Genomic DNA, 71,598 nt, shown 5'->3' on the forward strand with positions numbered 1-71,598 from the left:
AGAAGGCTCTCTGCGTGGACAGACCTCCCCGGGGCTTTGGAGCCAGAACTGAAAGCGTCACTGTCCCAGCAGCCCTTATCGGCCATCTGCAGCAACGATGACACACTGCCCAGACCCATCCAGGTTGGTGCACGGTCCCTCCTCCCGAACCTCCCTTGGGTCCTCGGGCGGATAGGACAAAGTCCTGAGGGGAGCCCAACAAGCTCTCTGCTCAGCTCCCTGGGCTGCCCCTTCCTGTTGCCTGCCCTTGGCAGCAGAGCTCCCACGTCACCATGCCTGGGGGAGAACAGCTGGCTGCTTGCAGCCTAGAAATGAGTGGCATTTGGCCAGGAGCTCCCCTGCCCGCCCCATTCCCCTGAGCTTGCAGAGCTAAGAAACGCAGGAAATGTGAAACCCTAACCAAGCCAAGCTTATGGGGGTGAATGAGACAGGAAGGGAGACCCAAAGCCGCTGTGAAATGTGCAAAATTGGAACTGACCTCCTCTTAGCAAAGTGGGAGGGGCTGACAGCTGCCGTCCCCATAGTGAAAGCTGGCCCACGTCCTCTGGCCATCACTAGCTCTGCGCCTAGGACAAGACAGAACAGCCTTTTATGGAGAGGACATTTTATGAGTCAAGCCAAGGAATCCTCAAGTGCATTACTGAAATTCTTCTGCAGCCTGAATGGAGGTTTGCATGTGTGCAGGGCAGGATGGCAGGGTCTTCACATCATCACCTAACTCCCTCCTGTTCCCGTCCCCGTCTCCCACAGGACATCCTGGCGGTTCTCTGCCTTAAAGGTCCCTCCACCGAAGGGGTGTTCAGGAAGGCAGCCAATGAGAAAGCCCGCAAGGAGCTGAAGGAGGAACTTAGCTCTGGGGGCACTGTGGACCTGGAAGGTCTCCCTGTGCACCTGCTGGCTGCGGTCTTAAAGGTGGGTCCTCGGTGTTTGTGCCAAACAGCCTGGCAGGGGCCAGGAAGCGGGTTCTCTCCCTGCGGGCCTCTCTTGGGATTCGTGTGGAGCCTTTGCATTGTTTATGCACGCACTTCTGCTTCTGTAATCCCCAATTGTGTCCCAAAAGCATGCATTAAGTTCTGAAATGTCAATGCCAATGGCCATGGCCACGTCCTTACCCAGGAACCTGGTGCCCCTCAGCATAGACCTGACCTGGGGCTGGCACCCCACACTAACCCGTTGAGGAATGAGGACCAGACTAATGTAAGTGCAGGAAGGCAGGGACAGGTGTCCTGGCATGCAGTGGAAGCCAGGTAAAAATGAAGGCCCTGCCCGCAGTGTGACCAGAACAGGCCGGAACAGAACACCCACCAGAACAGCCACCTCTCATTCCCTCCTCCGCAACAGGACTTCCTCAGAAGTATCCCCCGGAAGCTGCTCTCCTGTGACCTCTTTGAAGAGTGGATGGACGCCCTGGAGAAGCAGAATGAGGACGACCGAGTGGAGGCCCTGAAACAGTGAGTCCTTGAAGGGAGCCGGGCCCTGCACTTCCTGCCTCAGATTTCTTGGCCTCAATGTAGGCTCGACCTGCACCCAGTGTAGGAACTTGAGGTCTCCCTTCACCTGGAAGTGGGGCGGGGTGGGGGAGCTGTCAGGTGAGGCAGTAGTACTCTCACAAAGCATCCCTGACAGCCTGTGGAACTCTCTGGAAGGAACTCTTCTGTTGTAAAACACCATAGCCCACTTCCTATTCCCGGCAACTAACCAAAGTGAAAACCATGACTACATTCCCAGAGGGACTAAAAATAATGACAGATGTCAATGGAAAGTGTGACCTGTGAGTGACTAGAAAGCCCTAAAGGCTTGGCTTTAAACTCTCAGCACTTCTGCCACATCCTGTGCAAGGTCACTTTTATATTACAGTTATTTCCTCTGCCCCCAGCTAAATGTCTGCATTTATAGAATGGGCAGCATGAAAGTGTCTACTAAAATGAAAATTCCAAGATTATCACACAAAGTTCCCAGCCAGACATTAAACTCTTTTATTACAAAAGTCCCTTCTGAGAAATTAAAATGATTCATCTTCTATATCATTTCTATATTTAAAAAAGACTATACAGACCTGATTGTCTCGTCATGTTGCCACGTAAGTGAACTTGGCCCCTGGAAACTGATCCGTTCTCCACTGAGACTTAGACTAGAATAAAAATCAGCCATCTTTGGTGATCACAGTTCAAACACGGGCAAGGGGGCCAGTGCTGCAGCACAGTATGCTAAACCTCTGCCTGCTGCTCTGGCACCGGTTCATGCCTGGGTGCTCCACTTCCAATCTAGCTCCTTCTTATAGCCTGGGAAGGCAGCAGAAGATGGCCCAACTCCTTGAGCCCCTGCACCCACATGGAGACAAAGGGGACGCTCCCGGCTCTTGGCTTCAGATCAACTCTGTTGCGGCTTTGTAGCCATTTGGGGAGTGAGCCGGTGCATGCAATCTCTCTCTCTCTCTCTCTCTCTCTCTCTCTCTCTCTCTCTCTCTCTCTCTTTCTCTCTCTCTGTAACTTTGCCTAATAAATATGAAAAAAAATCTTTAAAATTAAAAAGAGGCAACAAACCTATTTCATGGAATTAGAAACAAACTCTAGGTAGCTAAGCGATAAGAGGATTATTTTCCATGTAACCAAGGTGTCTAGGGTAGGCTGTGCCTCATCATTTAAGACCCGTTTAAATCCTAAAGAAGGATGGTGTGGGGGTCGCAGTTACAGAGACTAGTTTCTTAGCTCCTCCAACCTGTGCCTGGCTACTCTCACCTCATGTTAACTCCACTGCAAGCAACCGCAGGAGCTTTCCATGAGCTGGCTTGTGAAACTGCAGCTTCCCCATTTTAAAGGAAGTCTAGTTTCAACAGAGTCTCAGTGTGCTGTACTGAAGCCAGAGAGGCCAGAGCCATCGCTGCAAGCTAAGGGCCCCGCCTGTCCGCAGGGTTGCCGACAAGCTGCCCCGGCCCAACTTCCTGCTGCTCAGGTACCTGCTGTACGTGCTGCGCCTCATCAGCAAGAACGCTGAGGTCAACAAGATGGACTCCAGCAACCTGGCCATCTGCATCGGACCCAACGTGCTGGCGCCGGACAACGACCAGCACTTGTCCTTCGAAGCCCAGAAAGACTTGAATAATAAGGTTTGTTCTGCCTCTAAGATGAGCAGTTTCCGATTCTGGGCCTCACTGGTCTGCGTTCCTCTGCACTACCGGGGGCTGGTGGAGACAGTCTGCCGTGTGGAGGCTTTGGTTAGCATTTTCGCACCTCTGCGTCCTTGGCCACTCTCCCAGACAGTAACTGCTGGCCTGTGCGTCACTGCCTCCCAGGACACAAAAGCCTTCCTAGGTTTGTCCTGGGCATCATTCTCTGCCCATCAGTCCAACTCTCAGTTTAGAAAACCATTTCCTAAAGTGAAACATCAGAGTAAAATATGAAAATAGAGTTGAAGAATGTATCTTCACTTAAAAAAATTAATGCTTAAATGGAAAAAGCACATCTTGCAACACTGAATAAGATCAAAGGCCAGTGTATGTCAGAGTGCACACGTGTGTCAGAGTGCAAGCGTGTGTGAGAGTGCACATGTGTGTCAGACACACCTCCCATTCTCAGCCCAGCACCCCCGAGGGCTGACCCCAGCATGGGCCCATCCTGTCCACTCCAGCTGACGGCCTCCTCTTTCCTCCGCCCAGGTCAAGGCGCTGGTCGAATTCCTCATCGATAACTGCTTCGAAATCTTTGGGGAGAACGTTCCAGCTCCTCCCAGCCTCCCTTCGGACGACTCCCTGGAAAACACTGACGGTTCAGGTACAGGATGCACAGGTGTGGGGAGAGGTGGCGGGCGGGCTGTAGCTCCCACCAGCAACGGGAAGGATATCTAGTATTTGGAGCTGAAGGGACGTTCCCAAGTCACCCCAGGACAGAGGAATAAAGAATCATGAGGCAGGAAGACCTGGCTGGGGCATTTCCAGTGAGGCCTGCAGGCAGCGCCAGTCTAGAACTTTCTCCCCTCCACATGCCAAGTCATGAACACAGCAAGTTCTATGGCACACTCTTCAGCTATAGGGCTGCGGTGAGAAAACTGAGTTTCCACAGATTGCAAGACAACCATCAGGATTGACAATTTCTAAATCTAAATTTAATAAAATTTTAGTGCAATACTATGCTCCCTCCCCCTCCCCTCTTCCATCCCTCTCTTTACTTTCTTACCTTTGTGTTCATCTAACACCAAAATTGGAAAGAATTTTTTTCTTTAAAATGGTGTATTTGTCTGCAAAGCAAAAAGACACAAAGATCCCCTATTTGCTAATTCACTTTCCTGCACCTGCCTGCATTGGCCAGAGCGGGGCGGGGCCGAAGAGGGAGCAGGGTGGGGGCTCACACCAGGTCTCCCAGTGGGTGGCCGGGACTCAGGGACACCCAGGTGTGCGACAGCAGGAAGCTGGGCTCTGTGGAAGAGCTGGGACTCAAGCCAGGCACTGTGATGTGAGCAGCCCAAGTCGTCTCAACCGCTGCCCGGAAACATGTTTCTAAGATTGACTTCTTTATTTGAAAGTCAAAGTTACAAAGAGAGCAAGGGAGTGACCAACAGGAAAGGAGTAACAGAGAACATGAACTTCCATCTGCTGGTTCACTGCCCAAGTGTTCACACTCGCCAGGACTGAGCCAGGTTGGAGCCAGGAGCCAGGAGCTTCCTGGGGTCTCCCACGTTGGCAGGGGTGGGGTGGGGTCCTAAGCTTTTCCCCAGGTACAATAGTGGGGAGTTGGATCAGAAGTAGGGCAGCCAGGGATTCGAACCAGTACCCATATGAGATGTTGGCATCTCAGGCAGCTGTTTAACCCACCATACCACAAAGCCAGCCCCCCCCCTCGCCCCCCCAATTCCAGTGTGATGAATCTTTTTCATGCCAAGCCTTTGTGCAGTTCTACCAAATCGCCTGGTGCTGTTGTAATTGGCATGAGTTGGGTGAACAGTGGTAACACGTATGCTGAAGAAATCTGTGTCCAAAGCTCACCTGCTCCTTAACCTTCCCCAGACTTGACTCTGCAGAACGATTCTGCATACGACAGCACCGATCCTGATACCGACTCCAGTGGTGTGGCCGACTCCCCTGGCAGGCAGCCCCAGGCACCCACCAACCTGGCTGCCGGCTTGGACAAGTTCAGGCTGGAGCCCATTGCCAGCACAGTGGCCAGGCTGAAGAGCTGCGCCAGCCAGCCGGACAGGAGGCACTCGGAACCCGGCATGTCATCCTCGCGGGAGAGCCTCGAGGACCGGGTGGCGCTCCAGAAACTAACGCGAAGTGAAGAGGGCTTCACCAGGCCGCCCCAGGGAGAGGGGGCGGCAGAGCCGTTTCCGGAAGAGGTCTTCTGCAACCCGGAGCACCGGAGCTGGAGGCCCAGGGACCTAAAGCTCAAGAACTTGACCCAGAGCTTAGCACTGCGGCGGGGCCTGGCGTCCAAGGCCTGCTCCAGCAACTCCCTGGATGGGCCACCCGACAGCCCGCTCCTGGCTTCCCCTCCCATCCCCCAAAGAGGCTTCTTTACTAGGCATCAGTCCTTCATCACCAAGGGCTCAGAGAAGGGCAAGCCCAGCCGAGAGCTCAAGAAGCACTCCCTGTCCTTCTCCTTGGCCTCGCACAAGCCGGCGTCAGCCAAGCTTGCCGCCGCGGGACCTGGAAGCGCTAAAGGCTGTGCTGGAGACCCAGGCAGGAAGGGCCAGAAAAGGGAAAGCCAGCTGGCTGGCCGCATCATCCAGGACAGCTTTGGAACTGAGATGCACCGCCAGCTGGCCGGGGGGCTCAGCCTGCAACCCTGTGCCCACTCCTTGGTGGATGAGGTGTTCCCGCCAGCAGAGGGTGGCTGTGCCGGGAGCCCACCGTCCTACGAGGAAGCCATGCGATGCCAGGTGGCCGGACTCGTGGCCTGCACGGGCCAAACTGTGGCAAGCATGAGAGCGAGACTGCTCGGTGGGGACAGCAGAGAGCAACCTCACTGTGCCAGGGACTCGTGGGATGTGTGTGGTGAACAGCCACGGACTGGGCACAGCCTCTCTTCGCTGAGCGATGGACCTGCAGGGCTCCGGGCCACCCCACAGCCACCCGAGCTGCTCGGGCTAAGGATGGCAGACGACTCTCTGCTGGACCGGCGGGACTGTGGGGGCCAACAATGTAGCCAGACAGTTTTTGAGGTCGACCAATTCCAGTATGTTAAAGAGTCCTATATTTAGCAGACAGGCCCTGCCCCTACAACATCATGTGCGTGTGGCTTCCAGGTGAACTTGGAACTACTGTAGGAACTGCCTGTAGATGTAATTTCAAAAAAAAAAAGTCACGAGTAAGCTCCTGTAGATGGTTGCTTAGGCTGCTGAGAGGACAGCTGCATGTCCATGCTGGGGTGTGCGTGCCCACGCGTGCACCCATGAGTTTGTGCAATATAGAACAAATATAGAAACGTGTGTGCTGCGGGCCAGGCGTTGAGTGCACAAAGACCTCCACCTACGTTTTGGGGGTGCTGAGCTGCTGCCGGATTGCTCTGCGTCCCCTGACAGCGTGCTATCCCCCATGCCTTGCCCCCAGTCATGCCCGCTTGCACCTGTTTCAATCGCTACTAGGTGTGCTCTACTATGCAGCCTGGTGGGACGAATGGGCACTCAACAGCCTACAAGGAATGGTTTGGTTTCGGCTTTGCCAAAGAGATTACCAGAGCCAGGGAAAGAAAAGGCCGCAATGAAAACTACGAAAAATACCTGAAGGGCGCCTTTCCATCAGCTCGTTCAGCGCGGGTAGGACAGTGAAAGCGCGCTGGCTTGGTGGGAGCTCTCCCGCAACGCCCGCAGCTGCAGCTCAGCGATGCCTTACCTGAGAGTGTGCGGGTAAATGCTTGTGCCAGTACCACAGTTCTTATGTAAAGTCTCAATGTAATCGCACTACTATAAGTTTCTTTCCTCATTTGAAAATGAAAATGTTTTTTCTTTACCATATAATATTTCCTTTTTCCTAAACCAGTAGAGTTCTACTAAGAAAAAAAAAATCAAATGTTGATTCACTCAACAATTCACCATTGAATCTGTTTACATCACTACAGCCCAGCAGCAAGCCTGTGAATCTTGGGGTCAGAAAGAGACATTTCTATTCTCTGGAAGTTTATAAAATCATTTTTAGTGCCTGTTTTCATGGCACTGTGGCAGTATGTAGTGTGTTAAGCCTCTCTCTGCAACACTGGTGTCCCCAAATGGACATCTGTTCAAATCCCAGATGTTCCACTTTCAACCCAGCTTGTTGCTAGTGCGCTTGGGAAAGCAGCAGCAGACGGCCCACTGCTTCGGTTCCTGCTGCCCACGTGAGAGCCCAGAAGCAGCTGCTGGTTCAGCCGGCCGAGCCCGTCACTGCAGCTGTCTGGGGACTGACCCTGAGGAGCGCCCTCTCACTCCTCTTCCCTCTTTCTTTGCCTCTCTCCCTCTTTCTCTTCTACCCCTTTTCTGTAACTGTGCCTTTAAAATAAACAAAATACATCTTTAAAAAAGGATAGTACCCACTTCATCCTATTTTTTTTCCAGCAATCATTGAGAGTCTGGAAAAACTTCATATGCAGGGCCCAGCACAAGTAGCTTAGCGGCTAATGTCCTCACCTTGCATGCACCAGGATCCCATATGGTCACCAGTTCTATTCCCGGTGGCCCTACTTTCCATCCAGCTCCCTGCTTGTGGCCTGGGAAAGCAGTTGAGGACAGCCCAAAGCCTAGGGACCCTGCACCCGCATGGGAGACCCTGAAGAAGCTCCTAGCTCCTGGCTTTGGATTGGCTCAGCTTCTGCCGTTGTAACCACTTGGAGAGTGAGTCAGCAGACAGAAGATTTGCCTCTCTGTTTCTCCTTCTCTCTGTAGATCTGACTTTCCAATAAATATAAATATTTTTTAAAAACTTTATATGTAAACACAAGTTGATATAACAAATCTAATTTTTCCCATTTCTAAATTTTTCATGACTTCACATGTCTCATTTTTACTACCTGCTTAGTAACAAACATGAAGACAAAAGGTGTATAATGTATCTTACTGCTTGACAACACATTTATACAGGATGCTAGAGATCGTGGGCTTCAGTCTCGCATGCTATCAGCTTCCTTCATTTGATTTGTATGGCAGTGTGCTTGCGGCTAGCTCCCACACAGTGAACACAGCTTCTTTTCCAAGGTGACTTAGCAGGAACAATATGCACACTTAGTAAAGTTTGACACCAGATTGCTCTAAGCAGCAGGCTCACACCTAACACGAAGGACACTTTCTTATGTACTAACACTACATCAACCCAGAGGGTGGGCCCTCTGCCATGCCCATGCCCTTGCCCACCCCACCGTTAGCGTAACAAGAGCAATGGCTTTCCACTGGACGCTCACAGTAATGGTCACATTTTCACGTCTATCATGTGCCTGGCACTGGGCTGAATATTTCAGTATTGAAAAAAAGAAATCCTCCACCATGTTCGTATTGACTCCTTAGGGACAATTCTCATGGATAGATCTATGGGACTACAAATTCAGAAGCTCCAAATGTGTTTCCACTTTAACCCTGACCTGATTCTACACATGACCCTACTCAACTCACAGGAACTCTACCCAAATCTCCTTGTTTTTAAAAAGTGATGATGGAACTGGTACTGTGGCACAGCCAGTTCAGCCACCACCTGCAATGCAGCCATTCACACGGGTGCCGGCTCACATCCCAGCTGCTCTGCCTCTGAGCCAGCTCCCTGCAGAAGGGGGGTGTCCCAGAGACCTCGAGGAAGCCCCTGCTCTGGCTTCAAAACAACAGCTGGGGTGAGAGTGGAAGTCTTACGGTGCATGTGAGCCGTGGTTCGCTGATGGCATTCCTGTGCCGTTGCAGCCAAGCCAATGCCATTGCTGGGAACAATACAGGTGGGGGAAGAGAGACCGCCTGCAATACCACATGGTATTGGAAACCATTTGCAGGGACTGCCACAGCCCAGACAGGGTGCTTAAATGACAGGAGTCTGTGATCCCACAGCTCTGGAGGTGACAAGCAGGGGCTGTGAGGGGAATGTCCAGGCACAGCCATCTCCCCGGGCGTCTTCACACCATCGCTCTGTGTGTGCCTGTCCCCCAGGGTCCCCGTCTTCCGTGACGACCTCAATCTGCCTCTCCATTCCAGAGTACGAGGAGGTTAGGGCTTTGACACATGAATTTGGGGAGGGGTTGCAGTTCACCCCTAAAACACCAAGTTTTGCAACCTACCACTTGGCTGCTTGGTCATGCCAGCAACTTCTAATACTGCATCATGACCAGAACGCTGACAGGGAGTTGAGGCTAGCATTAACATGAAGCTTTAATCAAGGACCCATGTGCCAGACTTCTGTCTGCCATGGGCCTCCCTCAGGGCCCCCGCACGCACAATGACAAAGAGGACAAATTCAGATTTGCCTGATCTTGCAGTCCCAAGGATGTAGTACAAATAGGCTGGACACTGAAGCTCAAGAAGCGACTTGAGGAGCTGGTGATGTGGCTCAACAGGCTAATCCTCTACCTTCAAGCACCAGCATCCCATATGGACACCAGTTCATGTCCAGGCTGCTTCACTTCCCATCCAGCTCCCTGTTTGTGGCCTGGGAAAGCAGTCAAGCATGGCCCAAAGCCTTGGGAGCCTGCACCCGTGTGGGAGACCTGGAAGAAGCTCCTGGATCCTGGCTTCAGATCAACTCAACTGCAGCCATTGTGGTCCTTTGGGAAGTGAGCTGGAAGAAGGAAGATCTTTCTCTATCTCTCCTTTAGTCTGGAATGTGCCTTTCCAATAGGAAATAAATCCTTATTTTTTAAAAGGGGGGACTTGGGCCCGGCGGCGTGGCCTAGCGGCTAAAGTCCTCGCCTTGAAAGCCCCGGGATCCCATATGGGCTCCGGTTCTAATACCGGCAGCTCCACTTCCCATCCAGCTCTCTGCTTGTGGCCTGGGAAAGCAGTCGAGGACGGCCCAAGGCTTTGGGACCCTGCACCCGTGTGGGAGACACAGAAGAGGTTCCTGGTTCCCGGCTTCAGATTGGCGCGTACCGGCCCATTGCGGCTCACTTGGGGAGTGAAACATCGGATGGAGGATCTTCCTCTCTGTCTCTCCTGCTCTCTGTATATCCGGCTTTCCAATAATAATAAATCTTAAAAAAAATTTAAAAAATAAAAGGGAAGACTTAAACCTGAATCTGGGTCTAAGTCCCTGGGAAGTTCCCCTCCTCCTGAGAGACCCAGCTTACCCTGCGACGACCTGAAATGACACACTGTGCTCCAACCCACGCCCAACTGAGCACAGCCCAGGATCAAAAGAAATGAAACCTTGAGCTCGAACTATGGACCTGAGGGAGTTCATCAAGGTTTGGTGTTTTTTGCAGGGCTGACATGGCCTGGAGTTCACAGCCAGCTAGCAACACCTGGATCACACTATGGCCCCTTGGCAGCTGAAGGAGCGGCTGCGGCTCACAGCCCTAATGAACAGTAAAAACGGCCCCACGCAGCCCTTGGATGGCCACAGCTGAGGACGTCCGAAGAGCTGTTGAAACGCTGTTACCCTAACACAAGGTCGGAACAATGAACTGACGGGTAGGTTGGCTGGTTGTGAGCATAGAGGAACAGGAGGCAGCGCACGCTCTCCTAGCAGGGCAGGGCCAGACAGCGGCAGCCTCTTTTCTAATTGAATTATGTGACCTTAACCCTTCGGCCGCCAGGGGAAAATTCCTGGGGAGTCGAAAGTGTAAACATTTTTCTGGTGATGGAAGTGAATCACTTTTGACCAGGACTTTAAATGTGACCTGAGATCTAAATGCTGTCCACGCCACAGTACACATGAAATGCCAGCAGGAAAATCAACTGGAAGAAATGCAATCTTCTTTTACAGACTGCTGAGCAGTGGCAGGGGTGATATTAGTTATTTAAAACAGTTCAAGTTCTAGTTCATACGATATTACGATATTATTACATGCAGCTAATTCCCCCAACCTGGCTCCTTACCGTGAGCGAAAACATCAAACGCAATGAGGTATCTTAGGAGGTTTATTCCAGCGGGGCAGGAACAGGATGGGGTGGTGGGAAGGCAGTGGGGAGGGGGAAAAGGAAGTAGGAGGAGGTGGGAAGGAGAAGAGACAAACAGAGCCCACCTGGGGGCCTTTTTGTCACTCAGGTGAGCCTGGAGGGCAGGGATTGGGAGGGACTGAGGGCAGGCCCCAAGGAATTGGTGCCTGAGACTGTCACAGGTGATTGCCTAAGAATGATTGGTAAGTGCGTGGAGTTGGGGAAGGGGCTGGGAGATTGGGGGTGGGATTCTCAGGTGGAATGCCGGCTTACATCTGATTGGTGGACGGCTGGACTGGCGCTAGTTTCGTGAGCTGCGAGGAAGAAGAAATGGTGCGGGGGTCCAGGGTGGCTTGTTCGAATGACTCCTTGCAGGTGAGGCCCTGGGAGACCAGGTAAATAGTCAGTGAGCACTGTGACATGCCTGCTCCCTCAAGCAAAGCACTTTGTCCATCTACAAAACGAAGATGGCATTCACCCCTTGTGGCATTCATACATCTGAAACTCCAGGCAGCAAGGAGAAGGAGCAGAGGTATGTGCTCAGTGTTAAAGATGAGACGTCCGATTTGCGGTGCAGGTTAAATTACCACCACCTGGACACCAAAGGCTAGATCTGTTTCCCCTCACTCACTCTTGCAAACAAGTAAATGAATCTCTTTTTAAAATCAGCGGTATCAGTGCAGATCTATTTTGGGTCTCACTGTTCTATTCCACTGATGTGTATGTGTTTATACCTATTTGCTTATACATACACACTATCCTGATTTTTTGGAACTTTATAGTATGTAGTGCAAGTCTACAACTTAGTTCTTTCTTTTAAAAAAAAAAGATTTATTCATTTTATTGCAAAGGCAGATATACAGAGAAGAGGAGAGACAGAGAGGAAGATTTTCCGTCCGATGATTCACTCCTCAAGTGGCCACAACAGCAGGAGCTAAGCCAACCCAAATCCAGGAGCCTCTTCCGGGTCTCCCACATGGGTGCAGGGTCCCAAGGCTTTGGGCCGTCCTCGACTGCTTTCCCAGGCCACAGGCAGGGAGCTGGATGGGAAGTGGAGCAGCCCAGACATGAACTGGCGTCCACATGAAATCCCGGTGTGCAAGGCAAGGATTTTAGCCACTAAGCTCTCGCACTAGGCCCAGTTCTTTCAAATATTCTACAATGACAATATTCTACTTACAGTGATTGCAAATTTTTAAGGAGAATTAATAAAATTAAAATTTCATAAGTAAATGATATTTTGAGAGGCAGGACAACAGAGACAGATAGAAAAAGATGTTCCATTGTTGGTTCACTCCCCAATGCCTGCCACTGCCCAGGTGGAAGCCCAACACTGAGAAACAAAATGCATTCTCCAAGATTTGCCTTTCCTCTGCCCAGTTGTCCCCACTCTCAGAACCCTTGGGTGGTCATCTCATAATTAGTCCAAAGTCCGTAGTTACTACTTAAAGATATCCATCCTCCTCCGTCTCTTCCTCTCTCTGTCACTCTGTCTTTCAAATGAATAAACAAACATTCAAACAAAGAGAAAAGTACTTTAAAGTCTCAAAGAACCAGCAATACGTCGATTAGAAGGTCTCCCACTAGCCGATAGGACAGCTACCCTGTCATTGCACAACCGAACCCAGTTGTTTGTATCTGTTGTTCTGCAGCAAAAAATTACAGAATTTTCATAATGATCGGAAATGAGAAAAACCATATGTCTGTTTTTAGGTCTGCTTTTTGGCAAATTTGTAGGTCGTCTGACACTGGGATCACATGCAAATTGTTTCTAAGAATATTTCTGTATAGCAATTTAGATTTAAATAACAGCAAATATCCTCAAAGCCCCACTGCCACACATGAAATCTAAATCCATCCTTTTCTTGATTCGTAATTATAAAGAACATTCAATAATCTCTTAAGAGATGGGGATTATCTGCCTATTCCACAGCGTTGCAGGAGAGCCAGGCAGCCACCCCATCTGTAATTGAGGCACCCAGCCCCTAACAAGAGCCTCTCTGAGTTGCTCCTCTCAGCTCTAGTCTAAGAATTTTCACAGGTGTTCGTTTGCATGTGTGAAATCCCTGCTGCTTCCTCAGTTTTCAGACAAGCTCTTTGAACTGGGTTGCAAGTCTAACTTGCCAACATAGATGTCCACCCACACATCCCACGGCAGACAGTCATTTTTTTCAGAATTTCCAGCGACCCCTTGAGATGGAAGGGTTAGAGAACAGCAGAGTAAAATTGAGACTGCAGTCTCCTGCTCCGAGACCGTGTCAGGGAATGCCCAGAGGAATAAGGCAGCTGCTCGCGATTGGCCACCTGCCTTCAGTCCTTTCCCACGCAGCTGACCAGCACGTGAGGACTAGAAACCTTACCTTCCACACTGCACTTTCACTGTGACCCCCCAAACGTTCACCCACCCCCCTTTCCCCTGGAGGACACTCACTTGGACTGAAGCCACCCAGCGCCCTCCCATCAGGCCTTCCTGCTCTGCTGTCACCTGATTGTATTGCCCACATGTAACTCACACCGGGCACACCTGTGCTTCCATTAGTCCTGAAAAGTCCACAGCCCGCACGTCCACCTCCCTGCCCCCGGATGACCTCCGACCCCCGCGACCCTCGCCACCACCCTCCCCCTCCTTTCGTACTCCATTTAATATCCTTTGGTTTTTCAAGTTTCTCTCCCCTTCACAGATTTTTAAAAAATAATTATTTATTTTACTTGCAAGTCAGAATTACTGAGAGAGAGAGGGAGAATCAGAGAGAGCTTTTCATCCACTGCTTCACTCTCCCAAAGGCAGCCACAGCAAGAACTGGGCAGGTCTGGTCCGAAACTGGGAGCCAGGAACTTTCTCCAGTTATCCCATGTGGGTGCAGGGGCCCCATAATTGGGGCCATTCTCTGCTGCTTTCCCAGGCCATCAGTAGGGAGCAGGATTGTAAATGGAGCAGCCAGGACATAAACTGATGCCCTTCTGGGCGTTGGCACCTCAGGCCGAGGATTGTTGTGCTGTGCCACCGCGCCAGCCCTGTCCATCCCCATAGATGTTCAACTTTTTTAAGAGCAAGAAAGGAGGCCTATTCCCCTTTGCATTCTCCAATACTGAATGAGCACATGCTAAGTGTCCATGATATCTTTATTGAATCAATGAAAACATAAAGGAATCTGTAGCCTTTAATCCCTACACGCAGCCATCGACTACCCCTGAGCTTTCTATAGAGCGTCCTCAGCTAGACTCGCCCCAAACCAGAACCACGCAGCTTCTCTCTGCCACTTCTTCAAGGCTCACTGGCTTAAAGACCCCATCATTCAAGCCTGTCTAGTCAGGTCCTTATTCTATCCTGTTTTCTATATTCCACCCTCTGCAGGAAGTGGTCTAGGGCCTTATCTTTTGAGCATTTACTTAATTTATTTTCATTCTACCAGGTGCTATAACTACACAGGATTTTTTTAAAGTTTCTGCTAATTCACTTAACCCTCACAACAACTTCCTGTACACATATTTTTAATGGAGGGGAAGATGGCTTCACTTGCCCCAGGCTGGCAGCCAACAAAAGGGAAAATCAGGGTTTGAACGCGGGGCTCCTCTACCCTGCCAACGAGCTTCCCATCACAGCCATGGTGGGGACCTGGGCTGTCTCTGAAACTGAAGACTCTTGGCATCAAAATGAGTGGAGCTTGTCTTTGAACTGAGATACAACCAAAGAAACTCCTGCCTTTCAAGTCAAATCCCACAGATGTCAAAGCAGTCTTACCACATAAGACCATTTTTCCTGTGTTTTCAATATACAAAGCACCAAAGCACAGTAATGAACCCAAGAACTCTGCAGCCCAAGATGAGATTAGAACAATAGGCCAAATTTAGGGGGCTGTCATTATGGCATGGAATGTTAAAATGCTGCCCACAGAGCTGGCATCCCACATGGACACTGGTTCTAGTCCTAGCTGCTCCACTTCCTATCAATTTCCTGCTAATGCATCTGGGCAAACAGCAGAAGATGGTCCAAATGCTTGTGACCCTGCGTCCGCACGGGATCCTGGCTCCTACTCTCAGCTGACCCAAGCCCAGCGACTGTGGCCATTACCCCTACCCCCAAGCAATAATTCTGACATTCAAATAAATAAAACTCTAAAAACAAAATCACTCTCTTAAAAAAAAAGTCTCAGAGCCTTTGACAAAAACAACTCATTTTCAAGAAGAAAAAGCATTGGGGATTTTTATAACTTCTTACAGAAAGTTTCCATGCATTGGCTCTAAATTTTACTTTTTGTTCAAGGGCCCAGCTTCCTAGGAAAACGGAGCCACTTTCACACACTGAGTCATGGTTTTGCTCTGACTGGGTCAGAGTCCGCATCCTCAGACCTGGCTAGACAGAGCCCCGCCGCCCTCCAGAGCTGGAGACAGGCGCTCAACAGCATCTCCACTCCTTTGGGAGGAAACGGGGAATACCGAGAACCTGCCTTTCCACGTATTAGCCTCAGACTCAAAGGGCAACGTGGCGCAAGAATAAGGCTTGCTCCGGAGGCCAGCCGGGTTCCTCCCAGTCCAGTGAGGGTTTGTGGGGCGCCCTGATATAAGAGGCTGGAGGCTCCCCCCAGCAAAAAACAAGCAAGTTTACAAAAGCAAAATCCAATCACAAACACACCTACTGATCTACAACAGGAAATAAAACCCCAAGTTATAAATTGTCACAAAATGCCAATTTCCTCCTCCCAAAGTCACTTTTTTATTACCTGCCTGACATCTTTCTGCAATGCCCCCTTTAGTTTTGGGGATTTTGTTTGTTTGGGGTTTGTTTGTTTGTTTGTTGGCTGCTTATCCTTTTAAATTACTTCTTTCCAAAAATACAGGTTCTAAAATATTTTCTCCGGAAAGAATGAAATTTTTATTTTAGCTTGGTTAAAACATGCAGGTCCCTTCAAAGTGAGTCAGAATGATTGGTTTCAACATCGGATGATTGGTTACCTCACGCCAATAGTTAGGGTTGCTGTGGAAGCTGGGGAGATAGCTGCCAAAGGCTTTCCCTGGATGAGCTGTCAGATCTGGGAAGAATGTCCAGAAACCACCTTCTGGTTGCCATTTTTCAAGCCTTATTCAGAGGACAAGTATGTTCACCCACATCCTGCTAAGGCTGGGCTCTGGAGGAAATGCTCTTACCAAAGTACTCGGTACAAGCTAGGTTATCAGGCACCATGGCCTTGCTCCTCCCCAGGGCAGCTGCTAGTTATCTGTCATGTGCAGATGACATAAACAAATCCCACAGCTGTGGTCTGCCCAGCCTAAAGTGCCTTTGATAAAATGCTAATCCCCAAGGTGATGGTACCCAGAGAAGGATGTAGGCTTCTTGGGAGAGCATTAAAAGGGTGCCCCACCCATCCTTCCATCGAGAGAGGATGCGATGAGAGGGAGCTGCCAGCACCTTGCTTCTTGGACTCCAAAGCTGGGAGATAACCACCTGTGTGCTTTGCACGCCGTCCAGGTTTTGAAGGGCAGCCAAGTGGACCAAGACACTGAAGCCAACTGATGCATCTCCTTAAGTCAATGTTCCCCTGGGGAAGGTAGCGATTCTTAAAGATATGCAGTCTTAACATTTCTCACAAACAGGGCAAAGCTACGTGACTACCTGGGCCCATGCCAGACATCTCCCCAAGCCCTAGTCGGGGCCCATGCCAGACTAGAGGCTCTGAGCTCCAGCTGCGTTTGTTTCTCAGGTGTTACTAGCTCTGAATTCCTTAGTGTTTGCACTCTTGGTCTACCACAGATCTCCAATGAGACACACATGCCCAACCTCTTAAACCCTGCACCTGTTCTGCAGGATCAGTCGAGGCTGTGGAGTACACTATAGAGAATAGAGGCACCAACTCCGTGAGTAATGTCCTCATACATTTGCTTATCTATTTCTCCCAGCAACACTAGGAATACACATACCCACACCACCCCCTATGGCACATATATGCTGAGAGAAACTTTGAGAGGAGCAGCAGCTCAGGGAATTTCCTCAGGTCAACCTCACCGCTCAGGATGGACATGTCCAACCATGAACCTGCTCTTGGGTCTGCAATGAGCAGCGTTGGCCCAACAAGGCCCTGTGGATCCTGATATCTCATTTTGGTTCATTTCCTTTGCATCTGTTACCTTAGCTCATATGGGTCAATGTCTTTAATCCTTCCTCCACATTCTGGGTACATTTCTCAGGTTGGTTCTTTCTTTAAATTTTTATTTTTAGCATTTTAATGCTACCCATGTGGGCCCTCGATTAGGGTGAGGGTGGTCAAGGCATGGAGGAAAGTGGGTGGGACAAACATTTCAGTTGCTTTCTCTCTCTCTCTCCTGTGTTCATAGATAGGAAGGGGAAAGGGCCTTCATCAGTACCCAGGGGTGAAAGTCATTGGTGATGCCTTAGGGACCCTGATGTGGGGAAGAATGCTCCTAGAGTGTTACTTGAGCGGTTTTGATAGCTCTCAGACATTGTTAGTCTCATTGCTCCAAGGTTGATAAAATATTTCCAAGGTCTATTGGCTGACCAAGTTCACCTCAGTGCATCCACAGACCCAGACACTTGCTACAAAACTTGGCCAGGAGAGTTGTCCACCTATTCAGCTTGCCATCCTCTGACAAGGCACTTGACGTCCTCTGTTGACCTAGATGAGCCAATATGTCTCCCATGTGCATCTGGGCATGCCATCCACTGCACAGGCATCAGCGACGGAGCCCAGTCCTGACGCATGCACTCCGAGCTTGATTCATATATGTTGTGATTTTCCCTGTGCCTTAAGTTTGAGTCCAGTGATCTACTTGGAGAGTCCCCCAAGAAACCTTGAGGTGACTTCACATTTAACTCCTGTGTGTGCCAGCCAGTGCAGGGTCAGGTTAGGTCCATCACCTGCACCAGCCAATGCACACACCAGTGGAGACAGCTGCCCGGTCAGTTCTTCCTCTAGCCCCATTCCTTACACAAACCAGCGAGTGCTGCAGCTTAGCCCAGCCCATTCCACAACTCATCCGTTCTCCTGCACACCGTGGGCACTGTGGCTTAGCTTAGCCCAGCCCATTACCAGACCCAGCCCACACATAGGCTGACAGATGCTGTTGTCTTGTCCAACCTGGTCCACTCCCAGCCCTAACTCTCATGCTCACCAACAGGAACTGCAGCCTAGCACAAGAGTGCCTAGTTCTCCTGCCAGCTCCACTTCCTTGCGAGGAAGTACTTTGATTCAGCATAAAGTGACTCACACTCAGTCCTGGCTCTTGCCAGAGAGAGTGAAGCATCCTAGCCCAGCTTGGCCCATCCCCAGACCTAACTCACATGCCAACTGATAGGTGCTACAGCCCTGGCCAGGCCAGCCCACCCCAAGTCTCAGCTCTCACGCACACCAGTCGCACACCAGTGGAAGCAGCAGCCCAGCAAGAAAGTTCCTAAAGTTACCCTACCAGGGGCCCAATGCAGTAGCCTAACAGCTAAAGTTCTCACCTTGTGTGCACCGGGATCACATATGGGTGCCAGTTCTAATCCCAGTGGTCCATGCAGCTCCTGCTTGTGCCCTGAGAAAGCAATCAAAGACAGCCCAGACTTTGAACCCTGCACCTACATGGGAGACGTGAAAAAGGCCCCAGGTTCCCGGCTTCAGATTGGCTCAGCTCTGGCCATTGCGGCTGCTTCAGGAGTGAATCAACAGACGAAACATCTTCCTCTCTGTCTCTCCTCCTCTATGTATATCTGAGTTTCCAATAAAAAGAAAAGAAAAATTTCCCTACCAGCCCTGGGTCTTACACATGCCAATGGGTGCTGCAACCCAGTCTGACATGACCTGGCCTTACTGTCGGCTTTCACTGGCAGATGCTGCAGCATAGCCCAGCCTGGCCCACTTGCAGCCAAGGCCCTCATGTCAGCTAGCACATGCTGCAGCCTAACCAGGCCTAGGCTGCATCCCAGCCTGGCTCTTGCTCATGCCAGTGTGTATTGCAGACTGGTCCAGCCCAGCCAGCGTCTAGCCCACATGTACACCGACAGGTACTGTAATCCAGCCTAGGGAATTTCCCGGCCTTTCCCCAGCCACAACTCTCATGTTTACAATGGGAGCTGCAGCCTGACAGGGCAGTCCCCAAAGTTCTCCTGCCAACTGCATTCTCAGCCCCAGATCGTGGCCTGCTGGTGGGTGCTTCAACTCAGAGCCTGGCTTGGCCTGCCCCCAGTCTTAGCTTTCACCAGCAGGTGTTTCAGCCTAGCTGAGCCTGGTGCTCACCATACCCTTCCTGTTTCTTGCACATGCCAGTGAATGCTGCAGCTTGGCCAGCCCAGCCTGCCCCCAGACCCAACCCACACACATGCCAGTGAGTATTGTAGCCCTGCTTGTCCTGGTCTTCCCCTAACCCCAGGTCTTGTGCGCCCCAGCTGGAGCTGTAGCCTCGCAGGGGAGTTCCCCAAGTTCCCTTACCAAGACCACTTCCAGCCATAGATCTCACATGTGCCAGCAGGTGCTGCAGTCCTGCTTGGCATGATCTATCCTCAGTCTCAACTTTTGCATGTGTGCTGGCAGATGCTGCAGCCTGGCCCTACCCTGTCTTCCCCAGCCCCAGCACCTGCAAGTATTAATGAGTTCTGAAGTCCAACCTGGCTAGGCCATCACCACCCCCAGCTCTTGAGCAAACCAGGAGATGCTACAGTTCCAAAGAGGTGAGCCCACAATCTCCTACAGAATCTGCACCCAGATCTGGTTCTGTTGTGTTCCGGTGGGTGCTGTGCCCAGCCTGACATGGCCCATCCCCTGACCCAATACTCACAGGCACAGGCACATACTGTGGCCAAGTCAGCCCAGCATGCTCCCCAGCCCCTGCTTTTCACGTGTACCAGCAGGTAGTAGGCAATGCTGCTTAGCCCAGTTCAGTCTCCCATATGGATGAGTGCCTTGCCCTGACCCAGTCATGTCCTCCAGTTTCCTCCTGCAAACCACTCCATCTCAGCTCCCTTGCTACATTCAAGTGCAGTGACTCAGTCTGTGGAAACACCCCAAGAATCACTCCTTCCCTAGCAAACATGCCCTCAGCCACCCCCACTCCAACATGTCCCCAGACTCCCTTCCCTGGCCATCCATAGCCCCACTACCACACAGCAGCGCTAGCACACCCAGGGGCCAGGACAGCATGTCTGGCCAGGTGTCCCTACATTCCTTGCATATATTTTAGAAACTGAATAGTTAACTTTGCTGGCACACTGGTATAGTTAACACAGATTTGGCATTAACCAAGCCCAGAGTGCCTGCCAGGTACTAGCTGCGTTTCTACCAGCAGTGTAACACTTGCCTAAGTACAAGGCAACCTAGGCAGTTGTCTACAGCTGGGGCAGGTTGGTTCCTTCAACCCCTGAACTGACATGCGACATTCTCTCTAACGGATTTAATGCTGTTGCTGCCTCTTTCTTTTTGGTTGCTTATTTCATGATACTCTGCATCATACTCTGGGTCCTCAAAAATCCTCAGATTTTTCTCCCATTTAGGGACTCACCCTCCAGGCATTCTCTTCCTCTGAAGGCCCACTGCCCCCACTTGACTCCATAGGGCCAACTCCTACCACTTCCCACAGGAAGTTCACAAGTGGTGCCTGCCTGGGGCCTCACTAGCCTCCACCAGCCCCAGGCCTCTGGTCATTTTATCCACCCGTCCATCCTCAGCACCATTCTTGTCCATGACAAGCACTGCCAACAAGATCTGTGCATGGACTGTCGTCCCTCGCAGTCACAGTGCTGCCTTTTTATCTGCAGGTGCGTTTTCCTGGCCACTCTCTGCTCTCATTCACAATGGGCCTCAGTAGCATCGCTGGGGAAGCCATGCAGTGTCTCCATTAGAGATCTGCCTTCTTCCCACTGCTCATAAACATGCTCCCTCCCTCCTGGCAAAGGCAGTCCTCACAGGCCTCCTGCATCTCCTCTTCCTCACTCACCCTCCTCCTCCACTTCTCCTCCTTCGGTGAGACGCACAGAGGCAGACCGGTGCCAGTCCATACACACACACACACACACACACACCACCTGCCCTGGGCCTCCCTGGCTCCTCAGCTGCTTGTATGTTCATCTCCCTTTCAAGCCAAGGCAATCTGCGATGCCCAGCTTTGTCCCTGGCCCCTGGTTCCCATCTGCTATGTTCTTCTAGGCCACGTCTACTCCCTGTCACCCAGGCATTGATCTAAAAACTAGGTGCTCCCAGGCCCGTCTTTGTAAATAAACCCCAGGGGTAAGGACATAGGAGCTCATTTCGACAAGAAACCTTCAGCACATGCTGAAGCCATGATTCAGTCCTGTATTACATCAGTTTCTGACTGGAGGCCTAAACACTGACGACTAGTCACTGACAATCACAGATGTCAGCACAAGCGTTACCCACATCTCAGACACCAGGGAGGCCATAGGAGGGCACTCAGCAAAACCAGCAAGGAGACACTGGCTGCCTCTGGTTTTAAAATAACAACAAAATAAGACAAAAAGCAAATAGTTTACATTTTGCCTGGGTCACATGGCTGGGAAATGCAACAACAGGAGTTGTTGGTGTTTGAGTTTCAACACCTCTAACCCCTGACCCCACCCACCCAGGGTTCAGTGCAGCTACACACATTTGTCAAATATTCTAGAAGCTGACTCTTGAACCTTTCTACAGTGCATTCACCTTCTATTTGGCCTACTTTGTTATTGTGATTTATTTTACAAACATTTTTTTAAGTGTTTCCTTAATGCAAGGAGTAGTATTTGCTTACTAAACGCTAATAAAGAATTAGTGACGCCTTGTGGCACCTATTAGTTCATGTGCTATCGCTACCCATTTCACTTGTTTGTTATTTGAAGGCCTTGCGTGTCTCAATATGAAGCTAAGATGAGCAAAACTTCTGAAAAGAATCATCCATGGTTACACACTCTTACTTCTGAAACTAGATTTCTCCCTGTGTGGCCTTCAGTTCCCACCTCTTCACAGAAAGCACTGAGTGTGTCAAGTTCACAAGTCACTCCCATGTTCACACACCCAGGGGATACTTCTCAATTATCATCTTACTTAACCTCTCACTCTAGTTGTTCCTAAACCCACTGGTTTCAATAAGGCCATCCCATTTCCCTTCTATCTTCTGTCTTTAGAGCCCACCAAACACTCCTGAATTTCAGATTTATTTCTCTAGCTCTGAGCTTTCCAATAAACTTGATTCATATGTCTACCCTGCCAACTTGAAATATGCTGGTGGCTACGCAATAGTAACTCAAAACTAATTTATTTTTATCGGAAAGTTGGAGTTAAAGAGAGAAGGAGAGACACAGGGAGAGCGAGCGAGAGAGAGAGATCTTCCATCCATTAGTTCACTCCCCAAAAGGCCGCAATGGCCAAAGGCAAAAACCAGGAGCCAGGAGGTTCCTCCAGGTCTCCCGTGTGATTGTAGGGGCCAAAAGACTTAAGCCATCCTCGGCTGCTTTCCCAGGCTGTTTTAGCAGGGAGCTAGATCAGAAACAGAGCAGTCAGGACATGAACTGGTGCCGCAAGCAGAGGCTAACCCACTACACCACAGTGCTGCACATCCCCCCTCAGTTAGTGTCTTAATCTTCACCTATAACAAGCAAACCTATAAAAAAAATAATTCAGATCACCACCTTTCCTAAAGACCCTTCAATGGTTCCTAACTCCTCCATCCTACAAGACCTTTCTGATTAGACTCCTTGCTACTTCCAAGGGCTTCTGAATCTCACTCCCAAACCCTTCCCCCTTTTAGCAGTTCGTTCCATCCACTCCAGCCCTCTTTCTGCTCCTCGCCGAGGAACAGTGCCTCAGCCACCACCTTTCACCAGCATGGCTGGCCCGCCAAGTCTCATATGGCTGGTTCCGTCCATGCCACACAGGTCTCCCTTAATAGAACCTTGTTGGGCCTCTCCTCCCATTTCCTAAAAAGCAGTCACTTAGGTATGGCTTGCCACCACACCTGGCTTTTGTTTGCATCATAACTCTAATCATACCAGGATTTTTCTTTTCTTTTTGGGTTTATTTGCCTACTATCTGCTTCTCTACACTAAGATGAACACTTCATCTAATCCTAGCTCTTAAACTAGAGGCTACTGGGCCCGGAGCAATAGCCTAGTGGCTAAATTCTCACTTTGTGCCTGCTGGATCCCATATAGGTGCTGGTATCCCAGTTGCTTCACTTCCCATCCAGCTCCCTGCTTGTGGCCTGGGAGAGCAGTAGAGGACAGCCCAAAGCCTTGGCACCTGGAAGAAGCTCCTGGCTCCTGGCCAAGATCAGCTCAGCTCTGCCATTGTGGCCATTTGGGGAGTGAACCAGCAGACAAAAGATCTTTCTCTCTGTAATCTGACTTTCCAATAAAAATAAAACTAAATCTTAAAAAAAAAAGCAGCAATGTCTGTTGAATAATGAATTACCATAATTTTATTATATATAAGCTCATCATATATGTGTGTGTGTGTGTGTGTGTATGTGTGTGTGTGTATTAGAGCCCAGGATCCAGGATCAGATGTGGACTTAAGTCTGCTGTGTTACCTACTTAATGTATGACTTCATAAAGTTACCTTAACTTCTCCAAATTTCAGTTCCTTTGTAAGTTAAATTGGGATAATACCAACTGACCTCATAGGGCCACCATAACATTGAACAGAAATCATCTTATGCAAAGCACTTAGCATAGTGACTGCTGCACCAGAAATTCCAGTAATTAAGAAATGTTTAAGTTATTGCCAATCTGCCTTTTCACCTCTGACAAATACGAAATCATCCTTGTTCCTAGACAAGGCCAACCCCTCCATTTGTGCACAAGAGCCTTCCTACCTACATCATTCCATCAACTCTGCTCTTTCCACGGAGCTATTCCTCTAAACATATACACATATAGTCAATGCTATGAAAAACCATCCAACTCTCTCTTGATCCAGCCCATTTCTTCCTTTGGCAGCCAAGCTCCTCGAATCACAAATCTCTCTGCTCCCACCTCAATCCAATGTAACTGAACTTGTTCCTCCATGACTCCGCAGAAGGTGCCCTTTGCAGATGACCAATGACTGCCGAGTTGGCACATCAATGTCCTTGTCTTGCTTGGCCTGTGCAGTGCGGGACACAGCTGACCACGCCCTTCTCCCATAAACACTTTTGTCACATGAGGCCCAGGTAACCAGATGCCCAACATCTTCTGCCATCTCTTTGGCCCACTGCTGGTTATCCCTCATATTTTCAACCAGGAAACATCAAAATGCTCATGGTGTCGTCTTCACCTTCCCTTAGTAATCTCATCAAGAGGCGTTGCTTTAAACACTGTGTGTATGCCATTATCTATCTCAAACATTAAATAGATAAATACAAGCCTATCTAGATTTTTCAGAACCAATCCATCTCCTGAAACTCTGGACTCCTATAATCAACACATGTCTACCGCAACAATATGTCTCAAGCTTAATGTCCCAAATGGAGCTTTAGATGCTCCCCAAGGCAAAACCTTCCCAAGGCATAAGCATTTGGTGCAGTGTTTAACATGCAGTCCTGTGCAGAAATCGTTCTGATTGAAGATAAGCGGTCACAGTTAGAAGCCATGCCAGGGTTGTTCTCTGCACACAACTTGGAGAGGGGAAGCGCATCGCGAAGGCGGCCTGACATCTGCTTGGCTTTTATCCTGGACTATTTGCTGAATTCTAGACCGCGACGGCATGAGAATCAAGAAACAAAGTGCCAAATGGCTAACAGGCTAAGTAATTAGGTAGGAAACATGGACTGAGCTCTCAGCACTAGCCCCGCATGTATTGCTGAGATGGGAGACTCTGGCTTTGCCTTCGTTTTCTCGCCCTCTGCCTCTCAAGTTAATGATATTCTTTAAAGCCCTAAATTGGCCCTGGCACAAGGCACAGCGGATTCAAGTCACCACTTACGACACCAGCATCCCATAGCAGAGTGCGTGTTTGAGTCCTGGCTGCTCTGCTACCCCAGGAAAGCAATGGAGGATATAGGCCAGGCACTTCTGCCCCGTCACCCACAGGAGGCCAGGATGGAGCCCCTGGCTGCCAGCTTTGGCCTGGCTCAGACTTTGATATTTCAGCCATTAAGGGAGTGAGCCAACAGGTGGAAACACCCTTAAGCACTCTCTCTCCCCCTTCATCTCCCTCTATCTTTCAAATAAGTAGATCATTTTTTAAAAAGTCTTTATTTTTTTATTTGAAAGTCAGATTTACAGAGAAAGAAATCTCCCACCCACTGGTTTATGCCCAAATGGCCACAATAGCTGGATCTAAACCAAGCTGAAGGCAAAAGTCAGGAGCCAGGAACTTCTTTCAGGTCTCCCCTTGTGTGCAGGGGCCCAAGGACTTATCCATCCTTTGCTTCTTTCCCAGGTCGTTAGTAGCTAGCTGGATTGGAAACTGGGGAGCGAACCAACATTTGCATGGGATGCCAGTGCTGCCAGCAGATTAGCCTGATACACCACAGTGCTGGCCTTATAAATCTTTTGTTTGTTTGTTTGTTTGTTTGTTTAAGTCCTAAACTAAAGGCATTAGAATAGTGATGAGCAGTGGGGCCTGGGGTAGAGGGAAGGCGGTTCTCATGAAAGCCAAGCAGGCCAGCCTCCCTCTGCTTTCTGACAGGGCCCTGACGCCAGCTGAGTTCGCTCTCCCTACAGGGCGCTGTGCGGACTCCTCCAGCAAAAACGCCATCACCACAGGCTTCATCCACAAGGCATCCTGATCTGTGTGAACCTCTACAACCATGAGGTAAGTAAACTTGTCACTAAGTCAGCCCCTCTCGAGTATTCCACTGCTGTGGCCAAACGCTAACACAATCTATCACTTTGCATGCTCAACCCAGCAGCCTAGGAGGGATTTTCTAATCCAATGGTGTCCAGCTTCCACTCCAGGTGGGTTTTTAACTCCCAAATAAAGCAGGCACAACCCTCAGCCATACTTCATCTGCTAACCCTCTCCTCTTCACCCTTGCCGTCCTGCCCACCCTTGCCTTCTTACCCCTACCCTCCAACACACAGGCTTTGTCCCCCATCCCAGCGGAACCTTGCACATGGCTGCCCAGTGCTGAAATGTTCTGCCACATAGTGTCACTCCTTCACCTCTTCTGTGTCTTTACTCAAATGTCACCTCAGTGAGGGTTCCCTGACCAGTCCAACTCGCCAGGCCCCTTCTGTCCAACCTTTGTCCCACCTTAGGCATACACATTTTACTCACTTATCCTGTTTTTATAATTCCTTCACTAGGATAAAAGTTAGGTGAAGACAGCCATCATAACCTGATTTCCTCTTCACTGACGTGTCTCTAGCACCGGAGTGGGAACAGGCGCGGAAAGGAAGTGCTTGGTTTACAGCAGATCTAAGAGATGACTTGCTGCCAGGATCACTGAGTTTCAAAGTCCAGAGACAATCAGCTATCAGGGATTATCAGCCAGGCAAGAGGCTTAGCAGACTAAAACTTTCAAGACTGAAAGGAGCAGATGTTGCTACCCTGAGTGTGTGATACTGAGAACTGCAGACGTGAGATGGCTCTGGGAGCGCAGAATGAGAAAAATGGGCTGTGGCTGGAAAATGTACGAGAACCTCCAGTGGCTACCAGCTTCCTCCGGAATTCCAACTGCGGCAGGCACTGCACCTGCTCACCCACCACCACCTGCTCTCCTGGCAGATGTGGTTCCTGTCCTCCTGCTCAGTGCCCCCTGGACTCTCAGTGTAACCCAGCAGTGGATCCTAAGCTTCAAAGACACGATGCAATTCTGGTCACTTAATAGTTTACAGGGGACACTTCTGTTCTTCAAGGGACAAGAGACTTCTGGCCTGTGATTTTTTTCTTTTTGCTGTCTTGTTGACACCCACAAACCAGCGTGGGGTGGAAAGTGCTGTAGGCACCCTACATCTAAACTTAGGAGACATAACAAATCCTTTACTGCCTCTCAACTCGGAATTGAGGGAAAACATACTACTAGGCTAGTGACCGATGTTTCTACTGGTACAGCCCAATCTTTCTTTGCAAGGGTATTTTTCTTTCATAAAACATTTGTTTACTTGGAAGACAGAAGTATCTTCCATCCACTGGTTGTTCAGCCAAGCTCAAGTCAGGAGTCTGTTACTTCATCTGGGTCTTCCTGGAGAGTGGCATGCACCGATACCTGGGTCCTCCTCCGCTACTTTTTCCAGCCACATTAGCAAGGCGCTGGATCAGAAGCGGAGCAGCCAAGGCTGGAATTGGTGTCCATACGGGATGCTGGCACTGCAGGCGGGGGCTTCATTCCCTGTACTACAACGCAGCTCCCAGGTGCAGGTTTCTGTAACTCACCCACACATACTGTGAGTTCTCCAAATACATTCTGGCTTTTGAGATATTGACCAAGCTAGTTTGAATGCACTTCCCTGCAAGACCCTAGCTAGCCATTATGTGTCACTTTCTCCTCTAGTTCTTTATATTAAAAAAAAAAGGCATCAGTTCTAAATCTTCTCTTGGTGTTTTAGGACATACACTTCAAAACACAGCCAGAGACCAGGAGGCCGTAAGAGCTTTTCCAGTTTTGAGAACGTTTGTGAACGCGTTCAACCCTCACACCAAGTCCTACAAGCTCAATCCTGTCACGCCCGTTTGGCAGAGTCGTCACTTCTCTGACACACACCCTCCTGGGAGGCATTTGACAAGACTGCAACCGAAAGCAAAGAGCGACCCCCACGCTACGGGGCCCGAGGCCGTGACAGAGAAGACTAAGGAGCAACTAGGCCCATCTTCCCATGACTTAAAACACTCGCCTGCCTCCTCCGTTCCCGCAATTCCCTGAGGTAGAGACGGAGGGCGGAGACACGGGCACGGGCGGCTGCTCGTCCACGGGGCGGCTTCTGAGCGAGCGCGGCGGGAGGACACGCAGTCACAGACGCCCCGTCGCTCCCGCAGCCAGAGCACGCGGGCCGCCGAGGACGGAGCCGTCACCCGCCCCGCCGAGGCCCCGAGGCCGGCGGCGCCGCCACGCCCGCCGTCCTAGGCAGGAGACGCCCAGCACGCAGGCGCAGTGGGGGAGGTGCCGCCGCCTGGGGCGGGGCCCGTGACCGGAAGACCCGCCCCCCGGCAGCCCCACGTTGCTAGGCAGCCGGCGCGGGCGCTTCGGGCGGCTGGCACGGAGTGCGGGTTTCGGCGAGGGTCGCTCTCACCTCTCGGGTCCCGTCCGCTCGTCGCGCGTCGCCGAATCCCTGCGCTCGGCACCCCTAGGGCCTCTCTGGCTCCCACTGCCCCTTAGCGCCCACCGACGGCGAGGCAGGCCGGCCCGGGATATGACCTCCGCGCTGACGGACCGCAGCTCTCGGGCCATGGGCACCTACACCTACACCAGCCGGCCCCGGGCACTGCCCTGCCAGCGCCGCCGTTACCGGGACAGACTGATGCAGCCGTGAGTGACCCAGCCCGGGCCCCCGGCGTGGTCTCTCGGCTCCGCGGCCCCTCCTGGAGCGAGGTCCCTCCTGGAGCGAGGTCTGGGTAGTCCGCCCCTGTTGACTGGGGCTCAACCGATTAGAAATACAAACCAGTGGGGCTCAGGAGCGATTTTGGAAGTTGATGAATACAGCCAAGAGGGTGTGGATTAACTGATGAATGTCCGGGGGTAATTCGGGAGACAGTCAGTTCTCAGTTCCAAGGATATATTTGTTTAAAGATCGTTATTGTGACTGATAGCCTTGTGGATACAATACTGCAAATGAATCCCGGGGAGTTCTTAAGGCATACTTGATAATTGAGTGACTAGGTGACCATTCCAGGTGACTGCTGGCACACACCTCAGAGGAACATAGCTAGCTCAGAGGGACAAACGTGAGGATCGTAAAGCACAATGGTATATTGTTTTCTTGCTTGCTTGTTTTAGATCTTCCATCCACTGGTTCAGTCCCCAAATGGCCACGACAGCCAAAGCTGAGCTGACCCCAAACCAGCAGCTCCCTCCAGGTCTCCCACGTGCATGCGCACAGGCTCCCAAGGCTTTGGGCCATCCTCCACTGCTTTCCCAGGCAGGGCACTGGATGGCAGCAGAGCAGCCAGGACTAGGTCCGTTGCCCCCTACAAGGGCTGCTGGTGTCTGCAGGTGAAAGATTAGCCTGTTGAGCAATGCCACTGACCCCAAACAAGAGGGCATTGAAACACATCCCACGGGAGGAATAGCCCGTGGAAACAGCACAGGACACTGAAGCGATGGTAAAACCAAGGAGACCCAAGGGAGGAAGAGGGTAGTGGAGAGAAACCATCGCAGCCATCCTGCCAGAGAGAAGAGTTCCTCCCTTTGCTGAGTTCTCTCCCAAGATGGCCACAGCGTCTGGGAAGGGGCCATATCAGAAGCCCGGGAAATGCCATGCAGGTCTCCCTGAGAGGGGCCAGGCCCGAGGACTTGGGCCGTCTGCTGCTGCTTTCCCAAGCCATCTGTAGGGAGCTAGATCAGAAACGGAGCAGCTGGGACTCGAACCAGTGCTCGTGTGCAGTACTAGCATTGCAAGCTGCACGTAACACCCCTGCGCCACACTCCTGTGCCTGGTTTGGGGCTTTTATCCAGAAAGTATAAGGGCTGGTGACCGCCCAGATTGGCACGTGTGATTCACGTCCAGGAGTTGTATACCTTTGGCCTTGCAAGCTAGGCTTTCCTAAATGGCCTGGAGTCTGAACACACCCAGAGGCACACAGGCAATGCAGTCCACCCAGCATGGCAGCCTGGACCTGTAACGTGGTTGGTGAGCAAGATGGGCAGAGGTTCAGGGCAGCAAGCCCAGGTGTGAAGCCCGATGGGGCACTGGCCTCAGCTCCCACACACATTACGCAGTGGGCAGCAGTGCTGGGGGTTCCGGGGGGAGAGAGGGTCCCTGGGTGCACCCCAGCAGAGGGTCTTAGGACCCCTCCCCAGTTGCTCATGCCTGGTTCTCTCTCTGACCTGACAGTATCCAGAGTTTACTTTGGTTTAAATGTTTCTCTATCCTATAAGGTATGTTTTGCTTTATGCTAAAATGAATCAGTTTTTCAGATGATATATGCTGAAGGTCAGAAAGGTTCTTCACTGGATATATGTTTGTGGACTAAAAGAGACGAAATTTAATTGGATAGTTTTAGAACTGTGTAGTTAGATGTGAAAACTCAGTTATACAGAAGTGGAAATATTTTTGATTCACAGGCACCTAGAAATTTATGTTTAACCTAATTATAAGACAAGGACTTCCAGCTTCCATAAAAAGGGGGCAGATGTCATGGCCTAGTAGGTTAAGCCTCTGCCTGGAGTACCGTGTACCTGTGTATGTGGATTCAAGTCCCACTGCTCTACTTCCAGTTCAGCTCTCTGCTAATGTGTCTGGGATAGCAGTGACAGCCCCAGTGCTTGGGCCTGCACACGTATGCCCCGGGCCCCTGACTTCAGTCCAGCCCAGCTCTGACCATTGTGGTCATCTGGGGAGTGAACCAATGGATAAAAGATCTCTCTCCATCTCTATAGCTCTGACTTCCGAACAAAATAAATGGATGTGTAAAAGAGAGAAAAATAAGTAGCAGAGTAGTGAAATTGGGCCATAAGCCAAGGAGTGGGGCAACCCAGGAGCTGGAGCAGGCGGGAAGCGGAGGATGCCCAGAGTCTCCAGGAACCAAGCCCCGTTGACACCTGCATGTTAGCACAGGAAGGCCCGTTGCAGGCTTCTGACCAACAGGGTTCTCAGAGCATAAATTAGTGGTAAGCCTGGAGGAACGAGCAGTGGCCAGCCAGACAGGCAGGGAGCTGTGTGAGCATGGCAGGAGCAGCCCCTGCAGCTGGTAAGAACCCAGACCCCACACAGACTCAGTCCCAAGAGAACAGCGTGCTAGGTGGAGGCCGTTGTTTGGCTTTAAAGCCCTAAGTCGAATATCACTTAAAGGACTGTGAACGAAAATGGCAGCTGGGATTGGTGTTTTTGCCTACTGATCATTTGAGGCCTATCTTAGGGTTTAAAGAACTCCCTAAATTTGTCCTTGAATCACACTGTTTTAGTGCTTTCCGGACATTGTTTCTGTGAGGGACCGTTTTTCCTGTTTGTTGAGCAAGTTTCAGGCCTTACTCTAGCTCTGCCACTTACCATCAGCGTGCCCCTGAACAGGTGTGCCTTTCTGTCCCCTCTCCTGTCAGCTTACCGTGAGCGATCAACCACATCCCACATGCACAGGGGGCAGTGTCCAGAAAACACGACCTACGTGGCAAGTGTGTGTCCACAGTCCATGGGCCCCACTAAAACACAAATGTATTTTTTAACTGTTCTCATCTCAGTCTAAATCCTGGTGCATCGCTACAAGCAGTGTGTGAAGGCGTTTGCTGACACCTGCTGTTTTACAGAGACGAGGAGCCCCTGCCCTACGGTAACATCATGTATGACAGGAGGGTGGTCCGTGGCAACACATACGCGCTACAAGCAGTGTGTGAAGGCGTTTGCTGACACCTGCTGTTTTACAGAGACGAGGAGCCCCTGCCCTACGGTAACATCATGTATGACAGGAGGGTGGTCCGTGGCAACACATACGCGCTACAGACAGCAACACTGGTGAGTACCCGGACCAGCGTGGGCCCGCATGCGGTGGCACAGGGTCCCTGGGATACACTGGCAGACTTTCTAAGTCTGTTATAAGACACCATAAAAATGAAATTTGACACCCTCCAAGCCCAGGAGCGGTTGCCAGAGGCATCATGTGCTGGCCTGGAGTTCCAGTTCTGCAGGGTGGGGGGCGGGTGGTAGTGGTGCTTTCAGAGCTTGTGGATATACTTACTGTCACTTCTGGTAAGCTATATGCACATCTTACTGCAATTTAACACAGTGAGTAAAACGCCATCCCCCACGCTTTGGCTTTGTTTTTGTTTTTTTGTTCATATAAAATTCAGTGGAACTCTTAACAAATGGCTATGCAGCTTCTGAACTTTGCTTCTCAGTTTCTGTGCTTAAACTGTTACAGAGCAGTTCAAACTGCACAGAGAGCACTGGTCTCCGACCACACCTTGGGTTTCAATGGTCTAACACATTTAGGTCTGTTTAGGTCATCTCATGCTCTGACACCTTCAATCAACACCTCTCAATTGTGCTTCTCTTTAACTTTCTCAATAAATATTTGTTGAGTTGGAGGTCTTGCGCTGGGTGTGTGGTAGGATACAGAGAACAGTAAGACATGGTGTGATATCAGTGATGTTGACTTCTTGGCACAGAATTGAAATGAGTGAATCTATAAACAGCATATGATAGAGAAATGCTTAGCCCAACATGATAGTGTAGAACAAGAGCCTGAAGCAGCAGCCCCCAGGCCCGCATGTCCACCCGGAAGCAGTAGCTCCCAGGCCTGTGTCCACTCGGAAGCAGCAGCCCCCAGGCCCACGTGTCCACCCGGAAGCAGCAGCCCCAGGCCTGTGTCCACTCGGAAGCAGCAGCCCCCAGGCCCACGTGTCCACCCGGAAGCAGCAGCCCCAGGCCTGTATCCAATCGGAAGCAGCAGCCCCCAGGCCCCGTGTCCACCCGGAAGCAGCAGCCCCAGGCCCATGTGTCCACCCAGAAGCAGCAGCCTCCAGGCCTGTATCCAATCGGAAGCAGCAACCCCCAGGCCCACATGTTCACCCAGAAGCAGCAGCCCCCAGGCCTGTGTCTACTAGGAAGCAGCAGCCCCCAGGCACGCGTGTCCACCCGGAAGCAGCAGCCCCAGGCCCACGTGTCCACCCGAAAGCAACAGTCCCCAGGACCCCATGTCCACCCGGAAGCAGCCCCCAGGCCCACGTGTCCACCCGGAAGCAGCAGCCCCCAGGACCCCGTGTCCACCCGGAAGCAGCAGCCCCAGGCCCACGTGTCCACCCGGAAGCAACAGTCCCCAGGACCCCATGTCCACCTGGAAGCAGCCCCCAGACCCACGTGTCCACCCGGAAGCAGCAGCCCCCAGGACCCCATGTCCACCCAGAAGCAGCAGCCCCCAGAATCCCATGTCTACCCAGAAGCAGCAGCCCCCAGGCCTGCGTGTCCACTGGAGTCCCTGAGGGAACATGGGACATGTGCACCTCGAGCTCACTCCAGAGCCCCTGCATTAGTGCCCCCGGGCAGGGTTGTGGAGGAGACACAGGAAGCTGACAGCCCTGGAACAGTACATACAGGCCCAGCCTGGAGACAGCAGCTCAAACACGGGAAGCCACTGAATGGATCAGCGTTGAACCCTGGCATACCAGGGCTTCACTTGGTTGACCAGTGTCCTTAAAGGTCTACACTGAAGCTTGGAGTTCCACACACAGGAAAAGCCACCTATTCCTCCCTCTTCTCCACTTGCCATGAGTTCACTGGATTTTCTGTTTGCATCCACATTTCTTATTCAAGTGTCTAATGTGGAACCAGCGACAGACAGCCCAGTTCAAGTCTGCTCCCTGAGTAAAGGCCTACGAGGGGCGCCACCCAGCCAAGCAACCCCTGCCGTCAGCAGACACTGAGAGAACGGCCTTGCCCTTCCCTGTGCTGCCAGGAGGCCGAAGTGGCAAGCTGGGCGTCCGGCCCTGTGTGGCAGCGACAAAGCAGGGCAGACTGGCTGTCCACTCTGCCATGAGGTGGTGTCTACAGGAAGGTGAACTTACACTGTCCCCCATCAGCAGTGAGGTAGAAGAGGCGCACAGATCTGCCCTGCCCTCTGCAGCATCAGGAGCCAACAGAGTCCACTTGGGAATCCTATCTGGTGTCAACAGTGAGGGACAAGGCACAGGAGGGTTGCAGCGTCTTCCTATCCGGAGCACTTAGTTCACCCACCTCGCACCAGTCAGATGCTACAAGCTTACTGCTCTGCAAGAGTCCCAGCAGGGAGTTGAACTTCCAACCTCACCCACACTTGCCTGTTAACACAAAGAAGGGTGACTTTCTGCTAATAAGACTGCCTGAGTCACCAGCTGCTTGCTGCTCAGAGTTTGTAATCTACAGCCCTGAGCTGGGTCAGGAGGCTTTGTGGGCTAGCCCTAGTGCTAGTTCCCTTCCCCTGCAGCTCCCTCTCAAAGGCGTTGCCCCAGTGAGGACTTCCGCCTCAGTGCCGAGCCGATACACTCCTTCAGGGCTCGAGGTTAGCACCGCAAGGGCCTCTGCTTCTCAAAGCCTGAAATCCCCAATCCCGGAATATCCGAGCTTCACTGCCGGAGGCCAGCTCCAGCCAAGCTCAGAGCTCGAGAAGGGTGCGTGGAGTCGGCAATAAGGAAAGACACGGACACTGTCACTCGGTGCCCTCTTGCTACAGCTCAGGAAGAAGCTGTCCTTTTTATTTACTTGGACACATCACAAGCCTCTGCACAAATGTTTGATTTTACTATCTTTACCTTCAGAACTAAGCCAGCATGCACAGATGTTCAGTTAATTAATTTTTACTTCATGGTCAACCAGGGGCTGTTAAAGATAATTCTGTAAGTTACTATAATCAGTTTCTTTAAAGCAAACCATTATTCATTCTTCAATAGTAGCCATTAGACAACAGCCAGGACTCCAAGGCCAAGGCACAGGTGGTCACCTACTAATTAGTAATACATTCCCACTACATTTCTATTTCCACCATTCATCTATCACTTAATGGGAGAAATACATCAAAAGGGAAAAAGCATAAAGATCTAAGACAAAAAGTTTCAAACACTAAATCCCCCTATAACTGCAGGCTCTAAAACCACATAAAGTCAAACAATAATCAAAAGCAATTCTCTCTAATATTAATAAAACCACCCTGTAATTCCTCTAGTTAAAAAATTATAAAAGCAGTTAAAACAGTTACATTTTTTATGCTCTAAAGAATTGCAAGGACAGACTAACCTTTAGGGTCACAGTAGCTATATTATTTTTGCCATAGCAGTTTCCGCTCATACTCCCATCACTTCCATTAGTTTGTAAGATTCTTATCAAGCCCTTTCCCAGAAGACATGCTACATGTCTGGGCAAGATTCCAGGGTAATGAGTAGGCACACAATCAGGTGTCCAGAAATGACTTGGGCTTAATTGTACTCCTGTGTGTAGTTAAAGGCCCACTCACCAAGACATTATCATACTCTCAAGCTCACATTGGTTGCAAAAGCCATCTCACAGGGGCAAACAACAATGCCTCAATAGATTACGGAATTCTTAGTGGGGTGGGTGAGTGTCCATGCAAAGGGGGTGAAACTGCGTTGAAGTGGTTGAAGAGACATCTGCCAGGCCCTGCCGCACAGCTGGAAGCCCCTCTAGGGCCTGCCAACAGGGCAACTATTCTCACACTTTTGTGTTATCCACACCCACTGCATGGAGCCCAGCACACTAAATTATTCGTCATGTAAGAATCAGAGCAGTCTAGTCTGGGAAGATGACACATAACAACAGCAGGGTGGCTCAGACGTAGGAATTACTAACAAACATTTTGAAGAAGCAGTCATAAAAAAGACTTCCACCAAAAGTAAACTATGAACAGAAAAATTAATCTTAGCAAAGAAATAGGAGATGCTAAAATTTTATGGTATGAAAACCATAAAATTGAAAAGAGCAAACAGCGAGTTGAACAACTCATTGAATAGATAACATAGAAAGTAATCACTGAACTCTAGGACAGGTGGACGGGAATTACCCTAACCAGACAGCTGAGAGAAAACAGCATCACCTGCTCCCCAGGTGGAAGACGGAGGAAAGCGGCAAGGCCGGGGAAGCTGAGGAAAAAACAGCAGAACATCTGCATTTGTGTGGTTCCAGAGTCAGAGGAGAAGCTGCAGAACTGGAGAAATAGTTCAAGACAAAATATCTGAAAATTGCACAAATTTGGCAAAAAAGACCCAGAGGTCCAAGAAGCCGAGTGAGCCCTAAGAGGGAAATAACCTAAAAGGAAATAATTTTTTTTTTTTGAAAGGTACAGTTACAGAGAAGAGATAAAGTCTTCTGTCACCTGTTCACTCCCCAAGTTTGGTTATTGAAGCAAAATTATAACATGGAAGTGTTTAATTCATGTAAATAAAATGTTAAAAGATTGTATGTTTATTTTAAAAGTGAGGACAACAGGGGCCGGTGTTGTATAGAAGCTGCTGCCTATGGCACCGGCATCCCACATGGGCACCCATTCGTGTCCTGGCTGCTTTATCTCTGCTCCAGCTCCCTGCTAACGCACCTAGGAAAGCAGCAGAACGTGGCCCAAATCCTTGGGCCCCTGCAGCTGTATGGGAGACCTGGATGAAGCTACTGGCTTTGGTGTGACTCAGCTCTGGCCAGTATAGCCTTTGGGGGAGTGAACCAGCAGATAAACACTCTCTCTCTCTCTCTCTCTCTCTTTTTCTCTTTCTCTGTTTCTCTCTAACTCTTTCAGATAAATAAATGTTAAAGAAAAAAAAAGCAGGGCCCGGCGCAGTGGCCTAGCGGCTAAAGTCCTCGCCTTGAGCGTGCCGGGATCGCATATGGGTGCCAGCTCTAATCCCGGCAGCTCCACTTCCTGTCCAGCTCCCTGCTTGTGGCCTGGGAAAGCAGTCGAGGACGGCCCAAAGCTTTGGGACCCTGCACCTGCGTGGGAGATTGGGGGGGGGGGTGGTTTCCTGGATCCTGGCTTCGGATCAGCATAGCATCGGCCATTGCGCTCACGTGGGGAGTGAATCATTGGACGTAAGATCTTTCTCTCTGTCTGTCCTCCTCTCTGTTTATCTGACTTTGTAATAAAAATAAATAAATAAATAAATTTTTTTTAAAAAGAAAAGAAAAAGCAGACCCAGCATCTGACTACAAAAGTATAGAAAATAATGTCTACTGGTAGATTCTTGAATTTGATATAGTGTCATCTGAGGGATGAGCCTGGGAATTTAAAAGGGGGAGAATGATAAAGGAGTCTAAATTCAGGTAGTTTCTATACTGCACTTAAAGTGGCAAAATGTTCGTTCTATATGTTGATTCTGAGTATATGAGTAAAAAGTTTACTGTGTTGAAAGTCACAGAGGGAGAGACAAAGACAGGTTGGCCTTTCTGCTGTGGGTTCATTTCCCCCCAGCCAAGATGGTCACAAGGGCTAGTACTGGACAGGTGGAAGCCAGGAGCTTCATCCAGGGCTCCCACATGGGGGCCAGGGGCCAAAATAGTTAGGCCATTTCTGCCACATTTTCTCTGGCCATTAGCAGGGAGCTGAATGGGAAGTGACACGGCCGGGACTGGAGGCAGCACCCACATGGGATTCTGGTCACAGACCATGGCTTTGCCTGCTGTGCCAGCTCCAGACTAATGTGATGTTATACATGTTGTAATACCCAAAGTAGTCACAAAAAGAGTCAAAAGTTTGTATATAAAAAAGTAGGATTCTAAAAAATGTTCAGTAAGCCACTGTTGTGAATGAAACCCTGGACTGTATTAGCTGGGCTGGTGGCTACCATGCCCAGGGTTCACCAGAGGCCCCAAGAGAAGGGCCTTGGCAGGGGCACACCTGTGAGGGTTGCCTTAGGGGCTGCTCACACCTAACCCTCGGGGGCCAGATTGCAGACAGAATGTATCAGTCTACTTTTTATCATTGTTAACAAAATGCCTAGCAGGCTACTTATGAGAAACAAGCTATTTAGCTCACTGTTTGTCAGGCTCAAGAGCATGGTGCCCGTATCTGCTGAGCTCTAGTGAGCATTTCACAGTGAACGGCAGATGGTGGATCGGTGGGGAGGAGGCATTGCTTCTTGTGCCAGGAAGCAGAAGGAGCAGGAGAGCCAAGCTTGCTTCATTTAAGCAACCCTCTTACAAGAACTGCCAAGCAGCTAACAGCTGCCGGAAGCGGGCAGGGTCACACTAGAACTATTGCTGCTGCTCTGTCACCTAAGGACCTCCTGCAGTACCTGCTGATAGATACTAAACTAACCCAAAGCCACACTCTCGGGCACTTGGAGCTCTGGGAAGAGCTACATCCAGAGGGCAACATGAGCCTTCAGTGAGAGAATCAGTGTGGGAAAATTGAAGAGGTTTCTCAGTACTGACAGATGACATGCACATACTTCCAGACCAGGGGACACTGGGACAGAACAGAGACCAGTAATCTAAGACCTTTATTGGGTCCTGGGTATTTTCCAAATATGAATAGGCTAAGGAATTAAAATAGTAAGAGCAGTCTTGGAAAAGATGAGAGAGGTGACAAGAATCACTCTGGCAATGTGTTTTTTTTTTTTTTAATATTTATTATTATTGGAAAGCCGGATATACAGAGAGGAAGATCTTCCATCCGATGTTTCACTCCCCAAGTGAGCTGCAACGGGCCGGTGTGCGCCAATCCGCAGCTGGGAACCAGGAACCTCTTCCAGGTCTCCCACGCGGCTGCAGGGTCCCAAGGCTTTGGGCCGTCCTTGACTGCTTTCCCAGGCCACAAGCAGGGAGCTGGATGGGAAGTGGAGCTGTCGGGATTAGAGCCAGTGCCCATATGGGATCCCGGGGCGTTGAAGGCGAGGACTTTAGCCGCAACGCCACGCCACCGGGCCCCACTCTGGCAGTGTTAAGGTTAGTTATATAGCCCTAGTTATCAAAAATGGTATTGTTGGTAGAGCAGAAACGGGCCCAGCCTGGTAACCTAGTGTCTAAATCCTTGCCTTCCACGCTCCAGGATCCCATATGGGCACTGGTTCATGTCCCATATGCTCCACTTTCCATTCAGCTCCCTGCTTGTGGCCTGGGAAAATAGTGTAGGATGGCCCAAAGCCTTGGGACTCTGTACCTGCATGGGAGACCTGGAAGAAGCTCCTGGCTACTGGATTGGGACTGGCCCAGCTCTGGCCATTGCAGCCACTTGGGGAGTGATCCAGCAGATGAAAGATCTTTCTCTTTGTTTCTCCTTCTCTCTGTCAACCTGCCTTTCCAACAAATATAAATAAATCTTGAAAAAAAAAAGATGAGATACACAGGCCAATGGAACAAAACATATGCACAGAAAAGAGAATAGGCTGAGAACCATATGCATAAATACATCATCAAATGTGCCTATCTTCTATATCTAGCAAAGGAGCGAAAGAAATCCGCTAATGACAATCTTTCAATCAATAAAATGGCAATTAGGCATTCATAGGCAAAAGAAGCATCTGTAACTTCATACCATATGTAGGAAAATTCAAATGAGAATTTTAAATGCAAAACTATAGGTGGACATTGGACCTAAATTTTAACATGCTAGTTAGGACACCACATCTGATATTTGAGTGTCTGGGTTCAAGTTCCAGTTCTGTTCCTGACTCCAGCATTTGTTAATGTGCATTTTGGGAGGCAGCAGACGATGGCCCAAGTAGTGAAGTCCCTGTCCACATATATGAGACACCTAGACAGTTATTCCAGGCTCCAATGGCAAACCATTGCAGGAAGTTAGAGAATGAACCAGCAGGTGGAGTCTCTCGTCTCTCTCTCTCTCTCTCTCCCTCTCTCTCTCTCTCTCTCTGTTGAAAAAGAAATATAAATGTGATAATTTCAAAGATGTGGAGCAATTGGACTTCTGGTGTATTGTTGATGGGAATGTAAAATGATGCATCCATTAAAAAAAATGTGCATGTTACTTATGAAACTAAATGTGCACTTACCATTCATCTGCACAGTTGCACTCTCATTCATCCCAGAGAAACATTTACATATAAACCTGTATGTGAATCTTCATAGCAACTCTATTTATAATAGCTGAAAACTGGAAATACATCCAAAATGTGTAATATTCAGTAAATGATAGAGAATCAACTCTAGTACATCCATACAGTTGACTGCTACTCAGAAGAGTGAAGTATTGATACATGGAACAACCTTAATGATTCTCAAAGGTATTATGCTTACTAAAAGTGCTAGTCTTCAAAGATTACATGTTGAATAATTTCTCCTACACGTGATAATCAAAAAGACAAAACTAAAGCAATGGAAACATTCTCGGGTTTCCAGGGGACAGGGATGGAAGTGGGGCTTGGCAGAAAACAGAAGGGAACACAGGAAGGAGTTCCTTTGTGACGGAACCAAGTCCAGCCCGCGTCAGTGATGCTACTGGTTACGTGATGTGTAGAGAGGGGTACATTGGATGGCAGTGCGTATACAGGAATACAGTGCATGTAAGAATGCTGCGTACAGACCTGTTAACAGTACTCTACCAGTGTTAATTTCCTAATTTTGCTATGATACTGCAATTAGACAAAATGTCCGCTTTAGGGGAGCTGGATGAAGGGTATACAGAACTCCTCCATGTTTACAACTTCCTGTGAGTTATTTCAGAATGAAGCTCCTTAAAGATCCTGTCACTAGATCCTGAAACAGGTTAGGTGGTGCAGTTCTAAAATAAAACAAATTGTTGCATTTATGTTAATACAATCAATCTTTCAAGAGCTGACACAATTCTGTTCCATGGAAGAAACAGAACAAGCCCGATGTAGTAGAGTAAGCTAAATGGACAGAAAAAGTCCTCACTGAACAATCAAGAAGTGATGTTAGTGATATCCTTAGAAAAACGGAATTACAAGCAGTTCTTTCCTTTTTAAAAAAATAATGTAGTTATTTTATAAAAGCTGGATAACTGGGGGAAGAGCTATTCCTTGTCAGATATTGTATGCATTCAATACATTTTCACCTGGTTTGGTTTATTCTATAATCAAACCCTTAGAAGTTATCAGCATTCTCATCATCTGGGTGAGCAAACAGCGTTCTGAAAGTGCAGGCTGTGAGCCCAGGTCTGCTCCTCTTGGTGAACAGTAAGCCAAAGTGTTGGGATTTGAGCCTCAGAATGAGTGCTCTTGTTAACGTTTTAATACAGATATGGGGAAAGTTAGTGGAGATAATGATCAGTTAGAATTACAGTGGAATCATCACAACTTCAGAAACTGCATTTAAATGACATGATAATAAATTTTCTCCTTTTGAAAATTTTGATTGTTACATTGTCATTTCAATTAAATGTATTTAGAATTCTGATTTTTTGTAGCTTTTAAAATTGTTTTTTATAATGTTTACATAATTAAGGATGCATGCCCATGTGGGCCACTGATTGGAGTGGGAAGGGTCGAGGATTAGGGCAAGTGGATGAGACCATTGTTTCCCAATTGTCTATTTCTTTTTCCTGCATCTGGGGGAAGCAGAGAGACTAGTGGGGAAGCCACACCCAGCATCCTAACCACATCAGTACCCAGGGATGGGAAATGGCCAGCTGATGTCATCCCAGGGTCTCTGATGGAGCATGCTCTGAAGGCGCAAATGGTTTCGATAGTTCTGAGACGCTATTGATTTTATTGCTCCAAGGATGAGGAAATCCGTCCAAGGCTCATTGGCTGACAGTAGTCCACCTTAGAGTCTCCGTTCACCCAGATACTTGTTGTCAACACTTGGCTGGAAGGGATGTCCAACTTGTTCTGCCCTCCATCCTCTGCTATGGCACCAGATGTCCTCTGCAGACCCCAGTGGACTGCCACATCCATGTGCATCTGGGCATGCTGTCCACTGCCCAGTTCTGACTCATGCACTCACAGCCAGACCACAGATCTTGCACTTTCATGCAACATACTTTCGTATTTGCTCATTCTCTTACATACCTTGAGATAAATAGGCCATCACCTTAAATAACTGCAAAATATAAACACCAAATCAAAGTCCTCCAAATATTGCAGACCTACTATGAGTAATTATTTCTGTAATTTTTAAATGAAGTTATTTTGTGTATTTGGAGAGATTTCATTTGAACTGAGGATGTTTTCTTCGTGAGCTGATAGATTTCTACAGGTAATTTCATGTAAATGAAATTCAGATCTAACAGAGTCCTAATACTTTTTAATTTTGTCACTACATGTTAGAGTATTGTAACTGAGTAGTCTATTGTTTTGCAAGGGAAATTCATGATGACCATAGCCAAGTGAAGAAAAACAATGTATCAGATAGGATTCTGCCACTTACTCCAGCTAACAGCATACTTTGAAGTTATGGTTTTTAGTATTATTACTGAAAATTTATTTATTTGGATGGCAAAGCATCAGAGAAAGAGAGGGCGAGACAGATTTCAGATCTCCTGATGTACTTCCCAAATGACAGCTACAGCCAGGACTGGGCCAAGTCCAATCTAGGGGCCTGGAACTTCATCCTGGTCTCCCACACTGGTGACACAGGCGCAGACACTTGGGCCACCTCCTGCTCTCGCAGGTGCATTAGAAGGAAGCTGGAAACAGGACAAACACTGGTATACTGATATGGGTGGGATGCTGGCATTCCAAGCAGTGGCTTCATGTGCTGTGCTGGAGCGCCAGACCTTAAGTCATTCTCATGCTTTGTCAGAACATTTGATAATTACCTGACAAAGTAATCATAAAGTTTCCATCATCAAGTCACTGATAATCAGGAACCATTTTACAAAAGATGCTTTCAAATGACCCAGAAGTCAGTCTGAGAAGGGCAGTGCCCATACGCTTTGGCAAACCTCTTCTAAATTTTGGAAGCCTTTTCCGTCCCTCTAGCCTGGGCAGCCGGAAGCTATGGAGCTGCAGAGACAGCAGGAGGTCAAGAGGAAAATCCTTGCCCGAAAACGAGCACAGGAGCAGCTCAGGCCACAAACACCGGAACCCATCCGAGGCAGAAAGCACGCGGACGTACAGACAGGTACGTGACCTGAGACCGGGTCCGGCTTGCTGTCTATGTTGGCGTCTCTCCAACGCTTAGGAGGGAATTGCACACAGCAGTACTTGCACAAATTCACAGACAGTGGTATTAAAAGGTGTTTATTTTGGCACAAAAGAGTTTGAAATCCACACATAGCTCTTTTCATTAATTCACATTATTCATTGAGTGTTTTTGAAGTCCCTCATAGATTATGACTACGTTGGGTGTTCCTGGGAGTGCACAGTGGGGTTTAGAAAAGCGTCTTAGACGTAAACCTCTCTTGGACCTTTCACATACTGTATTTCGTGCTGGAGTTCTCCCACTCCACTGGGAGTTGCTGCTCTTCCATCACAGGGAGATGTGTGGTCAAGACAGAAGGAAGAGAACTGTTGCATGTTTTCCCTGTGCAGCGGTGGTTCTGTGAAGATCAAGTTTCAGTGTGTTGCTCACCTGCCTGTTAACATAATGAAGTATGTGAAGCAGGCTGACTTTCTGAGGGGTTGAGGTGTGCTTCCTCACAGTTCTGAAGATTTAAGGGCAGGACCCAGCATCAACTCATTTCTGGTGAGGACCTCATCATTGTGACGGTATCACAATGGTGACAAAGGGAGGAGATGGTCACATCTTGAAACAGAAAGTCAGAGGGAAGTTGGTGTTCTTCAGGTCCTTCTGAAGGCACATTCCGGGAGTGTGAGGGCCTCTGATCGGGCCTCATATCCTAAAAGGCCCATGCCTCCAACACTGGGATCACTGGGGGCCCAACCACATGCAAAGCGAAGCAGCTTGAGGATATTCAGTGGCACAGCAGCAACCCAGGCCTGCTCCGGATGCTCCATTGAGTGCTTGCTAAGAGGGCCTTGCTGGATCTCCTCCTGCGATGGGTCACTATGACCCCATACTGGACAAGGGCAGCGAGGGCCAATGCCACCAGGCCGGGTCCTGCGAGCAGTGTCCACTCCAGCGCTTGTGTTCCCTGCGTCAGAGCACATTGTTCTTACCCTGCATGAATTATTCCTAATGCGAAACTTGTCTTCACACATACAGCTGCTTGTAATTTACAGGATAGAGAGAATATAAACTAACGGTGTATGAGTTCTTAACATAGTCAGGAATTTTCTGATCTTTAAATAGTCACTATCTTTCCATGTTGTACACAAGGATGCTTCAAAACTTTGATGGAAATAGACCTAAAATACAAGTTGAGTTTGGTGCCAATATTTGAAATCAGTGCATATGAGAGGGCTTCAGTAAGTACATGGAAAATACATATTACAAAAAAAAAAAACTGGACTTCAAATTTTTGCGTCAAGATAAATTTGTCTTTTAGTCCCAATTTTCCATGAACTTTTCAAAGTATCCCACATATATTACAAGTTTTTCATTCCTCCTACACTTGGCATCATATTCGTCTATGGTATCGTTTTTTAAAAGATGTATATATGTATTTGAAATGCAGACTTACAAAGAGAGACAGACACAGAAAGAAACACAGTTGCATCTGCTGATTCACTCTGCTATATTGCCAGAATAGCTCAGGTTGGTCCAGGCGGAAGCCAAGATCCGGAACTCCTTCTGGGTCTCCCACATGGGTGGCAGAGGCCAAAGGACTTGGGCCGTCCTGACCTGTCTTCCCAGGCACATTTGCTGGGAGCTGGATGGGAAGCAAAGCAGCCAGGACTTATCCCACTGTATCACACTGTGCTACTCTACCAACCATCATGTTTCTTCTCTACTTCTGCTTTCAAATATGAAGTTCACTGTTTTCTAGACATTTAATAGAAGTGGTAACCTAACAAACTCTGTTCTCAGTAACAAAAAAGACTTTCAAGTGGGTATTTGGTGCAACAGTCAAGACATCCATGGTATATCTGGATCGTATGCCATCCAAATCTGCTTCCTGTTCCAGCTTCCTGCTAATGTGCGCCTGGTAGGCAGCAGACAACAGCTCAAGTACTTGGGTTCCTCCACCATGTGGGAGTCCTGGACTGAATTCTCAGCTCCCAGCTTCAGTCTGACCCAGCCCCGGCTCTGGTAGGCATCTGGAAAGTAAACCAGCAGGTGGAAGATCTCTTTCTGTCTCCGTCTCTCTGCCTTTCAATTAAAAAAAAAAAAAAACAAACTTAGATCCACAAGTAGAATGAACCCCACATGTGAGCAATTTGCTAAAGCTTATTTTTCTGATCCATTTAAATTCTGTTTTGAAGGAGCTGAAATTTCGAATACAGCTTCATATACTTTATGTAGATTGGAATTTTAAACTCGGTGTGTATCATATTCTTCTTAGAACTGTACCTTGAAGAAATCGCTGACCGCATAGTAGAAGTGGATATGGAATGCCAGACCGATGCGTTTCTGGACAGACCGCCAACGCCGCTCTTTATTCCTGCCAAAACTGGCAAAGACGTGGCCACCCAGATACTAGAAGGAGAGGTACAGTGCATTCCTTGGGCTTCCCTCCATCCCCTTGACAGATGAGGAAAAGCTAAGTGTAGGTTTAGGTCAGGTCTACTTTCATGGACTTCTTTCCAGCCATTATTGGTAATGGTTTTATCCTATAAAGCCAGAAATGTTTTTAGTGCCATGTTCTGATTTTTTTGTTCCTTTTTGCTTATCAGAAATAAAACAACTAGAAATGTTTTTGGAATACTTATACATTTGATTTGTTTCATGCTTGCTTGAATATATAAGGTAGATTAGCTCCAAATAAGGAAAAAGATTCTACTATTAATTATTTGTGGATTACATTTTTAAAATATTCATTTATTTTACTTAAAAGAATTACTGAGAATGAGACAGAGAGAGAGAATCATTCATCCACTGGCTCACCTTCCATGACCAGAGCTGGACTGGTCCAAAGCTAAGAGCCAGGAGCTTCTTCTGAGTCTCCCTCCTGGAAGCAGGGGCCCAAGGACTTGGACCATCCTCCACTGCCTTTCCGGGCCATTAGCAAGGAGCTAGATCAGAAGTGAAGCAGCCAGGACACAAACTGGTGCTCATATGGGGCACTGGCATCACAGGCAGATTGCTTACTGTGCCACCATGCCAGCCTCAGATTATATAACCTGCATGGAGCTCTTCTGTCTTCTTTTAAAAATGTTTTTAAAATTACATTTTCATGTCAGTGTGGATGGATAAAGCATAAAGCTCCACATTGAAAAGAAGACAATGATTACATGATTACCTGAAGTGAGACTTCAGACTTGAAGGCACTTGAGAGACCCGTCAATGACATTGGGACTCTTCAGAAACTACACAGAGGGTACACTTGCCTCGAAGTCCTAGACACGAATCACTAATGTATTCAGATTCTGTTCCTTAGATCATCACATTAAAGCAGAACAAAGGGCAGATGTCTGGCCTCGCAGCTGGGATGCCTGCATCCTGCATCAGAGTGCCGGATCTGACTCCTCCACTAGAGGCTCCAGCTTCCTGCTAATGCATGCGCAGTGTAGGGAGGTGATGGCTCACATGCTTGGGCTGCTGCCACCCATGTGGGAGGCCCAGACGGAGTTCCCTGCTCCTGAGCCTTGGTCCAGTCAGGGGCTGCTGTGTTCCGAGAGAGCAAGTAGGTGGGAACTGTGGGTCTGCCCCCCTCTCTCCCTCTCCTCTCTCTCTCTCTCTCTCTCTCCCTCCCTCTCTCTCCCTCTCTCTCTCTCTCTCTCCCTCCCTCTCTCTCCCTCTCTCTGCCTCTTACCCCAAGTAAAATGAAGCTAGTTAACTTTAAAAAAAAGTGTTAAAAGCATTTATTTTAGAAGTAGAACTGAAAACACAGAAAGTAAGATAGGATATTTCCATTGGGTTTCAGAATTTAATCTTAATTACTGTGATCAGAGTTCATTTTGATTGATGCAATGACTTTAACCCCAAGTTTGACCTAGTATGTTTTTACATATAAATAAGATGCTATTTGGTGTCGCTTTGAGAATTAGAAACCTGAAATAAAGTGCCAGCACAGTGTCCAGAAAACAGAAGACACTAACAAATGAAGTTCTCTTATTGTTTCTCTTTATATTTTTACTGTGTATTTATTGGTCAGTGACTTGAAAGTTTTAAGCTTCCTTTGTTTTGTGTGTTGAAGCTCTTTGACTTTGATCTTGAAGTTAAGCCAATGTTGGAAGTGTTGGTGGGCAAAACCATCGAGCAGGCGCTTCTGGAAGTGATGGAAGAGGAGGAGCTGGCCAACCTGCGCGCTGGGCAGTACGCGTACGAAGAGATTCGCAATGTGGAGCTGGCTGAAGTGCAGCGACTGGAAGAGCAAGAGAGACGCCACCGCGAGGAAAAGGTACAGAGCCTGGTGTACTGCTGGGCATGCCGTGCTCAGAATTGCACCAGGATGTCATAAAGCCAAAGATCTTTGGGAAATACCTGCACTCTTGGTGGCTACTCCGGCCTCATCTGTTTCGTGGACTGTTGCATCGTTTACCCAGCAGTCCACGTAACTGTGGATAACCAAAGGTCCCAAGGAAATGAAAGTCCCTGTTGTACGCGTGTCCTGATGCAGAGTGCTCTGCAGTATCGGGGTCTCAGAGAAGGAAGCGTCACAGCAGAGACATGGGCAGGAGAAAGCGCGCTGGGGCCACAGGGGCCTGGCACAGGGGCCTGGCACAGGGTCTGCACGATACTGCACGATACTGGGCCCTTCCCTTACACCCCCAGGACACTGCAGAACACCTGCAGCCCTCCAGGGTATCTTTCAGATCAGATGTTTTTGGAACCTTAGTAAAAGGTTTATAATGTCAGGGTCTTTTATTAAAATGCCAGCAGCTTTCAGTTAGGAAATGCACACTTCAAGGATCCTGAAGAGACTTTCCAGTTCTGGCAATAATGGTCATTCTTTATTGGGCACCATGTGCAGTGTCAAGACACCTGCAACAGTTAAGGCATCTCCCAGAGGCCCACACCAGGAAGACTGGTGCACCTGTTGGGAAATTCTAGCTTGTACCTAATCAACTGAAGGTAAGGTTCCCCCAGCCTGAACAGTCGTGCAAAGAGCATAGTGCCTACCATAAGGATGTTGCAAGTGAAGACTGTTAACAAATACAAAATAGACACAAGTTTTGTTGAAATGAGTGAAATCTTTATTTTAAAAACTATTTATTGGGGGCCCAACACAGCAGCCTAGTGGCTAAGTCCTCACCTCCCATGCACTGGGACCCCATATGGGCACCAGTTTGTGTCCCATATGCTCCACTTCCCATTCAGCTCCCTGTTTGTGGCCTTGGAAAGCAGTCAAGGATGGCCCAAAGCCTTGGGACCACATACCCACGTGGGAGACCCAGAAGACATTCCTGGCTCCTGGCTTTGGATTGGCGCAGCTCTGGCCACTGCAGCCACTTGGGGAGTGACCCAGTGAATGGGAGATCTTTCTCTCTGTCTCTCTCCTGTGTAAATCTGTCTTTCCAATAAAAATAACTTTTTAAAAATAAATAAATAAAAATTGAAACTATTTACTGTTAAAAATACATGTTATGAGAAACATGAACACAGATCATCTAGGTTTATCAAGCGTGAAGGTAGATTTAATCAGAAAATGTGCAGGTTCCTAGGACAGCAGTGTTCATTAGCATCACAGGTACCACGTGGTCTCAAGGAAACAGCCAAGAACACAAAGCCTTCTCATCTTCGGAACCATGTCAGCTAAGAAATCCAGAGACTCCTTGCAGATGAGTGAAGTGTGGGCTGAGTTCTGGAGCTGAAGGTCTGAGCAGCTGCAATGTTCGCGCCAGAACAGCCTGTGTTCTTGCAGTAATACTAACGGAAAACACACATGACCAGCGTCATCTTTTCCATAACCACCCATACACCCGAGCATGTTTGTCTTACAGTTACTTTACTGGAAAATGGCTCAGGTGATGAATTTGACTTTAAGCTCCATCTTGTATATCTTTTTGAAGATACCTGTTTTCGCTTTCGTGGAAAGGCAGAGAAAGGGAGAGCACCGTGGCACAGCGGGTTACGCTATTGCCTGGGATGCCCCCATCCCACTCCGGAGTGCCAGTTGAGCTCCTGGCTGCCCTCTTCCTATCCCCTGCCCTGATAATGCGCCTGGAAGCAGAGGATTATGGCTCAGTTCCTTGAGTTTCTGCCATCCACAAGAAAACGCAGGATGGAATTCCTGGCTTCCGCCTGGCCCACACCTGGCTTGTACAGGCGTTCGGGTGGTGTGGCAGCACACGGAGGGTAGACACCAGTAGTGTGCGTGTCTTCTCTCTTCCTTTCTCCCCCACCCCCCCCACATTTTAAACAAATAAATAAATATTAAGAGAGAGATTTCCCATTCTTTTTCACTGCCCAAATACCTACAGTAGCCAGGACCAGACAGGCTGGGCTCGGATCTCAATCTGGGGCTTGCATGGGGAAGGCAACGACCCAAGGACCTGAGCCTCCCTCAGCGTGCACCAGCAAGCAACTGGGACAGGAAGTGGAGCCAGCACTTGCACTCCCATACGGATGTGGGCCTCCAGGGCGGGATCTGAATCACTGCACCACACACTCACCTCCTCTTCAGCCGCCTTCCAAACTGACTTTCTTCGGTTGTTGGAATGCAGTAAGAGCCTTGTTGACAATCAAGAGCCTTGAATGGACACCCTGGTGAAGCCCGTTTCTTTACTCCATTAGATGAGCTCCTGGGAAGGTAACACACGTGAGTAACCGTCCTCGGGGGCCGTTTCCTTTGGCAGGAGCGTCGCAAGCAGCAGCAGTGGGAAACCGTGCACAAGCACAACGAGACTGCGCAGAAGATCTCGGCGCGGGCGTTCGCGCAGCGCTACCTGGCCGACCTGCTGCCCTCGGTCTTCAGCAGCCTCAGGGACGGCGGCTACTTCTACGATCCCATCGAAAGAGGTTTGCGAACGGCTGGGTCAGCTTACCTGGTAAAATAGGCATCTGAATTGTTTAAACCTACCCCATGCCCACTTTTGTTTTTGAATGAGAATTTAGCTCTGATGCAAAGTCAGAGTCCATTAGATTTGTTTTAAGTGAATACAGTTGCTAGTAAGAGATACGTGATTTAAAAAAAAAAAAAATCTCGATTTTAGAATGTTAGCATTTCTTCACAGAAAAGCCGCAATGAATAGTAGGAAAAAATATGGGCTCAACATCAGAACCTCGAGTTTGGGGTCCCCGCATCCTCATTCACTGGCCTTGTGACCCCCAGTTTCCTCCAGTGGGAAATGGGGACTGCTGAGGGGTTCCATCACAAAGCACATGAGAACTGTGTAAGCCGTGAAGTGGTACAGATGTGCAAGCAGCGGTGGTCCTCAGCCTGCTCCCAGCTGCTTTCCACCCAGTGAGGACCACCGTGGGGCAGCTCCTGAGCCCATGGTGTGTTCCTTAAGTCTGATGCCATCCCAGGCACCGTGGTAAGTGTTGGACACTTGACCAATACAACAAGGAACCTCAGCCTTGGCCTGTATGTGGCGTCCAGCTTCCTAACCGCCTGTTAACATCTCCTCCAAGCCCACCCCCAGGCTGCTGTGGCCCCGTGAAGGGGCAGGGGTGCCACGTTCTCGCTGCCACCTCCTTGCTCAATTTGGGAATCACTGGGACACATCATGCCTTCACAGAGTGCCACTGGCTGAGGGCACTTGGGGCATATCTTAGTAACATTATGTTCCACTAGCTCCAAATTCAGTTCAATACATGGTGTCAGATGCTCTAGGGTTGCATTTTACCATACTTTTCGTTGTCTTCCATATGGGATATCATTTCATATACCCTGTGGGGGAAGACCAGATAGAATTCCCATTTTTCAAGCCTGCAGCTCAGAGGAGTCAGGTGCCGTGTTCTCAAAGACCCAGCAGTGAAGTGTTCGTGTGTCAGCTGAGCTCTCAGCTCTGGCTCTTGCGACGTGGGGTCTCCTGGGCTTGTCGCCGGCCCCTCACTGCTAGACAGGGAGACCAGCAGCCTTTCTCATCACATGTTGCTGAAAAGTCAGCTGTAGATCATTTAAAAGCTTGTGAGTGAATCCCATGTGCCTACATTGTGGTAGCAAATGGAATAGCCTCTCACACTCTTCCTGCTCGTGTTGAAAACTAACAGGAGCCAGCACAGGAACCGCAGGCTAAGTCCGCCTGTGCTGCTGGCATCCCATGTGGACACTGGTTCAAGTCCTGGCGTTTCCACTTCTAATCCAGCTCCTTCTATTGGCCTAGGAAAGCAGCAGATGATGGCCCAAGTCCTTGGGTCCCTGCCCTCACATGGAGACCCAGAAGAAACTCCTGGCTTCTGGCCTCAGATCAGCTTAGCTCTGACCATTGGCCATCAGGGAAATGAACCAGCAGATAAAATTCTGTCTCTCTCCTTCCTCTCCTCCTCTCCCTGATCCTCTCCCTGTATCTCCTTTTCTTTATAATTCTGCCTTTCAACTAAAAACTTAATTTTTACAAAAAAAAAGGAAAAAGAAGAATAGATGCCTCCCCCCCACCAAAAAAGTTTTAAACCTTAAATGTATATTGTAGTGGACTACATGGACTACATTTGACATGCTTATAAATGAACTTCCATTTCAGTTTGAACAAACATTTCTAGTAGAAACGCTGGGTCCTAATGCATCTCTAGGTGGCTGGCTCCTTGATACCCCTGACCTGCATCCGACTGTCCGAGTTAGGCCTGGGCTGCCCAGTGCCACTTCAGCAGCGATGAGGAGTGGATGCAAGGGGACCAGGCTCACTCAAGAGGCTAGCCACTTCGGGGGAAGCAAGCATCTTCAGCCTCCAAAGTGCCCCTCCTGATTTGGAAGGAAGGCTTTGGGAGCGAGTCAGAACGGGGAAGATGGGAGCCCCACAGCACGTTAGCCTCTGGCCGGGCCCGAGGCCCTCGCGCAGGGCTGGCAGTTACTTTCAGCCTGTAAACCCAGTTCTCTTGTCACGCTGACTGAGGGGTCCCGCTCACCCTGCAGTTTCACCCCGTTTCCTCAAGGCTGGTTTTTGGAATTGTCAAGCAAGCATTATCCGTCTGTTGAGCTGAACATTCTGAGCAGCCACGAGGTCGTCGGCTAGCTCTTGTCAGAGGCGGGAAGGAAAGGGAAGCGGTACCTTGGAAGGCAGGCAGCCTCCCTCAGGCCCTGGGCTTCCGCCGGGCACGCCCTTCTCGCTGGCCGTGCTCAGGCCCAGGTGTGCACTGCCTCTGGGTTGGAGTTCTCCCAGAGCCATGCCTCCCCTGCCTCCATGGTCCAGCTCAGATAGATCTGGGAAGTCAGCCCGCATACTTTGTCTTTAAGGAAGACATCACCATGTTTAAAACTAAATTCTTTCTATTGCAGCAGGGAGGAAACTGACCAGAACACAGGAAGGGAACACGGCAGAAGTTTTTCTGCACAAACCCAAGATTGAACGGTGTTGGTGCATCCACACCTTAGGGGATTCTGCCTGTGATGATTCGTCAGCAGCACTTAATGCAGTGTCTTTATTACAGATATCGAGATCGGGTTTATCCCATGGATAATGAATGAAGTTGAGAGGACGATGGAATACAGCATGGTGGGAAGGACAGTGCTGGACAGTAAGTGCTTGCCTCGCTCAGTACAGGGGTCAGACAGCTCCTGAACACCTGCATCCCACGTGGGATGCCCAGGTTCAGGTCCCAGCTCCACTCGCAGCGTCCTGCAAGTACACACCCTGGGAAGCAAGAGTGTGGTGTAGATACCTGGATCCCTCACACCCAGTTTGCAGACTGGGAGCTCCAGGCCCTTGCCGGCCAGTGGGGGATGAGCCATCACTCTGTGTCTATGTTGGCTCACCCTCTCTCCCTTTCAGAAAATTAATTTTCAATGGAAGAAAGAAATCGAAAAAATAGTTTTGCAGTTGTTACTTAAGGCCTGGCACAATGGCTCAATTGGCTAATCCTCCCCTTGCAAGTGCCAGGATTCCCACATAAGAGCCTGTTCGTTTCCCGGCTACTCCACTACCCCCCAGTTCCCTGTTTATGGCCTGGAAAGCAGCAGAGGACGGCCCAAAGCCCTGGGAACCTGCACCTACATGGGAGACCCAGAGGAGGCTGCTGGCTTCAAATTGGTTCAGCTCTGGCCATTGCGGTCATTTGGGGAGTGAATCAGCAGAGATGGAAGATCTTTTTCTGTCTCTTTGTAAATTTGCCTTGTCAATAAAAACAAGTAATTTTTTTATAAAAGTTTTTGTTAAATTTTCAGTATATCAGTTTAATGACAAAGACACGATTTTTGGCCCCAGTACTGCCTTTGCGTTTTCTGTCAGCACTGAGGTCCTGTGGTCACTTTCTACTCTGCAGAGATTGGACCTGCTGCCGCTGCAGTAGGTGGCACCCTAGGCATGGGTGCTGGCTTCTGTGCAAGGCTAGACGTAGGGAAGGGACGACCCGGTGACTAGTTTACAGTCGTCTGGAGGTCAACATTGTAAGAGCTCAAGCACGGAAGGTCGTAGTGACCTTGCACCTTGCCGTTTCAGTGCTGATCCGCGAGGTGGTGGAGAAGAGGCTGCAGATGTACGAGCAGGAGATGAGGCCTTCCGTCCAGAAACCCGAGGCCGAGCCGCGCGACCCTGGAGCGAGAGAGCCGCGGGTGGATTTTGACTTGCAGGAGGCCAATGCGTCTGAGACCCAGGGGCTGTTTCCCGAGAGAGAGCCATCCCAAGAAAGGAGGTTTGTGGAAGATGGAGAGGAAACGCGGATGAGGAAGTCCTCGGGGAAGGAAGAGCTGCCCCAGCTGCAGGGACCTGAGCCCTAGACCCGCAGCGGCCAAGGCAACCTCAGGCAAGCCGGCTCCGGCCCAGGCCAGGGGCTTCCTCGGTCAGCTCCACTCCTCTGGGCGGCGCTCCCACGAGGACGCGAACAAAAAGGACTCTTGTACATTTATTTAATGAAATATTCAGAGGCACTTCTGGAATTCTGATGGATTGCTAGCTCCCTGTTACCACTGTGTACGACCAGCAAATACATGTTTTTCTTGTTCCTTCTGGCTCCGTGTCGTCCTTTTCCAGTTAGCGGCATGTCTAACTGTGACGGGTCAGCGCCGCAGCCCCTGAGCTCTGCCTCGGCCCCCTGAGCTGCTGTGCTCGCGCCCGGAGTCAGCTAAGGGCCGTGTCCCGAGGCCCCGTGGGACAGGTGCGGGGCCCTTGTTGGTCTAAGTCAGGTTCCCCTCCCCCTTCAGCATTCCGGTACATTTAGGGACTTCTCTGGACTGCTCTATGTCCTCACCCACACCCCACTCTGAGAAACACGACAGGCGTTATAAAGCCAGGTCCCTAATCACCCTTACGTGAGCTCGCTCCTCCGGAGGGCAGCCACGGTCAGCCATGCGGTGCGTGCCTGGGAGGCCTGGTAGGGGCGCTCTGCATAGGGTTGAACATCGGGAAACTTACAGGTTGACTTTTCTTTATATAAATTTCAGTTTACTTGCCTATGTCATTTCTCACCTGAGATCTTTGTCTTTTTAAATATTATGACTGTGTAATAGTACCGGGAATTCACATTTGTTTTTTATTAGCTACTATGTTAAACAAAATCACAGATCACTTTATTTCCAAAATCTTGTTAATCTTTTGCAATTACTAAAGTCTTCAAGTCTTTAAAATAACTTACAATTATTAACTCATTTAATTTAGGTATCAACAATATAGCCACATTTTATAAATCTAAAAAGAATTACACATTTCCCCATCGTTTAAACCACATGCAATCTTCTGAGGTTTTCCGTTTTCTGGTTGTTAGCTCAGTCGGCCAGCAAGCCTGAGCAGCGTGCCTACTGCGTGGAAGCTGCAGACACAGCAGCAGACACACTGTGCCAGGTGTCGGCAGCCAGCAAGGAGTGAGCGAAGTTAGGGGTGGAAGAAGCTGGAGCTCGAGCATTTGAGTGATCACTCACAAGCAACGGGGCTAAGGCTGGAATGAAGCTCTCCTTACTTCTGATGGAATGCACTGTTCTAAATAACCTAACATCCTTGTGACACACAAAGAAAATTCACATTTTGGCATTGGACACAGTGGGCTGTTACCTCTTGGGACGCTAGTTGAGGCCATGCTGGCTGCTGTGCTTTCCCGATCCAGCTCCCTGCCAGCATGTCTGGGAAACAGCGTGGCCACTGGGAAATCCAAGAGGTGTTTCTGGCTCCGAGGTGTTGCAGCTGTGTGGGCAGTGAAGCAGTGGATGGCAGATCGCTCTGTCATTGTGCCTTCCAAATAAACAAACATCTAAAGAAATAAATTATTACAGTTACACCTGTGTATCTTAAAATTTATATTAGTTTTGCAGAAAAATCCCTTCTCCCCCCAAAAAAGCATCAAGGTGGTCATTCTTACAGATGTTAAACAACCAATTGACAACCAGTTTTCAGAAATCATAAAATGAACTTGAGATCACCTTTCTTCTACAATTGTAATCCCCGTTTACAATAATCCAGTCCAGACCAATCTTTGTATTCTATAAATTAATTCAATGTATTAAAAAATACATAGGGAAACATTAGATCATACACTGAAACTTGTTTAACTTCATTATCACCCTAGTTAATCCTAAGAAGAAATAAAAATAATTGGGAAGGTAGGGTATTAGCTCTGAGAATAAACTTAGAGATAGCTAGTTACATACTTTCTGGAGAAAATATTAGCAAATTGAAACTTTTTTTCTTAAAGTTCATGAAGATTTCCCTGATTGAAGGTAGCATTCAGGGGCAGACAGACACTCTGAGCATGACGGAAAGCGTATGCAGCACCACCACCCACAGGGCCGCTCCACGTCCCGTCCAGCTCCCTGCTAATGCACCTGGGAAAGCAGTGGAAGATGGCCCAGGTGCTTGGGCCCCTGCACCCCCGTGGAAGACCTGAAAGAAACTTCTGGCTTCGAGCTTTCCCAATTCTAGCCAGTTCAAGCAGGGAGCAAAGCAGTGGACGGGAGGTCTCTCTCTCTAGCTCTTGCGCTCTCTCTCTCTGTCTTTCAAATAAATGAATCTTTTTAAAAATGAAAATAGAATTTAAAGTAAGTAAAAAAATTTTTACCACTATATTCATTCATGACTTAGGCACAGTTTGGTAGTCTTCTGACATTTTAAAGTGTACTGTGTTTGCCACTAGAGGTCAGTGAAACCCTAAAGGAAGGTCAACGTACCACTAAGTGCATGCCTAATGACTTTTTTTTCTTAATTTTACTTCTTTTTATTATTATCATTTTATGATACATTTCCATAGGCCCTGGGATTTCCTTTATCTCCTCCCCAAGTTCCTCCCCCATCACTTAGTTGCCCTATGTCATTACTATGGTATAGTTCTTTATACACAGTCATATGTCCATCATTGTGGGCATGGACAATGGCAGAGAGTCCAGCATCCTATTGTCAAAATATTGTTTAACAGTTTCATTGGGAGTCCATCTTTGTCTGCAAGTAGAGATGCATACTGCATTGTATCTTCACATCTGGATATGATAGTCTCCATTACACAGTTACTATACATCCCCATAAATGAAAAGCCACAATACAAAATCAACAAGAAAAATAGAAATTTACAATACCATAAAGTTAAATAACATGCTACTGAATGACTAATGTGTCGCTGAAGAAATGAAAAAGAAAATCAAGAACTTTCTTGAAAATGATGCTACTGCATGATCTATGAGTCATTGAATAATTTAATCAGAAGAAAGTGTTTTAAAGAGATGAAACTAACAAAAAAATCAAAATTCATGAGATACAGTTACCACTACTCTTTGTTGGTAAGATATGCCTCCTGTAGGCAACAAATAGATGTGTTTTTTTTTTTTTTAATCCAGGCTACTAATCTATGATGTTTGATGAATTTAAGCCGTTTACATTTAGGGCTAATATGAATGCATGGTAAATTGGTTCTGTCATTTTAACAATGGCAGAATAGGGTAAGGACACATTTAAACAGACTGAGAAACATTAGCCAGTGTGAAGTAGAGAGGGCACATTCCAGGAAAAAGGAAAGGACAGAACAACAGCAGAGGGGTACCTGGAGACTGACAGACACAGGAAAGCAGTGGACACAATGGTGTGGTGTTGCAGTGACTGACACCCCAGCAGTATTCAGCAAACAGTGATCTGAATTCCATCAGCAGCTGGAACTCCACCAGCAACCAGGTGGGAAGGGACTTTCACTGGGAGCTCAAGAGGTGAACCCAAAGAACTACTCATCCTGCTAGTCTGTCTCATTTGACCAGGAGCAGCAGATCCTAGATGGGCAGTGTGGGGAATAGGGTGGATTTCACAACCCAGTCCACCCCCTAGAGCCATATCAGGCGCCATTTTGTTTAAGGAGGCAAGGGTTATGGGACAACAGTGCACATGCACTGAGCTGGGAGTGAACTTATTTCTGGCTCAACAAACTGCAACAGCGTGGCATCCTACAGTTTCCACCCAAGACAGGTCCAGGTAACCCTCAGACCTGATGGCCAGCAGGTCAAGATCTCTAGTAGTGGCACATTGGGTGCCATTTTGTATGGTGTGGCAAAAGTTTTAAGACTGCAGGGACAACAGTGAGCTGCACATGTGCTGAGCTCAGCTAGAACTCGCTGAACTCAGTGCATTGCACTGGTCCCACAGAAAACTAATACTGACTATGACATCGTATGGGTCAAAATAGGTTCATGTGGCCCTCAGACCTAATGGCCAATAGGTTCCAGCAAGATCACCATCAACAACAACCTAGGTATATAGGACACCTGGTGTCTCCTTAATCCTGGGGACCTGCTCCAACCGGAAGTGGGAGAAAGGTTGTACAGATAATGGTGCAGCCTCAGCACAGTATCACAAGGAGGTGGAGACCAGTAAGCCAGAAGCTGGGGATATGGAGACCATGATGGAAATCTAACATAACATTTCAGAATCAACCTCCAGTCTTTAGTTCAATTCAGGATTCTGAACACATGGCCATTTAGTCTTTGTTCAGTCATTTTAAGGATGACTCTTTCACTTTATTAGCTGCTATAGATAGATATTCGAATTTAGCTTTGTTTCACCAGGCCTGACCTATGGTAAATGTTCAGTCAACTACATGACAGTTTTCATTATTAAAAAAACGTTTTATGATGAATCAAAAAATCTATCCCATTATGACTTATGCTGGTTGGTCAGGATCCCAGGGACATAATTATGGTGGAGGGAGCCAGAATAAATTTATAACCATATCAGCACTTATTTCTTTTCCCAGGACTGTCCCAGTGAAATGTCGCACCTTTTCCCAAATATTCCTCATATGGAAGGGTTTCAGAACTTCCTCACTCTCCATCCTGCCTACATTGACACTCTTGTTTGGCTCAAGTTCCTGTTAAATCCTGTTTACCAGAATTAGATATACACAACAGATGTAATTTCACTCAGCAAAATGTCTGGTGGAACTATTTTATCCCCTAATCTGGATATCGCCAGCTCAGTTCCTCCTGACTCCTAGGCAGAAATAGGAAAGAAAATGCCAGTGTAGCTTTTTGGTGGTCACCAAGTCCAGATGCTTTGCAGTGTACCTTCCAAACCTAGCCTAACATTTTTGCTGAACATTTTGATGCCTAACTGGTACATCAACAGAGAAGACCCATAAAGTTCTCATGTGGAATAGAAGAGGACAAAAATGGATAAATCACAGTACAACGAGGGTGGACACATGGTGTTCAACACAGTGGCTAAGGCATGTTGGCTACAACACCACCTAGGACACCCAGATTCTGTATCAAAGTTCCTGGTTCAGGTTCCAGCTCTGCTTCCAATCCAACTTTCTGCCAGTACTCTCCCTGGGAAAGCAGCAGATGACAGCTCAAAACACTGTCTGCCGCTCGCATGTGGGAGTCTCGGATGGAGTCCCGGGCTTAGGCATTAACCCAGCACTGGCTGCTTGGAGAGTGAGCCAGTGGACGAAAGAGGCACCCTCCCTGTCTATGCCTTTCAAAGAAAATGTTGAAGTACAACTACCTAACAAAATGTGAATGTTCTTCAGCTAAATATGACTGTATTAAAGCGCAGCACAAAAATTAATGTATATGGAGGAAGTACTTTTTAACATTTATTTGAAAGGCAGAGAGAGAAAGACCAGAGCAGGCTGCAGCCAGAAGACACGAGCTCCATCTAGAGACCCCATGTCAGCGACAGGAAACCAAACACTCAGGCCGTATGCCACTGTTTCCCAGGCATATCAGCAGGCAGCCACATCAGAAGCAGAGAAGCCAGAACTCAAACCTGCCCCTGATAGGGGATTCCATACCACAGGCAGCAGCTTAACCTCGGGCACCACAATGCCAGCCCCAGAGTTCTGGAACGATGCAGTAAGAACCTCTGAAATGCTGCTATTCCACAAAGCAGTGGAGACAAGGGCCAACATTGCCATAACCAATCTTTTGGGAACTCTGGAAGCTAGTCAGCAGCTTGCAAAAATGAAGAAGCATTTACTAAAAACGAGTGAATCTCAGAACAGAGAGCTTCATGACATTTCAAGGTGCTCTAGTTCCATCCAGTCCTTTTCAGTTCAACAAGTCTTGAAAACCAGTAGACTCGGCTGCAGTAATGAAGACAAACAGCATCCTAGACACCACTGAAGTGAGCAGAATGGGCTTGTTACCTTCCCTCTCCCCTGCCAAAAAAAAAAAAAAAAATAGAAAGAAAAATCCAGATAATTGTCACGATTTGATATGTAGCATTCCCTAGAAAAGCCCATTTACTTGGCAGCATCATGGTCTAATGGGTTAAGCCACCACACGCAATGCTGATACCTCATATGGGCACTGGATTGAGTCACAGTTGCCCCTGCTTCTGATCAAGCTCCCTGATTATGGCCTTGGGAAGCAACTGAATGTGGCTCAAGTTCTTGGGCCCCTGCACTCATGTAGAAAACCCTGAAGAAGTTTCTGGATCCTGGCCCAGTCTGTTGTTGCAGCTGTTTAAGGAGCAAACCAATGGATGGAAGATCTCTTCCTCTCTCTCTAGTTCTCCCTCTCTCTTTAACTCTGCCTTTCAAATAAAGAATTTTTTTAAAAGGAAGAAAGAAAAGCCCATTTATAAAGCTTATCTTTATTTGATATGACTCAGAGCTTGCTCAATGAGGAAGGTCCCACACTAGGGCATTTTTTTTTTTTTTTTAAGAACAAGCAGCAATTGTTTCACATCACGGCTGCCTGAGTTGGAACAAGTACAAGAGAACTTCATAAAGGTCATGGGAAAATGGAATTAAAAGATAAATTTTGATGAAAAAAATGTTTAAATCCATGCATCGTTTTTTATTGCTTTTTGAGGACCTCTTATAAGAGACTGATCGAAACTGAAATACACCCATGGAAAATCATTGGAATGAGAAGTCCATAGGAGACCTGGGAAACATTTACAGTGTTACTGGAAATCTGTATAGGAATGTATATAGGGCTGCATACGTGCCCAGCGAAGACTGTGAAGGTCTGAATCTCTCTTGTCTAACTAACCTTGAGGATCTGCGTGACCAAGAATGGGAAGCTATGGCATGATTAAAACCTGCCAGAATACTGAAGGCATGCCCCACACAAACACATTAGGAGTCTCACTGGTTGTGGGCATTCAAGGAAATCTATTTAATCATTAACTGACAACTAAGCTGACAAGGAAAGACTTCAGTGGCCACACACCCAAAAAATACAAATTTTACAAAAGTTTTCTAGGAAACTCATTCAACAAAAGCAACAAGCATGAAAGAAAAAAGAGAGGAAAAAAGTGGAATAAGAATGATTTCCAGAGATAGCTACTACAAACAACTATTTTAAATGTCCCCATTAGCAGCAAAAGACAATCATAATACAGGTAGAAAACTGGAAAGTATGGCACACATCGAAGCAAGAGCAAGTGGAAACCAGCACTGAGTAAGTCCAGCTTTTGAGCCTGCTCTTAGGAAGCTCAGTCAGCTATTGCATGTCCAAAGAACTAGAGGCAAACAAATCTACAAGAATAAGAACAAGAATAGAATGTTACCTCACCAAATAGCAACCATTAGATAAAAATCAGAAAAAAATAGCCAGTAGAAATTCCCGTGTTGAAATGGACAACAACTGGGGAAGCAAGATGGCGGCAAAGGGTGCAGACACGTTTGAGATGATGGAGAATCATTAGACAGGGTAAAGAACAGAGAGCAAATTATAGAAAAAGATAGGGGTCGAGAAGTCAACAGGGAGGTACCTGGAGATCCCCTGGACACAGAGACAAGGCGATGACAGAGGAGCTGTGTTACAGGGAACAGAAAACCCATCAGCCACCAGTGAGCTGTGATCCAGAGTCCAGTGACAACCAGGGATCCAGAGGCAGCCACAGATTAGCCCTTGTGACAGCCAGGTGGGAGCATGGGTTCGCACACAGAGCTCAGGAGGTGAAGGCAGGCTGGGACTGTTTTATCCTGCCGAATACTTTGGGCCAGCAATGAATGGAAAGGGAGTTGCAGACTCCATGGGGCAAACTGGTGGTGGGTCATACCTAACAGCACAGGGATCAAACTTCAGAGTGGGCACGTTTCCAGCTAGTCATACCAGGCTGATCCCATGGGGAGGGCAGCAGCAGCAGCTTCTGGTCCTGCAGGATCTGTGTGGTCCCCAGATCAGAAAGCCAACAACCCCGGCTCTCTGGCAGTGCTACGCCAGGAGCCATCTTGTGTGTTTAGACAAGATCAGTGTGGCTGATAAACCAGTTATTTGGGATAGTTGGCATCTTCCTAGCCCAGGACACTAATTGAACAAAAACTGACTTGTGGAACTGTAGGTAATACATCTTAGACATCTGCACTAAGGAGAAAAATAACCAAACAGGATTGCAATGTCAAAAGTTAAAAGAAGAACAGAGGCACAATGAATGTTACCAAAGACTCCCCGGTAATGGGATAAAAGCCTCTACCACCCTCAGAGCTCACTGAGGAAGACATTGAAAAAATGGGGGACACAGAATTTAGAAAACTTATTATAAAGCTTGTGGCCAAAAATGAGAAGCACATAATACAGAATTAAAAGAATTTGTTACACAGGAAATGAGTCAAATGAAAGCTAATATTTCAGAAGTCAAGAATACAGTGGAGCAAATTAAAAGTACAGTGGAGAGTCTAAAAAATAGAATGAATGAAGCAGAAGAAAGAATATCAAAATTGGAAGATATTTCCTGTCACTGGGGAAAACAAACAAAAAGCTAGAAGCAGAGCTAGGCCAAGATTTAAAAAAAGTATCCAGGAATTAAAAGATACAATTAAAAGGTTTAGCACAAGAATTATGGGAGTTCCAGAAGGCACAGAAAGAGCATAGATTAAAGGTGTGTTCAATGAAATAATAAGGGAAAATTTCCCTAATCTAGAGAAAGAACTGGGAGAAAACATCCAGGAGGGGCACAGGACTCCCAACAGGGTTGACAAAAAGTGACCTTCACCAAGACATGATAATTAAGCTTTCCACAGTTGGATATAAGGAAAAAATTCTTAAATGTGCACGTGAGAAAAATCAAGTGGCCTATTGAGGAACCCCAATCAAACTCACAGCTGACCTCTCAGAGGAAACACTACAGGCCAAGAGAGAACGGAGTGACATTTCCAGACTCTAAAAGAGAAAAAGTTTCAACCCAGAATAATGTATCCTGCAAAGTTCTCCTTTGTCTTTGAAAATGAGATAAAATTTTTCCACAATAAATAAAAATTCCAAGAATTTGTGTCCTCTAAACCTGCCCTGCAGCTTATAGTCAAAGATGTTCTCATGAAAGAGAAAAGGAATAGCAGCTACCAAAGCCAAAGGCATACGCAGAGAACATCTCACTAAAAGGCTAACAGAAGACTCAACCAAAGAACAACACATTACTAAGATGACAGAACTGAATTGCCACCTATCCATATTAACATTGAATGTAAATGGTTTACATTCATCAATCAAATGCCATAGATTAGTGGACTGGATCAAGAAAACAAAACCCATCTATCTGCTGCTGACAGGAGACACATCTCACTAACAAAGATCAGAAGAAACTGAAAGTGAAAAGATGGAAAAGCAAATGGTAAGGAAAAACGTATGGGGGTAGCCATTCTTACATCAGATGATATAGACATCGATGTGAAAAACATTAAAAGAGATGAAGAAGGATACTATATCTTGATCAAGGGATTCATTCAGCAAGAAAAGATCACCATAATAAATACGTATGTGCCAAATGCCAAGGCATCTAGCTATGCGCAGCAAACATTAATGGACTTGAAGGGAGAAACAGACTCCAATACAATCATAGTGGATGACTTTAAAACCCCTTTAACATCAATGGACAGAACAATAAAACAGAAACTCAGCAAAGAAGCAACAGAACTCACCCAAACTCTAGAGCAAATGGACTTAGTTGATATCTGCCGAACCTTTCATCCTACAGATAGAGAATACACTTATTTTCCATCAGAATCAACCATGTTATGGGCCATAAAACAAGCCTCAGCAAATTAAAAAAAATTTATACCATGCATCTTCTCAGACCATCATGGTTAGAGACCAAGTTAGAGACTAAGAAGTCAAAGCACCCAAGAAAACTTGCAAGCACATGGAGACTGAATAATATGTTACTAAATGAGCAGTGGATTCAAGAGGAAATCAAAGTGGAAGTTAGAAAATTGCTTGAAACAAATGAAGGCATCAACATAATAAAACTTATGGGACACAATCAAGGCAGTGTTAACAGGAAAGTTCATCTCAATCAACGCTTACGTTAAGAAATTAGAAAGGCATCAAGTAAATCAGCTAACCTTACAGTTGAAGCAGCTAGAAAAAAACAGCAAAGCAATCCCAAGATTACAAAGAAAAAAAGAAATCATTAAAATAAGGGAGAAAATAAACCAAATAGAGACCAAGAAAACTATACGTAAGATCAATGAGTCAAAGAGCTGGTTCTTTGAGAAAAATCAACCAAATAGACTCCCCACTAGCCCAATTAATCAAAAAAAAAGAGAGAGAGAAGATATGCATCAATATAATTGGAGACAAAATGAACATAATAACAGATACCTCAGACATACAGAGAATTATTAGGAACTACTACAAACAACTGTATGTGAACAAACCAGAAGACCTAGAGGAGATGGACAGAGTTTTGGACACACACAATCCACCAAAATTGAATCAAGAAGCAATTAACAATCTAAATAGAGCTAAAACATGCAATGAGATTGAATCAGTAATTAAAGCCCTCCCAATCAAGGAAAGTCCTGGACCAGATGGCTTCATTGCTGAATAAAATGAAAAATAAAAACCATATGATCATTTCAATAGACACAGAGAAAGCATTTGATAAAATCCAACACCACTTCATGCTGAAAACCCTAAGCAAGATAGGCACAAAGGGAACATTCTACAACACAATCAAAGCAATTTATGACAAAACTAATGCCAGCGTCATTCTAAATTGGGAAAGATTGGAAGCCTTTCCACTAAAACCTGAAACTAGACAGGGATGTCCACTGTCACCACTGTCACCACTGTCACCACTACTCTTCAATACAGTACTGGAAGTCCTTGCCAGAGCTCTTACACAAGAAAAAGGAATTAGAGGAATCCAAATTGGAAACGAGGGACTGAAATTATCTCTATTTACAGGTGACATGATTCTCTATATAGGAGAACCAAGACATTACTGGAACTCATAAGAGACTTTGGCATGGGAGCAGGATACAAAATTAATGAGCACAAATCAATGGCACTAGCGTACACAAATAATTCCATGGCTGAGAAAGAAATTATAAGTACAGTTCCTTTTAAAATAGTGGAGAAGGATCTTAAATACCTAGGAATTAAGCTAACTAAATACGTAAAAGACCTCCTAATGAAAACTATAAAACACTTAAAAAGGAAATAGAAGAATATACTGAAAAATGGAGAAATTTACCATGTTCCTGGATTGGCAGGATCAACATAATCAAAATGTCCATATTAACCAAAAGTAATATTCAGGTTCAATGCAATCCCAATCAAAATCCCAACAATATTCTTATCAGAAATAGAAAAGACTATACAAAAGTTCATCTGGAAACACAAGAGACCACGAATAGCCAAAGCTATCCTGAAAAATAAAAATCAAGCTGGAGGAATCACAATTCCAGACCTCAAGACATACTACAGAGCAGTGGTCATTAAAACAGTCGGGTTCTGGTACATAAACAGAGAAGATCAATGGAACAGAATAGAAACACCAGAAGGGAGCCCACACATGTATAGACAACTAATCCTTGACAAGAAAACTGGAAACAATCCAGGGGAAAATCCTGGTCTATTCAAAAAAAGCTGTTGGGACAACTGAATAGCAGCTTGCAGAATAAAGAAGCAAGACCTGCACCTGTCACAGTATACGAAAACCAGCTCTAAATGGATCAAGGACCTAAATCTACACCCAGAAACTATCGAACTATTAAAAGAAAACATAGGAAGCACACTCCAAGATATAGGAATTGGGAAATCTTAGAAAGGATGCCAAAAGCACAGGCAAAGGCAAAATGAACAAATGGGACTACATCAAACTGAAAAGCTTCTGTACAGCAAAGGAAGCAATTAATAAAGTGAAGAAGCAACCAACAGAATGGGAGAAAATGTTTGCATGCTACACAAGTGATGGGGTACTAATATCCAGGATTTATAAAGAGCTTCAGAAACCCAGGGAAAGTTTTTTAAAAAAAAACTATGAAACAACAGGCAACGGAAAAGAATAGAAATTTTTCGAAAGAACAGATGCAAATGACTAATAGACATGCTCAGGCTCCCTACCCGCCAGGGAGATACAAATGAAAACCACATTGAGGTACCGCCTGACTCCAGTGACACTGGCTTATATTCAGAACTCAACTAACAACACCTGCTGCTGTGGATGTGGGGAGAAAGGTACACTCCTTCCCTGCTGGTGGCTAGTATGACCAATATAGAAATCAGTATGGAGAGTGCTTGGAGAATTGCAAATGATCCAGCTATCTCACTCCTAGGAATATACCCCCCCAAAAATTAAAACTACATGTGAGAAGGGGATCTGTAATCCTATATTTACAGTAGCACAATCTATAATAGCAAAGACATGGAAACAACCCAGATGCCAATCCAAAGAGGAGTGGCTAAAGAAACTGTGGAATATCTACTCCATGGAATATTATTCAGCCACTAAAAAGAATGAAATGATACAATTTGCAACTAGATGGTTCCAACTAGAGACCAACATTCTCAGTGAAATAAATCAATCACAAAAAAAGAAATACCATGTTTTTTCTAATAAAAGGAATCCATCGTGCAAATTGGAATGTATAGTGGTGGAGTAACAGAGACTACCATATCCAGATGTGAAGCCACAGTGCAACATGCATCTCTGCTTCCAAACAAAAGATGGACTCCCAACAAAAATGTTGGACATATCTAGGCAATGGGTTGATGGACTGTCTGACATTGTCTGTACCAGTATTGTCGGGACACATTTAAATAGCAGATTGATGGAATTGTATTTTCTTATGAATAATATGACATTATGGGAAAAATCAATTGGGTGACAGAAAATGGGGGGAGGAGAATCCCAGACTATACAGAATTGTATAATAAGCTTCAAAAAATTATTTTTAAAAAGGGACAGTAACTACAATAGTAACTACAATGAGAAGATTTACTCCAAGGCCTCAGCAAAAGATTTAATCTAACAGAAGAAAAAATAAAATAAAATAAAATAAAATAAAATAAAATAAAATAAAATAAAATAAATCTACTTTAAGCCAATTGAGATCATCTACTCTGAGGAACAGGAGGGAAAAAATGAACAAGAGTGAACATCAAGTGTACCAATAGGGATTCCACGAAGAACGGGGCAGAAAGGATATTTGCAGACACCACTGCCAAAGCTTATAAAATTGGATGGAGAAGATCTCTCATCACATCTAAGAAGCTTAATAAATTCCATGTAGGATAAACTCAAGAAATATGCAGCTAGACATACCATAATCAAGAGACAAAACAAACAGAATCCTGAAAGTAGCAAGAATGAGTCATATATAAGCCTCCTCACTAAGATTAACAGCTGACTTCTCATTAGACACCATGGAGGCCAGAAGGAATGGTGGGTCCAACACCCTAGTGCGGAAAAAAACCTGCCAACATGATTAGGGCATGTCCCCAGAATTTACGTGTTAGAAATTTTACCCACGGGGTGACACAATGGCTCCACTGACTAATCCTGCAGCTACAAGCACCAGCATTTTATATGGGTACTGGCTCAAGTCCCAGCTGCTCCACTTCCCATCTAGCTCCCTGCTGATGGCCTGAGAAAGCATCAGAGGATGGTCCAAAGCTTTGGCACCCTGTGCCCACATGGGAGACCTGGAGAATCCCCTAGCTCTTAGAGTCACACCAGCTCAGTTCCAGTTGTTGCGACCATTTGGGGAGTGAACCATTTGTGGCCATTTGGCCTTTGGGGAGCAGATGGAAGATCTCTCTCTTGATCTCTCTCCCTATAAATTTGCCTTTCCAACAAAATAAGTAAATCTTACCCTAGCTGTAGGCAACTGCCTAGATTGTCCTATACCTAGGCAAGTGTTATACTTCTGAGAAAAGTATAAACTAGACAGCCTACAGTATACAGAAAGAATTCTCCAGGATCCGGGTAGGCCATGAGTTTAAAAGTATTAGTTGCACAAAGTGTATTCTCCAGTCATGAGACAGTTGAACTAAAAATCAGTAAAAAAATTTTTTTCAGCAAATGTATAAACATGTAGAAATATCCCAGTATACTCCTAAATAATAAATGGATCAAAGAAGAGCTCACAGAAAAAGTTGGAAAATAATTCAAATGAAAACAAAACTAAAAACAAAGCTTATGGATGTAAAAGACATCTTAGAAAAAGTTTTATAACTATAAAATAACCTACATTTTAAAAGAAAGATTCCAATATAAACATTTACTTTTAAAAGCTAGAAGAAAAATTGAATGAGCCATAAGCCCAAGCTAGTAGGAAAAAAATATATTAGAGGAGAAAAAAATGAAACAGAATAGAAAAATGATAAATAAAGCCACAAGTTGGTTCTTCAAAAAGATGAACAAAATTGTCAAACTCTTAATACAACTAAGAAAAAAACTACTCCATTTATTGAATTAGGTCTGAAAAGATATCATGTATCACTCTTACAGTAATAAAAATAATAGAATATTACAAACACTTTTTTTTTAAAGATTTATTCATTTTATTACAGCCAGATATACACAGAGGAGGAGAGACAGAGAGGAAGATCTTCCGTCCGATGATTCACTCCCGAAGTGAGCCGCAATGGGCCGGTGCGCGCCGAACCGATGCCGGGAACTGGGAACCTCTTCCGGGTCTCCCACGCGGGTGCAGGGTCCCAATGCATTGGGCCGTCCTCAACTGCTTTCCCAGGCCACAAGCAGGGAGCTGGATGGGAAGTGGAGCTGCCGGGATTAGAACCGGCGCCCATATGGGATCCCGGGGCCTTCAAGGCGAGGACTTTAGCCGCTAGGCCACGCCGCCGGGCCCTACAAACACTTTTATGTCACCAAATTACATAACCTAGATGATGCAGACAAATGCCTGAAAGATACAAATTATTAATTCTGGCTCTAGAAGAAGCAGGAATCAAGAATAGGTTTATAACAAATAAAGACTGAATTACTAATTCTTAAACATTTCTACAAAAGATCCCTGAGACCTAGGTGTCTTCAGTGGTGAGGTCTGATAAGCATTGGAAGAGGGGCAGACATTTGGCTTAGAAGTCACCAGGCTGATTGACACTCGCATTCCATATCCATGTACTTGGATTTGAAGCCACTTCTGCTTCCGATTCCAGCTTCCTGGTCACATGGCAGCAGGTGATGGCTCAAGCAGTTGACCCCTGACACTTAGGTGGAGACCTGGATAGAATTGTTGGATTCCAGGGTCAGCATGGCCGTTGAATGCGTTTGGGAAGTGAACAAGCAGGTGGCAGCCCATTCCCATCAACTGGAACACCAGATCTCCTATCAGAATGCTGACTTCAGTCCTGGCTGTTCTGTGCATCCAATCCAGCTCCCCACTAAAGTGGCTGGGGAGCAGTGCTCGGGCCTCTGTCACCCACATGGGAGACCCGGACGGAGTTCCTGGATCTTGACTTTGCCCTGGCCCAGCCCTAGCTGGTATGGACGCTTGGGGAGTAAGCAAGCAGATGAAAGAGGTCTTCTCTTTACCTTTGTCACTCTGCCTTTCAAATAAAACAAATTTTACAAAGCAACAGCAACAGTGGCCTACGAAATCTGGGAAGGCGGCAGAGCACACAGAATGTCATGGAGAAGGGCAGAGAATCAGCAGAGGACGGCAGGGAAGATACACGGTAGATGTTCCGTATTCTCGGATTCTGGCCTGGTGTGCGTGTAGCCCATTCAGCCGGCACCACACTGGAAGGAGTACATTCTCTTCAGCCAGAAAAAGCAAAACCGCAGTGAGGGCCTCTCGGCCACCCAACAGCATGGAGAAATTCTAAAAGCAAAAGACAATTCTCCAAGTACATCTACACACATTTCCAAGGGACCCTTCAACATTATTCAGGAATCAAACTGGAACAAGTCACCAGAGCTAAAGTACTTGAACTAAGAGCTGTAAGCCGCCACCAAACAAAACCAGCACCGACAAACGCCTGCTAAGCTAAAGAAGCAGTCATCAAGAAAGAATAGAAGCCAGAACTTCCCACCGCTTACTTCTACTGATCAGAATGTAATGAAAGCTGCCGGGGATTCTCAGAGAAGTTACCCTCAAAGGACTACTTCAGAACCACATGGGAAAAGGAAATTAAAGGACAAGTTTGATGCAAAAAGAATGTTTAAAATACAGGCACTGTGGAGCTATCTTGCGATCCAGAACCCTACTCCTGGGTGTATCTCCAAGGGAAATGAAACAAGTTTGCATTCCCATGTTTATGGCAGCTCTAGTCACAGCTTCCAAGAAACAGAAACCACTAAATCATTCAGCAATTGATAAACAGATAAAGAAAATATGAAACATGCATACAACAAAATATTTTTCAGCTGTCAAAAGGAATGACACAGTCATAGGTACAACATGGAAGAGACTGCAGAATGCTAGGTTAAGGGGAAGAAGCTAGACATAGGAAGACAAATGTCACATGACCTGTCTCATGTAGAAGCTAAGTTAGTTGAGTTCATGCAAGTAGAGAATCAGACAGTAGCTGCTGGAGCGAGGAAAGGGAGTGGGGAGTGGAGATGGAGAAGGCGTGTCCATCAAGTGCCAAACTGCAGCTAGAAGGAGTTATTCCGAGTGCTGTTTAGCACAGTAGAATGATGATAATCTATTATAATGTCATATATGATTCCCAACACACACATTTCTTAGGAGTTGGAAGGGCTCGTTACCCTGGTTTATCATTACACATCACATACATGTCTCAACTTACCACACTGTGCTCCACAAATATGCAAGAGTATTAAATGTCAATTCAAAACTAGGGGCTAGAGTTTGGCACAAAGGTTAAGTTACCTCTTGGGATGTCCGTAGCTCTAATCAGAGTGCCTGGTTTAGCCCCCAGCTGTGCCACACTTCCCATCCAGCCTCCTGCTAACCCACTTGCTAACACACCTGCGAAGCAGTGAATTATGACTCAAGTACTTGAACACCTGTCTCCCACATGTGGACCCAGATGGATTCCTGGTGCCCACAACCTGGCCCAGCCCCTATTTCCCTGCTGTGTGAGCATCTAGGAAGTGAACCAATAGATAGAAGATCTTGCCTTTCAAAAATAAAATTTAAATTTGTTTTTCAATAAAGACACTTTTTAATCAAAACTATCTGTCTTAAAGGAGAACCAAGAAAATTGAACACAATTCAAGAAAAGAAACTGAATTGTGTCCAGTGCCAAGATGTGCCAGACAGTGGAAAGAGACAACGGTTCCTGAACAGCTACTAGACTCTCCTAGACAGAAGTAAAATAAAAAATGTATTCAGTGAATCAAAAGAAATCTCAGGAGAGAAGCAGAATTAAAGTGCCAAGTCAGGGCCGGCACTGTGTCTTAGCAAGTAAAGCTACTACCTGTGGCATCAGAAGCTCATATGGGCGCTGGCTTGAGTTCGAGCTGCCCCATTTCCAATCCAGCTCCCTGCTAATGTACCTGAGAAAGCAATGGAGGATGGCCCAAATGGTTGGACCCCTGAAACCCATGGGGAGGGGGCGGTACATGCAAAGGAAGTTCACGGCTTTTGGCTTTGAACTGGCTCAGTTCCAGCCATTGAGGCCATTGGGGGAGTGAACTGGTGGATGGAAGATCTCCTCCCTTTCTCTGTCTGTTTACTCTTTACACATACACATACTCACACATGCACACACGCGCACACACACACACCACCATTTGATTACACAGCCAACTTCTCATTCAGTGTCCTAACAAGAGACCCCTTGTTGTTGCTCTGCTTGGGGCCCTACTGACTGTGGAGCCAGGACCGCCCACAGTGTGGACAAGGGTATCCTGAGTACGTCATATTTCTTGTTCTGGTCTCAGTGTTGATCCTTCTCCAACACGACACACTTAGCAGGTGGCAGGTGCACCTTGCCCTGGCCCCCAGGGCCACCCTGCCACTCTGAATGGCTTGGAAAGGTGGCTGGCCCTTGGGGCAAACAAGGCTGATGGATCATCAGCTCAATTACTGCCATGCAAGAAGCAAAGGCCCCTGCGAAATGGTTGCCTCGGCCACCCCACCCGTGCCACAGGGGTTCACTCCTTCCTACCGGGCAGTGCCAGGCAGTGCCATGTACAGTCAGACTCTAGGCTCCCTGTTGCCGGGCACAGCATTGTGTATGGCTGAATGCAGCTGGCATCCACAGATGCCAAAGGTGCTGGTGTGGCCTGTAACTGGCCCCCCGCGTGTGTGGGCTGCAGCATCCTGCTGGGATGGTCCATGGCTGCCGGTGGGGGTGCGTGTCAGTTTTCTTTCCGTCACATGGTGATCATCACTGTTTATCTGCCCGTTTTGACTACGTCTTTGAGCTCCGTGAGGACCAATATGTGTTTCGTGTTTTGTGTTTGTATTCCCAGTATCTACATAGCCGAGATCAACAAATATTTGTTGAATGAATAACAAGCCAGGATTAGTCAGGTAATGTTGACATTCATTTGGTTTTGACT

General features: G+C 47.5%; 2 protein-coding genes across 2 annotated transcripts in view; both read left to right on the top strand.

Moving 5' to 3' along the window:
• The window catches only part of TAGAP (T cell activation RhoGTPase activating protein), an 8,812-nt gene extending 2,320 nt beyond the window's left edge, over positions 1 to 6,492 (top strand). Inside the window, exons 5-10 of the mRNA XM_058661243.1 lie at positions 1 to 123; positions 751 to 912; positions 1,342 to 1,451; positions 2,911 to 3,106; positions 3,656 to 3,770; positions 5,000 to 6,492. The exon at positions 1 to 123 is cut by the window's left edge and continues 44 nt beyond it. Of these exons, the coding sequence (XP_058517226.1) occupies positions 1 to 123; positions 751 to 912; positions 1,342 to 1,451; positions 2,911 to 3,106; positions 3,656 to 3,770; positions 5,000 to 6,192 (1,899 nt within the window). The 3' untranslated portion in view covers positions 6,193 to 6,492. The remainder of the gene's footprint in view (positions 124 to 750; positions 913 to 1,341; positions 1,452 to 2,910; positions 3,107 to 3,655; positions 3,771 to 4,999) is intronic.
• Positions 6,493 to 28,190: 21,698 nt separating this feature from the next.
• RSPH3 (radial spoke head 3) lies at positions 28,191 to 53,234 on the top strand. The gene is made up of 8 exons (XM_004595477.3): positions 28,191 to 28,398; positions 31,450 to 31,537; positions 42,394 to 42,535; positions 44,820 to 44,965; positions 46,614 to 46,817; positions 49,216 to 49,378; positions 51,950 to 52,036; positions 52,957 to 53,234. Exons 1-8 carry the CDS (start codon positions 28,283 to 28,285, stop codon positions 53,232 to 53,234), a joined length of 1,224 nt encoding a protein of 407 aa, XP_004595534.2. The 5' UTR covers positions 28,191 to 28,282.
• Positions 53,235 to 71,598: the final 18,364 nt, after the last annotated feature.

This window comes from Ochotona princeps, chromosome 1 (genome assembly GCF_030435755.1).
Source record: "Ochotona princeps isolate mOchPri1 chromosome 1, mOchPri1.hap1, whole genome shotgun sequence".
NCBI lineage: Eukaryota > Metazoa > Chordata > Mammalia > Lagomorpha > Ochotonidae > Ochotona > Ochotona princeps.

What these genes read in the sequence shown, in the direction of transcription:
- RSPH3 (XM_004595477.3), top strand. Translation starts at nt 28,283, where the DNA reads ATGACCTCCGCGCTGACGGACCGCAGCTCTCGGGCCATGGGCACCTAC. An exon ending in CCCAGATACTAGAAGGAGAG is followed by an intron (nt 44,966 to 46,613) that starts GTACAGTGCATT and finishes TGTGTGTTGAAG; the next exon opens with CTCTTTGACTTTGATCTTGA. An exon ending in GACGCCACCGCGAGGAAAAG is followed by an intron (nt 46,818 to 49,215) that starts GTACAGAGCCTG and finishes TTCCTTTGGCAG; the next exon opens with GAGCGTCGCAAGCAGCAGCA.